Consider the following 72,089-nt stretch of genomic DNA (forward strand, 5'->3'; position numbering starts at 1 on the left):
ACAGCCTTTAAAAGAATGACGTAGCCTGAGGACACAACCTAAACTGACTAGAACTGAATAGGTCCAAGTCAACTTCCACTAGACCTTGATCCTCGGTACAAGCCCACTGTAACACATCAGCCAGCTGCCATCTACGGGGTCACACAGAGTCGGACACGACCGAAGTGACTTAGCAGCAGCAGCAGCACATCAGCAGGCTACATGACACACCCACAGGTGCCAAGACCAAACCTGGGCCCGATTCCTGGAAGTCTCCACCTCTTTCCCAAATGGTTGGAATGATCCTCCCACTCATTAGCCTAGGAAATTACCCAGCCCATAAAAGCTAACCATAGCAGGTTTCGAGGTGGCCCACACTGTCTGTCAGAGAAGGTGATGGCACCCCACTCCAGTACTCTTGCCTGGAAAATCCCATGGACAGAGGAGCCTGGTGGGCTGCAGTCCATGGGGTCGCAAAGAGTCGGACACGACTGAGCGACTTCTCTTTCATTTTTCACTTTCATGCATTGGAGAAGGAAATGGCAACCCACTCCAGTGTTCTTGCCTGGAGAATCCCAGGGACGGGGGAGCCTGGTGGGCTGCCGTCTATGGGGTCACACAGAGTCGGACACAACTGAAGTGACTTAGCAGCAGCAGCACACTGTCTGTGGGGTATGTCTCTCTCTAAATAGACCCACTCCTTACCTATCACTTTGTCTCTCAATGAATTCTTCCTGCAATGAGACAAGAACCTGAGTTTCATTAAGTCCCAAAACCAGGTGTGTGATCTCAGTTGGAAGACCGTGGATTTTGGCTGGGTTCAAGTCCCAGACATGTGGGTTGAGTCCCAAACTGGGTTTTGGCTGGGTTGGAGTCCTGACACGTGGGTTCAAGTCCCAGTCTGAGGTGAACGGCATGTGTGTATGTTCAGTCACGTCTGAGTCTTTGCAACTCTATGGGCTATAGCCTTCCAGGTTCCCCTGTCACGGGATTCTGCAGGCAATAATACTGGAGTGGGTTGCCACTTCTTCCTCCAAGAGATCTTCCTGACTCAGGGATTGAACCCGCGTCTCCCGCCTTGGCAGGCAGATTCTTCTACCACTGAGCCACCTGGGAAGCTCTGAGGTGAATGGTTTCAGATCAGAATCCAGGTTTAGTAACACGAGCTTAAGACCCTCAGATGATTCATAAAATAGTGATGGTGGTGAGGGGAGGAGTTTGTAAAGTCATATTTAATAGTGTGATTTAGTGTTACATTTGGGGAAAATCCCTTTTGCTTTTACTATAAGAACTATAGAGAAGGAAGCTGTTCATGGCATGAAAAGCAGGCCTGAGCATTCAAAGGTTGAGCAAGACCTGGGAGTATCTTGTTTCATCCAAGATCAAAGCTGTCAGCCTAAGGGATATAGTTCTTCTTATGCAACAGTAAGCAACTCTTAACTGGTGGGAAGGTATCTAGCTTTTTTTTTTTCAATATTTATTTTATTATTTATTTGGCTGCACCAGGTCTTACTTGCAGCATGCAGGATCTTTTAGTTGTGGCATGCAAACTTGTACTGTGACATGTGGGATCTAGTTCCCTGACCAGGGACTGAACCCAGGTCCCCTGCCTTGGGAGCATGGAGTCGTAGCCACTGGACCACCAGGGAAATCCCAAGGTGTTAGTTTTATAGGTGAAGGATCTTCCTCTTTTATTTGTTTGCTTGTTTTTCACTGCTTGTCTTGTGGGATCATTAGTTCCCTAATCAGGTATTGAACTCAGGCCCTCAGCAGTGAAAGCTCAGAGTTCTAACTATTGGACTACCGTGGAATTCCCCCAAGGACCTTCCTATCATCCCTAAAATACTAAGCAGAGAGCCATCATTTCAACAGAGTCTTAAAATGATATTATAATGACAATTTATTAGTGTCATATATTAAAAGGCACTGATTGAGAGTCAGTGGTATAGACTAGTTAAGAAAGCAGGCTCTGCTTGGGTTTAAATCCCAGCTCCGCCACCCATCACTCATTTAACCTCATTTATATGAAGGGGATAGGGCCTCCCAGGTGGCGCTGGTGGTAAAGAACCCACCTGCCAGAGACACAGAAGATGCCGGTTCAATCCCTGGGTTGGGCAGATCTGCTGGAGTAGGAAATGGTAAACCATTCCAGTATTCTTGCCTGTAAAATCCCCTGGCCAGAGGAGCCTGGAGGGCTACAGTCCATGGGGTCGCAGAGTCAGGCTCAGCGGAAGCAACTTAGTACATATATGAGGGGGTAATAATGTCACTTGCTCCTTCAGCTTCTGAGAAGTATATGCAGAGAGGTTCCCTAGAGTGCTTGCAAACTCAGAAATGTTGGGTAGATATTCTAATAATCTTTCTAAACTTTGTTGGCAAATAAATAAGAAAATAAGGCTTGGAAGGCCCTGGCCATTAGTATTTCTGTGTATGGAAAAACAGCCAGAGAGTAAGACTGTGGCAAGGTTCCAACCTCAGAGTACGGCTCAGGGCGAGTGAATCTGGGAGTAAGGGGCCCTGGATTTCCGTTCCTCCTCAGCCTGACACCAAGGCCAAGTATGACCAAGGGCAAGACACGGTGGCTCTGAATCTCAGCTTACCCACCTGTAAAGTGGGGATGATCATCCCGCCAGGCCCACATAAGGTTGTTTTGAGGACCAGGTGAGGGGATGTTCCATGAGGTGAGTGGTAACTCAGTTCACCTGTGTTGAGTGCCCCACCTACTGTGTGCTGGGCACAGAGGTTTGGAATTCAGCCTATTCACTCCCCAAAAAAGTACCCAGAAGACAGGACATGTACCCAGATAGCCAGAGTCTATGGGAGAAAGTGCTAGGAAAGCCTAATTATGGAAGCCTCTTTATGGTTGAGTTGATGGGCAGATCCAGGGGAGGACGTATTGAATGGTGCCCAGTGCACTCAGCGTCTCCCCTTCTAGAGCCTCATTTAGCAGATGTACGTGCTCGTGCCGGACGACCTGAGGTCAAGGCTGTTCACTGTTGGCTTCATTGCTGCACAAGTTCAGAAGCCCCCTGAAACACCTACCAAAGACAGCATACATGGGCTCTATAGCAGAATAAGGAAAAGCTCCTTGTGAACCAACATGTTTCCTTCCCCTTCCTCTGGATGCTCTCAGACCCTCAACTTGCATCTACCACAGTCATGATCATGGCTTCCCTGAATGAGCTTCCCTAGGTAACAAAGAAAGCTATGACCTGCAGGTAAGTGAACAGAGACCCCACCCCACCCCAAGCCCCAGGGAAGAGTACTGTCCTCCTTTTGTAAAGAGCCTTAGGCCCAGGCTTACCGGGGCAGCATAGCCAATAGGTGCTGGGCTGGGATTTGTCCTAAGACTTCCTTGTTGATTTATGTATCTGCCACCCCCTCCCCTTTGAGGCTATCCATTGTGTAAGGGTGGTGGTCAGTTTTCTTTTTCTTCCCTTGGTGAAAGTGTTAGCTCCTCAGTCATACCTGACTCTTAGAGACCCCATGGACGGCAGCCCACCAGGATCCTCTGTCCACGGGATTCTCCAGGCAAGTATACTGGGGATATTTCCCACTGAGGGATTGAACCTGGGTCTCCTGCGTTGGAGGCGGACTCTTTACCATCTGAGCCACCAGGGAATTCTTGAGGCAGGGATGGTCACAGGAAGGAGATGCCAGGGTAGGCATCCCTAAGAAACCATGTGGGGTGGGGCAGAGAGGGGGTGGAGCAGAGCGGCAGACAAGTTGGTCTGGGTTGGTTCAGAGAGGACGGGGTGGGGGAGATACACACCATCACGTGAGAGAAACAACGCCGGACAGAAACAGCTCCCATCTTCAGAACTCGGGAAATTAAGGGAATTACCAGGAACAGATGGACAAGAGGGCCAGAGGGGAGAAAAACTATCTTCCATTTTCATCTAAATGGCTCAGAAGTTTCCTGTGTCAGAAACCTACACACAGACTCCCTCACAGATGGACACACTGCCCCATCTCTATACAAAGCTATTCATTGCAGAACGGATTGTAAAACAGTGGAGACAACCCAGCATCTATCAATAAGGAACTGGTCAGTCAGATTTTCATATGATGGGACACTCTTCAGTCCAAGAAGGAAGGAGGAAGTCTTTGCCGCTATCATAAGGAACAATTGTCAAAATATATTTTAAGCAAAAAAAAAAAAAAAAAATCAATGGTGCATAATCAGGGAAATAAAAAGTTAAATGAGAATGAGTTCTGTATCAGTCTGTAAAATTTTAAGAACTGATAATTCCAAGCATCAGCAAGGGAGTGAAGCAAAGGGAACTCTCAATCAGCTGGCAAGCATGTGAACCGACACAACCACTCTGGGAAACAGTGTGCCTTTATCTATTTGAAGCTGACAATGTGTTTTCCCTCAGCTCAGCTCAGTCACTTCGATCATGTCCAACTCTGTGTGACCCTGTGGACTGTAGCTCGCCAGGCTTCTCTGTCCATGGGATTTCCCAGGAAAGAATACTGGAGTGTGTTGCCATGCCCTCCTCCAGGGGATCTTCCTAATCCAGGGGTCAAACCCATGTCTCATGCATTGCAGGCATATTCCTTACCAATGAGCCCCCTGGGGAGCCCCATGTGTGTTCCCTAGGCCCCTACAAATGCCCCTCAGAAATCCTTACCCCAACCACCCCGCTAAACATACACATACACCAGGAGAAACAATTAAGAACATTCATACCAGTGCTGATTCTAGTAGCAAAAAATTGGAAGGAACCCAAAGGTCCCTAAATAAGTGCAATGAAAAATTAATTGTGGTGTTTTCATATGATGGAATTCCATACCAGAATGAAAATGACTGATATCACATAACTGAACCTCAGGACCCTTAATCTAATCATGGTTGGGATACAAGCAAGTTGTAGAAGATTGCAAGCAATAACCTTCCTTCTCTTTAAAATCCCAAATGGTAAGACCCTACACAATACTTTTCGCACGATGACATAGACATTTGGCAGGACTATAAAGGAAAAAAGGGCATGATAAGCCAAACATTCAGGATAGTGTTTAGGAGAAGAAAAGGTGAAGGTGAGAAGGGCCACAAAGAGGGTTTTAAAGAGCCTCCTTCCTTGTCTAGAAGAGGTAGGTAAGTACCAGATGGTTTATTGTATCATGGGTTTTTAAAAATTATATATATTGTATCCTGGAGAAGGACATGGCAACCCACTCCAGTTTTCTTGCCTGGAGAATCCCATGGACAGAGGAGCCTGGCGGGCTACAGTCCATGGGGTCACAGAGTCGGACACGACTGAGCACGCACATATATATTGTATAACTATTATTTTATATATAATCAACATTTAATAAAAACAATTCTAAAGCATGAGACTTGGGACCTCCCTGGTGGTCCCAAGTGGTTAAGAATCTGCCTGCCAATGCAGGGGGCACGGGTTTGATTCCTGGTCTGGGAAGATCCCACATGTTGCACAGCAACTGAGCCCGTGTGCCGCAACTACTGGAGTCTGCGTGTGCTATGCATACCACAACGAACAGTAGCCCCCGCTTGCCACAACCAGAGAAAGCCTGTGCACAGCGGTGAAGACCCAGAGCAGCCATAAGTAAATAATTTTTTTTAAAGATAACAAAGTTTTAAATAACGAGGCCTAGACCAGTGTGAACCATTTGTATAAAAGAGGAGACATACACACACACGTGCACATGTGCGCATACACCAATATTAAACTACCTCTGGAAGGTTCCCTATAATCAGAAAAATCAGTTGCTTCTGGAGGGGAACTAGGAGGCTGGGGACAAGAAGCAAGACTTTCCTGAAGATTTAAAATTTTGAATCACATATGTCGATTGGAGTTAAAAATAAGAAGTAATAATAAAATGTGAAGAAAGACAGAGAGGAGACAGAGAGGGGAAGGAGGAAGGGAAGGGAGGAGGGACAGGGGCAGGAAGAGGAATGAATGGCAGGGCTCTGGCGGCCAGAACCTTCTGAAACCTTGCGGGTGTGTCCAAATCTCAAGCGGAGCCAGAAGCCCTGCCAAACAGCCCAGGGAGGCCTGAGTCCTCATCCCCCAGCTTGGCCTACACCCCAACATGCTCTTGCTCCTAAAAACAGGGCTGGCCTCCGTGAATGCCCACATCAATTCAGCTCCGCAATCTTTTGTTTCCAGAGCTGTTTCCAAACAAGACTCCCTCCCCGAGTCTCTTCCCCTGCCCCTGCAGTCTTATCTCAGACCTTCGGTCACCTGTGATCTGAGCAATTCCTCTGAAGTCAATTCCCTGAGCCTTCATCCTGGTTGGCTCTGAAGCGTGCATCTGTGTCACCAAGGTCAGCCAAAAGCAAACGGGCCCTTTTCATCCCCTCTTTCATCCCCCTCAAGGACTCAGTGTCCTTGGCCTACCGCCTCATTGAGACGTGCTCGCAATTCTTTACCATGCTGGAATACCAATAACTCAGAGGAAACAAGGGTCACAGGCGTCCCCAAGGATCACGGCCTTGAGAGGTAAAGGGATGAAGTGCTAATGCAACTTCAAGCGTCAGCCATTGCGGGGGAGGAAGGATTTGAATGCAGTGTGCCCAGGGTGCCTTCTGCCCTGCTGGTACACAGGATGCCTGATGGGGTGAAGTACTGGTGGTGCGGGTCTGTATGAGAGAGGCTCAGTCCCCCAGAGCCCAGTGGCGAGGGATGAGGACAAGGGGGCGAGGGAGGATTGTGTGACTCTGAACCAAGAAGGTCCTTACTCCCCAAAGAGCCAGTACAGGGATCTGCGTGGCTCCATAGTAAAGGTGGGTGCTAAGAGAAGGCTGTGGCACACAGGACAGGATTAGCTCTCCCACCTTACCCATCCCTTCAGTGAGGGGTTCTGCGGTTGCAAACACCTTAGCTGTTCATACCTCTGTCTTGGAAGCAAGATGGTATCACAGAGGAAGAAAGAAGCCAGGCTGCATGATGGCACTCGGCGGAGGCTGTTCAGCAAGCAGGGCTAGCGCCAACGTCGTGGGCTGACAACACGAGTGTTGGTGACGATGTGGAGCACCTAGGTTTGCCTGCCTGGCTGCGGGAGTGTAATCATCCAACCAAGGGAAAACCGTTTGGTAGAACCTTCCAAAGCTAGCAGTTCTACTCCTGGGGATTTTCTGCAGAGAAACAAGCACTGTGTCTACCAAAAGACCTAGATGAGAATGTTCATAGCAGTGTTACTATGACAGCTCAACGTGGAAACAACCCAATGCCCACCGGTGGGAGAATGGATAAACAGTGTAGTGTTTTTGTGCAACAGAATACTACCCCAAACAAGCACAGCTACGTGCATAACACGGACAGAGCCCAGAGACACGGTGCTGAATGACACAAGAGCACACATTGCATGATCCCATTTTACAAAGTTCTTCAACAGGCAACACTGATCTCTGCTGTGGAGTCCTGGAGAGTAGTTACCCTTGGCTGGGGGATTGGGCAGATATTGACTGGGATGGAACATGAGGAACTTTCTGGGAGGAAATGTGCTATACTTGGGTCCTCTGGACTGTGAAGCTGGGATGGGTGGGAAGACTCTCCTCAGGGCCCCTATTTAACCTGCATTCTCACCCACCAGGAGCCATCAATGTTACATTATATCCCCAAACTATCTCTGCTGCTGCTGCTGCTGCTGCTAAGTTGCTTCAGTCATGTCTGACTCTGTGTGACCCCATAGATGGCAGCCCACCAGGCTCCCCCGTCCCTGGGATTATGCCCCCTCAAAGGGGCCAATATAAAGAAGGAAGAGGAAGGAACTCGGCCATTGCTTCACAAGCGAGGGGGGTTAGACTGAAACCACTTCCAACCAGCCTTATAGGTGCCAAGGAACATGAGGAAATGTTCTGTATTTTAATCTGGTTAAATCCATGGCTTCATGGATGGAAACAAATATAAAAACTCAGAGATTAAAGTTTGTGTATCTTAATTACTATATGTAAAGTAATATCGAAAACAACAAAAATATTCTTGGTCTGAAGCCCCATTGCTCTGGCCCCCTGGCCTGCCTGCTCGGCGGCAGGGCGTGTCCACCTTGGAATGACCGTTCGTGTCAGGTGCTGGCGCTGCCCCAGAGAGCAGACAGAGGGAACTTCTCAGGCTGCAGAATAAAGCATATGGCCATTTGGGGGACACCTCACTCACAGTGTTTCAACATGGGGTGGTATTTGGTCTAGGACTGATTTCCATAGAAATGTACCCCAGTAAGAAAGTTCTTGGGATGGAGAACTACAGCTCCCATTCAATCTCAGTTGTTAGCGTCTACAGACATCTTAGCAAAATAAAGGGAACAAACAAACATTAATGGGCAATGGTTGGCATAAGCCAGCCCATGATACTCAGCAAGAGAGAGTAAGTTAAATTTGGGCAGAAAAGTTGTTGGGCCTTGTGTTCCCATCATGCTGAGCACTTCTGCAGTGACTGCAGAAAGCTACCAGCTGACGTCTCAGCTATCCAATACAAGAAACTAAAATACATGCTCTATCTAGGGGGGAAAAAATGAGACTATAAGGGAATTACATTAAAATGGTGGAAATGGTTATTTCTGGGTGGTTAAAATAGTCTTTCTCTGTTGTACTTGGAAAAAAAATTTTCCCCAAATTATATAGCAATGAACAATCTTATATTCTTTTGTGACCAGCTCAGATAAAAATCCTTCATGGGTCCTCTGGACTGTCAAGCTGGGACAGGTGGGGAGACTCTCCTCAGGGCCCCTATTTAACCCGCACTCTCACCCACCAGGAGCCATCAATGTTACATCCCCAAACTATCTCTATGTCCCCTCAAAGGGGCCAATATAAAGAAGAAAGGGAGAGGAAGGCTCAGCCATTGCTTCAGAAGTGAGAGGAGTTAGACTGAAACCACTTCCAATCAGCCTTATAGGTGCCAAGCGAAGGATATACCATGTTCTTTGAAATATTAATAACCTTTCTGAAATTTTGGGGACATCTGCGTTTTTCTATGTCATGTAGCCTGTGAGTCCTGGCCCTCTTAAGAATATTAAAATTGTAGACAATACTAAAATATATATAGTATATAATATATATATATATATTTTTTTTTTCTTCACTCTTTAAGGGAAAGAACAGAAGGGAACCCCCAATACCAAGGTCAAGTCAGAGCCCCCCTCCAGCTGTGACCCAAACATGTACCTCTTTGGCCCCTCTTTCCCACCATACAGTGAGGCGGAAACTTCTTCATCTTTTGGAGAAACCATTTTTCTCCTCCAAAGACCTCCTCCCCTTGTTCCTGGTAAAGGCCAGAGTGGCTGCAGTTGGCAGGACCAAATGTTCACACTCCTTGCCCTACAGACACCATGGATAGCCTGCACAGCCAGGGGCAGACAAGGGCCCCGTATATTCCTGTCCCAAAGCCCAGCAGTCCTACCGCCTACCCCCTCTTCTCTCAAAGTCAAAGCTCACAGCCTGGCCAGGTCAGGAGAGCCTGACAGGCAAATTCACACTCAAGTGTTAATGGCAACTGTGGCATTAATGAAAACGACCAAGCTGACCAGGGTCTTGGCAAATGCTTTTAATATTTTTTAACTTGTTAGGAAAGATTTTCTCTTCCTAGCCAGGGTGCCCTCACAAGCTCCAGTACTATATTTCAGATTTGAGGCTATGAATTTAGCTTTGATAAAAATATATCAAGGAAACTTCTACTCACCTCAAGGGCTCTGAAAACATGGGCGTGAAGAGAGTAGAAAGTGCTCGGCTCTGGTCTAGCGCTGCCTTTTCCTGCTCTGTGATGCTGAGCACACCTGGCCTGCCTCTCTCTGTGAAACGAGTTGTTGGCGGGGGTGTGTGGCTAGGTGACTCTTAGGGCTCAACACTGTCCGCATGAGGCCCTCCTTGGGGACTGGACCCCTCTGAAGGCACTGTCTCCAACCTGTCCCCCAGCGCCAGTCTCTAGATACAAGGGGCTTTTCTGCACTCTGTCCTCTCCCCTCTCTCTCTCCTTGACCATTCTCCTAACTACCCTGATGGGCTTCAGTGACCACACATTTCTGTCATCTGCTTCTATGTTCCTAGGGAACTCCAAGTCCAGTTACTCTTGTTTGCTCGGGGCTTTTCTCAGATGTCCCACAGGCAACATAAACTCATCAAAACCTACTTTTCCTTCCTCCTCACCTGCAAACCCACTGCTGGTCACTCCAGGCACACGATGACCCTGCATAACACTCCTTTTTGACTCTGATTATCAGTCTAATTAGTTGCCAAGTTTTAATCAAGTTTCCTCCCTATTCAAATCTTTCAATGGCTGCTGCCACCTACCATGCACTACTGCTCACCCTGGCTTCGGGGTCCTCTTTTACCTGTCTCAGAGAGGTCCAGCACCATGCATGAGATCACACAGCAAGTCAGTGACAAAGCCGTTAATCCCAACTCACAGTCTCACTCCCTAAGGGGATGGCGGTTATTGGAGTTGGAATACACACCAAACGTCCCAGAGGCCACCATTTGTTTAAGTTGCTTCATCTGTTTACAATGACTTCTTTTTTATCCCTCTCTGTTTAAATCCTACTCATCTGGTCATTTTTATTTGCATATGTTTTATAGGGTGAGCTTGTAATTTCTCTTTAAATTGCTTTTATAATTCAAAATAAAAATTTATGTATAGGTATTTTTAACCCCAATTTTCAAGGCTTGAATTAATTGTTTCATTCTTCTGGAACCATTTTGAGAGTTGTCTGCAATGTTTATAAATCAGGTTGTTAGGATCCTGCACCCTAACATGTAATACAAGAGCTATCAGTACATTAGAGATATTTTGTTAATGTTATACCAGAGTGAGAACCTTTATACTTTAGTGACTTCAATGATAAGAATTTCCAAAGCCCTGTGGAGGAGGGGACTCCTGTATTCTCCAGCCACACACTGAGACACATAACTCGCAGCCAAGCAGAGCAGCCAGGCAGAACCAGAGGGAAAAACTATCCTAGGCCCAACAACAGAGCAGTTGGCCCCAGGGAATACTCCTGTTTCTGCTCAAGATACTGCTTTCCAGAAATGGTGGAGCCAGAGATACAGAGAGGGGAAGGAGGTACAGAACAGGCCAGCACAGCCAGATCCTTGTCCCAGGATTCTGCCATCGTTTCTTGGCTGGCTGATCTTGGATAAGTCTTTTAATTTTGCTGGTCTGTTTCCTTGTCTGCAAAATGAAGACTGGGTAAGCTCAAGGTTCCTTTCTAGTAGTAAAAGTAACCAGGATCATGTTCTGCCTCTCCGAGTCCTGGCTCACCCTCTATAGAAGGGGGACAGCAACAATGACAGGGGAGGTGGGAACAGCCTAGAGTCTCCAATTCTGCAAGCCTGGTGAACAGGTGCCCAGTTTGTCCAAAGGGCCATTTCTCCTGCTGAATGTGGAGCACATGCTCCTGAAGGAATGTGGCCACAGGGCAGCTGAGGTGTGGGAGATAGGCTGGACCTTCCACAACTTGCAAAAGGCAGCGCTGCTAGGGAGGAAAACATCAGAAACCGTCCTCGCCCCTCTTCCAGGGGTCCGAGAGACAGACAGACAAGCAGACAGACAGAGCACTCTCCAGCTGGGAGTCTGCAATGGCTAGTCAGCCCCATTCTTTTTTTTTTTTTTGCATTTTTCAGACAGATATTTTAGTCAACCCCATTCTTCATGCAACCATTGATGGCCCTGGCCTCCTGAGAAGGGAGAGGGCTGCAGAGATTAGGTGAAGGGCAGGCCCCACTGACAACCATAAACACACACAGCGGCTGCTGCCCATTAGAACATTTATTTCTCAGAGAGAAAATAAGTTTAAGACAGTCATATTATAGTAGGTAAAATTAACTTTTGTATTCTTTACAAGCATAGATTTTTCTCTGTTTATTACCTCTCTTATACCATCTGTTATAAACAATTCTAGAAAGCAAATAAAGTTACTTTCTACAATAAATAGAGCATCGTGTGCTTCACAGCAGACGCGACTGAGACACATAGGCCCCATGCCACAGCAGGATCTGAGCCGTTTCCCGTTCTAAAAGAGCAGTTTTAAAAATGAGACTCAGAGACGGAAAGATTCAAAGAGACTAAGAAAAAGAAAAAAGGAGAGAGAGACTAAGAAAGAGAAAGTGTTGGGAGGCAGAGACACACAGAAAGAGAAAGCCCCAAGATCTTACAACACAGGTTGAGACAAAGGTCACAGAGTCCACAGCCGACCAACTACCTGGGGAGGGGGGACGTACTGGCTCCTTTAAATAAAACACACTGTGTGCATTTAAAATACTCAGCCACACAATGGAGGACTCCAGTAATGGAAACTATAGGCCTGAATAATTTAGAACAGTATTTTACAATTATATACACTATGTCCTTTCCTAGCCATAGGCATTGTAGTTTTATTATTGTACAAAATCCAAAACCCCGTCCTTTATTATGTTATAGAGAGTTTTGTTGGTTCCCTTTTAAACTCTGGCTCGTGTCCCAAACGTATAAGAAGTCGTGGCGGTTGGTAGGTTGTATTTTTAAAAAGTCAAGTGCGTAAAAATGGCAGTGATCTCCCCAGTGACTTCGTTTTGTCCAAAACTCCCCTATGAAAAATTTAAAACAATTAAAAAGAACATCAGGTTAAAAATCAACATGGCGATCAGTGGCCGGCAACCTGGCCCTGCAACTTTGGTGCTTAAGAGGTGAAAAGAAACATCAGAGAACAGACATCGAAGCCTCTGAAAGTTGTGTTGGTTTGTCAGTCAGCATTCCCCCGTTTCACAGTTTTTGTTTTTTTTTTTTTCCCTTCTGTTTTTGAGAAGGTAAAGGTGGAGAGGGGGTTGAAGGAAAAGAGGGAAGGGGACAGAGGGTTTGAAAGAAAAGTGCTGCGTTCCTTGCAGTTTAGAGCAGCAGAGGCTGGGCAGGGCAAGCACAGCACAGGAACATGCTGGGCTGTGGGCCCCTCGCCATCCCTGGTGGTAATGAGAGCCTAGAGGCTGCAGGACAGAAAATGAAAACCCATGAGGAGGCTAGGAGGAGGGAAAGGGCAGACCCGGCCAAAGGGCACAGCTTCACCCCAACAGCCCACAGAATCCACATGGACAGATGGCCACGGGCACCAGAAGCCTGGTCTGCTGATGGGAGCCCGCCCAGCCTAAGCCCACCTCTCTGCAAGGCAGAGGCCCGAGGCCCCACCCCAATCCAAGGGGGCAGCTCTCACAGTCTGGCCTCTGCTGTTTGCCTGCAGCACATACAAGGGGAGGGGAGGTATGCTGGTGAAGGGGTCACCCAAGTGGTAGCTAGCAGCTGGCCTCAAAGGGAATGAGACATAAAAAGAAAAAAGATCAGTTTGGTGATGGTTTCTGTCAGTTTGGCACAAGAGAAAGCTGGGAAAGGAACACAGGAGAAACAGAGGCTGGGCAGAAGATGGTTCAGGCAAGAGGTAGGAGGAGGGGTGATGGAGGGAGAGGGTGAGCTCCGTGAGATTCCCACAGGACCCGAGTGTATCCACAGCACCTCTGGGGTCAGCGTTAGAGCCTCGCTCACCCTGAGGTGTAGTTAGCTGGGAGTGGGTTGGAGGGCACCAGGCACACCCTTGAGCAAGCCCAAGACCTCTTGCTTTCCAGGGCCAGGTTCATCTCCGTGGCTGGGCCCAAGCTTCACAGCTGTTTCTACTTCTAACTGGTTCTTCAGTGGACCAGCCCCGGGGGAGCTCAGGTGGGAGTTTTTGGCACAGCAGGCCCACCAGGGGAATTACGCAGTTAGTCAAAACTGGGGCCTTGCCCTTGGGGAGGACACAGCCCAGTCCCTGGCCTGCCATAGGAGGGGGAAGCTGCCAGCCGTATGCCTGGCTGGGGCCGGAAGAGGCTTCTCTGTGCCCTGCAGGACGGAGGCAGGGTGGGCCCCCCCTTACAGGTAGCTGGAGGTGACGAAGGAGTGGGGCCCCCGCACTCGGCTCAGGTGGATCATCGCACGGTCGTAGGCCACCTGAACTGACTTGCGGATGCTGGTCTTGCGGCCTTCCAGCATCTTGAGCTTGTCCACAGTGTCTTCCACACCGAGGGGCAGGACTTTGTCCCTTGGAAGCCACTGCCTAAAATATAAGCATAGTAAGAGGCCTGGACCATAGTGGGTCCCACAGGAGGCTCCTCTGGATTCACTTGCCCATGACCAGCAAAGCCGGGGGGAGAGGACAGGGAGAGGGAGGCAGACTGGGACGCTGCGGGCAGGAGGCCACAAAGGGACTCATTTTGTAGCCAGGCCCTTACCTGGGCCCCAGGACACTCGGCTTAGAAGGTTGCTGGAGGGAAGCCCATGTGCCCCTTGGGAGACTAGCTAAGCCATCTGGAGGGCTCTGAGCCTCGCCCTGCCTTGGGGAGTCAGGCAGCTATGTCGAAGAAGTGGAGCTGATGCCAGGAATCAATGAAATGATTTCTGGTGGGGCCTACACCTGTAGTGTTTAAAAGATCCCTAGGTGAGTTGAACATATGGCTGAGAGCCCAGCCTCTGGAGCCAGATCCTGGTTTATATCCCAGTTCTAGCTATAGGTTCTTGGCTTTCTGAGCCTCAGCTTCCTCATCTGCAAAATGGATTGGGAGGGGATTAATGAAGATTTAAATGAGGATCAAATGAAATCACTCATATAAAGCAATCTGCCTAAGGACATGGGGTAAATGCTCGACAGATGATAGTTATCAGCTAGTCCTGCCTCCCCACTCTACAGAAGCAGGGGTGAAGGAATCCTCCTGCTGGCCTTTTTAAACCATGAGCAGACAAGCCCCTTGGAGTGCGTTCTGCACTTTCCACAACTCCCCCCCACACCCCCCAGGACCGAGACACGCATTCCCGCAGCCACTGGGAGCAGTGGCAGATTATAGGCTCTCAAGTGAGTCTCTCTCCAGGAATCACCCCCACCAGGCACAGCCAGCATTCAAGGCCTGGTTGATGTTGGGGTACAGGGGCACAGCCCCCATTTCTAACATCTCTAATGAGCTCAAACAGATCAGCTGTGGCCTCTGCAGCAAGTACACTGCAGTTCAACTGCTTTCTCTGCCTAGGGCTGCACTCCTCACCCTTCATGCCCACAGCTCTTCCCAAGAAGCCTCTAACACAAATCTCCATCTCAGAGTGCTTCTCAGAGACTGATATACCAAACTCCTCAGTTACCATTAACACTGTTCATCACTGTTATTCCTAACACTAAATTACTACTATCATGGCAAATGCAGAGACTAGCTGCTGGCAGGTAACCTTTTGCTTTCAACTGAGCACAGAGGCGGAGTGGCTGAGTCCACAGCCCTGTGTACCCCCAGCATGTCAGCATTAGAACAGCATCCCAGTCAGGCTCCCCAGCCTGCATCCTGGCGCACCCTTCCAGCGGCAGCACGCACTCACCAGGTGCGTTTGTTGTCAAAGAAGAGGACAAGGAAGAGCTTCTCTCTAGCCTCGGCCTGTTTCTGCTCGCCCAGCTTCAGCACATCCAGGGGGGGAACAGGGATGGGGACACCATTGTGCAGAAGGCCCTCCCGGGGCATCTTGGGGTCGATGATCTGAAAGCAGAGGGGAGAGGATTCAGCAAGGGACAGATGGGGTAAACTGTGCAGCCTGCTGCGGGACTAAGCACTGAGCCACTCTACACCAGAGCTATGCAGCGGACTGGCCCTGCCTGACTCGGTGAGGGAGGGGCTGACCTCTTCCAATGACCCTCAGTACCCCAAACGTAAATCTCGACTCCATTTCCCCAGACACCGTCCTAATCCTTTGGCTCTTTCCAAAAAGAAAGCTTGCTCCATCAACCGTCAGGCCCCAAAGCTGAAAGAGAAGTTCTGGGAAGCCAAGGTCAGGGATTATCAGAAGTGAGTGGACTATCTCTGATGTCCAGGTCAGATAGATAAACACGTTCCTCCCAATGTCCCTTAGGGGAGAGAGGTTGTTTACTTCCCTGCCAATTTCCCTTTAGAACCTGTATAATTCATTTCAAACCCTCAGGGGCATTCCTAGACACCATGGCTGTGAAAAAGGTTTTGCCTCAACTAGAGGGTCCATCCCCTTGTTTCACCTAAACATATCTTCTGGTTACCCACCACCTTCCTGTCTATTATCCTTCTGGTGTGTAGACCAGATACAACTTTAACATCCCATGGTAAGATCATAGAGAAGCCAAGAGACTGAGCTTGGAGGGCTGCTGGAGAGGGGAGAATGATGTGGCTGGAAACAAGGGCCACTGGAAGAATCAGTCCTTGAGGCTGCATGCTCCACAGGGGCAGGGGCTCAGCAAAATGCCTGGTGGCATCAACACAACAATAACTCACCAGTCTATGGAGTACTGACACTGTTACTGAAGCTCCTAATTAGTCACATATCATCTTATTTCATTCTCTTGCTAATGCTGAGAAGTCTGCTGCCTACAGAGGAAAATGCCAAGCACAGAAGGATACAGCTGGCTGGGACAAAAACCAGGCACCTGGACTTGGGGCTCGTCTGCCCACCGCCTCTTGCACAGCCCCTGCTATGGCTGATAGTGTCTGTGCACCAAGGCCGGGGAGACTTGGAAACTTACTGAGGAAGCAGCTTTCCCCAGAGATGGAAAAATCGTAATTCCTATACCCTGTCCCAGGGGGCCTCTTCTCATAATAAATTGCTCTATTTACTTTTGGGTGTCTGCCAGCTTCCTTACATCTGTCTCAAGATAAGCAGCTAAAAGCAGGTACTCTGGTTAAGAGTTTACTCTAGGAAGAACCACCCCTACCCTGCCCCCAGCTGTGTGATTTGATAAAAACTCTTAACTCTCAGCCTGTCTGTCCCTCCTAGGACTGATGCTAAAGGTCCTAATGGGAACCACCAGACAAGCTCTCCTGAGCTTCCTCAATCACCAACAGTGGGGCTAGTGCCTGGCTGGGAAACTGGAGGCAGACTGTGAAAAATGTCCCCTCCAAGGGCAGAAACAAGATGGGCAAGTCTCCCTCTTAAGGAGAGGTCACCTCTCTTTTTAAAGAAGACAGAGGCAAATGTACCCCAAAATAATAAATAATGGGCCACACTCACTCAAATGTTACGCAGATGTAAAATAACATGGAAATAAAGTTTATGATAACATTTAACATATTACATAATAAATGTGTACACCCACTATTTTTACAGCTATAATAAACAATAAATAGAAGGAACAATACAAAATGCTTATAGATGATATGTCAGGATGCTGGAGGTTTGTGTTGATTGTCTATACAAGCTTCTATAATGTAGATATGTAATTTTTAAAGAAAAACTTTTTTTAAAGAACAAGAGCCCCAGAAAATTAAAAACCATGGTCACTATATGTGCAAGTACATATTTAAGTACATAGAGGAAAATGACTGGGAGAGTATAAACCAAAATAAAAACAGAGGTTGTGTTCAGGTGGTGGCTAAATTTAATTGCAAAAGAAAATTATAATTAAGAAGATAATTAAAAAGGAAAAAAACAGACTAGTTTTAGACTGACTTCTTTGTTTTGGGAGATTTAAAAAGATAAAACCAAACCTGCATAGCCTTAACCTCTTCTTCAACAACTAACCCAGGGGTCTCACCGAGAGCAGAGGGCAGAGCCTGTGAAGGCAGCCCCAGGCCCAACCTCCCCAGCGCTGGGTCACAGTGTGGATTTCCCTCCTGCCGCTGCTAAGGAGTTGGGGAGGCTGGCAGCATGGGTTCCGATATGACTCCAGCAAGTGGTATAACCTCTGGGAGCTACAGTTTCATCACAAGGAGAAAAAAGATCAGAGTTCTTGCACTCTTTACCTGAAGAAGCTGCTGTGAGACCAGAAAGAGCCATAGACACAAATGAGCAAGGAGAGGCTTAGAGCTTTGTGTGCACACATAGGCTGGCAGGGTGGTTCTCAGCTCCCACTACAGATCACTGGGGAAGTATTTTTAAAAAAATATTCATGCTTGGGTCTGGTTTCAGAGTCTAATATGGTACTTTTGAGATGGGACCTCAGTATCTGCACTGTTTAAAAAATTCCCCGAGATGATTCTGCTATGTCTCAAAGGTTAGAGTCAGTATTTACCAGGGCCAGATGGACATGACCTTCCCAATCAAGATGGTAAAAATAGAATTTTTAGCTACTATTGGTGGCAGTATAAACTGGAAAGTCAAAGTGTTAGTCGGTCAGTTGTACCCAACTCTTTGCGACCCCATGGACTGTAGCCCACCAGACTGCTCTGCTCATGAGATTCTCCAGGCAAGAATACTGGAGGTGGGTAGCCATTTCCTTCTCCAGGGTATTGAACCTGGGTCCCCCGCATTGCACGCAGATTCTCTGCTGAGCCACCAGGGAAGCCCCATATAAACTGCGGTTGCCCCTAACTTTCTAAGGGGCAACTTGGCAATTTGCATCAGAATTTTGCATATGCCCCAAAGAAGACATTCCTAAGACTTCTTCACTGTAAAGAAATAATCATAGACGTGCACAAATGTTAAACTACAATGATGCTTACTGCTGGCTGTTTGTCATAGTGAAACATTCAAAATGATCTAAATGACCGACAAGAGAATGGTTAAAATAAGGTACATGCATACAGCTGAAGACAACACAGCCGTGACAGTGATGCCAATGAAGAACGTTTGATGCCATGAGACACGCACGCGCATGGTGTGCTGTTAAATGAAGGGAAGGTTTGAACAGCACATGGTCTAACATTTATGCATTAAACAACAAAAAAAATCAGGGCTGAGGGTATACATCAAGAGGTAATCTCTGAACAGATGGGACTATGGGTGACTTTGAACTCAGTGGCTCAAAACACAGGCTTTGACATTACACAATGTCAAATTCCAACCCTGCCACTTAAAAGCTAGATGACCATGGGTAACAGATCTTCAGTGTTTTCCCCTACAAAATGAGAATAATCATACCTTTCTCCATATTTCAAGGACTTAGCATAACAGACATTTAGCCAAACAGCTAAGCATTATTAGCAGATTTTATAATTCTCTACAATGAGCACATATAACTTTTATGCATAATAATAATTTTTCCATTTAGCAAATAAATATACTCTATTAAAACCCTAAGAGCCCTAGCCTCTGTCTGCATATTGTAACCTATTTTAAGTACCCTAAGCCTAGCTGGTGTGACCCACCCAGGCTGGGATAAAACCTCCCTCCCTTCTGCAGCTAAAGGCACCCTGACTCCCAACCACACTCTGCTGGCTTGATCCAATCAGATAAGCCCTCAAGGCAAGGTAGGGGCCAGAATCCCCCAGGGGAGGGAGAATGGAAGGGCAGACTCACCAAGGCAGGGTAGGAGGGGTAACCTCGGCACTTGGCCCACACCAGCTCCAGGGGCTCCAGGTCTCCGCGGTCTTCAAAGGGCATCAGGAGGCTTCTGCCTGGGGGTGGTGGAGGGGAGGAGACAGGGGGGCTTGGAATAGCTCCCAGGAGGCCTGCCTGGGGCCTCCATTTGACTGGAGCAGTCCAGGAATGAGTCAACAACATCCCCTCCACCCTTCCTCTTCCCTACCCTCTCCTGAGTTCTTAAGACTAGATTAGGGGTCAGCAAACTTGTTCTTTAAAAGGTCAAATAGCACATATTTTAGGTTTTGTGTGCTACATGTCTCCACTGCAGCTACTTATCTCTGCTGTTGTATCATGAAAGCGCTCACGGGTAATTCCTAAATGAATGAGCACTGTTGTGTCCCCATAAAACAATTTCTGGACACTGAAATTTGAATTTTGTATAAATTTCTGTATTACAAAATATTAATATCATTCTCCTTTTGATTTTCAATCATTCGAAAAAAATGTAAAAACCACTCTTAGCTCATGAAAGTGAAAGCGTTAGTCACTCAGTCGTGTCCAACTCTTTGCGACTCCATGAACTGTAGCCCACCAGGCTCCTCTGTCCATAGAATTCTCCAGGCAAGAATGCTGGAGTGGGTTGCCATTTCCTCCTCCAGGGAATCTTCCCGATCCAGAGATTGAAACTGGGTCTCCTGTATTGCAGGCAGATTTTTACCAAGTGAGCCAACAGGCAACAGGTTACAGTTTGCTGACCTCTAAACTAGAACCCTAGGTTGATGTTCCTTGAAAAAATATAACTACTTCATTACCAGGAATACAGACTATACGGCAGCTTGGCAAAGCCACAGACTGCTCTCTGGGCCTCCCTGACTGGTGGGCCTCCAGATGACAGCTTCATGGAAAAGATGCCTAGGACAAACAACCCAGAAAAACTACCTGCTAAATGAGTTCTTTTCTGGCACGGCCACACCTGGCTACAGGTCACCTTGCTGCACAGCACTCAGCAGAGGTTCTCTCTGTGACTGTTTTGTCAGAATCTTGCACAGGTGCTGGGGCAGGCACATGTCTTCAGCTTTCCTTGTTCTGCACCTAACGCACTCGCACACAATGGGTCCTTCACAAACATCTCTGAACACAAAGAGGAACCTCCCTTCCCCTTCCCAGCCTATAAACTAGCAACAGTGAGGGGACCACACTCGACTAAGGAAAAACGCCCAAATTCCACAGAGTAGAAATAATGTTCCTAAGGAAACATTACCTCCCATGTTTATAATTTTTTTAAAAATGTATCACTGGTAATGAGGTCTTGTTTTCTACCTACTGAATCAATAGCAATAACCACAAAAAGATAAAATCCAGCATGACTGCAGAGGCAGGCTGCGGGGACACTGGTGCAATCATGTACTGCTGAGGAAACTGCGGACCAGTCTAATCCTTTCACAACACAATCCGGTGGCAAGTCTCAAGAGCCATAAAAAAGCATGAACCATCTGTTCCAGTAAATGCTTTCCCTGGGAATTTGTTCTTAGAAAAATAACTTTTAAAATGACTGAGAGGCATTTGCACAAAAATATGGGTTCACTGCTTTATGTATAGTGTTAAAAGTTGGAAATAACCAAATGTCTAACAATGAAACAAGTACGTAAATTATAATACATTGATTGGAAAGTTAACATTGAAAAAAGCAAAATATGAAAGAGCATGAGTTCTGCTTTAGCATTCTGTTAAAAATGTGCCTGAAATACATGGAAGGCAACGTAGAGAAACGAAGACAATGGTGTTAAGGTGATGGAATAGTGAATGGTTGGTTTCCTTTTTAAATCTCCTTTGGCATTATTTTAATAATTACATGGTTCTTAAAATAAGAATAAAATGTCACTACCTGAAGCACAAAATATGTGCCAAATCCATTCCCAGTTATGCATTAGATGCTGTACAAGTTAATTCAGACATGAGCCCTGCCTTCTAGGCACTGACAGACAGCAAGGAAATATGCAGGCATGCATTCATCAACACACATATGAAAAAAGAAATGGATGCTAAGGGAAAATAAAGCAGTTGGGAATAGGAAATAGGGGAAGAGAAGCCCTGAAGCCTGTATGTTAGATGGAAGCTTCAAAGACAGGGCATCCAGAGTGCACGCCCTCCACAGGACGGCTGGACACAGCTGTGCTCAGAGGACAGCTGCCCTGCACCTGCCCCACCTGAGCACCACCTAGTCCTCTCCTTTGGCTCCACCCTGCCCTTCATTCCCTCAGGCCCAGGAGATGACATCCAAGCACTTTACTGTTTGGACCTGCTGGAATAGACTTTCTCATGGGGAGAGGGGTGGAGTACTGGACCACATGAAATTACAAGGTCATGTGTGAAATTCAGTAACATGGAGCAGACTGGAAATATCTGTCAAGAATACAAATGCATACTTCCTTCAACATAGCAAGAGTATATCTGTAGATATACTCCCCAGGGATACAAAATGAGCTTTGTACCTGGTTGCTCACTGCAACACTGACTATGACAACTTCATGAAAACAATCTAAATGTCCATCTGCAGAGGGCCGGCTGAGTACGCGACAGCACTCCTATGTAGTGGGGCATCAGGCAGCCAATAAAAAGCACAGACGAATCTCCAAGATATATTATTAACCGAAAAAAGGCATGGTTTAGAGGAACGTGCATGTCAGGCTTCCCTGCTCACTCTTGAACATATGTACAAGTTTTTGGCTTGTGTACATATGGATTACATCTGGAAAGACACAAAAGAAACCACTAAACACTGGCTCGTTCTGACTTTTTTTCACCAAAGCATGTGTCACTTATTCAAAATACGATGAATTATTTAAGAGGAAGGAGACATCTCCCTGCCCAGTGTCCCTGGGTCTGGAGGAGTTCAGGGTCTGGCTGTGGCTCTTCGGAAGGCCTGGTTCCCCCAGGGGCACCTGTACAGACTCCTTACCTGAGCTGTTGTAGTCGGAGTCTCCATTCACACCTTCCAGGAAGGGTACTCGAGACAGGGCTGGCTTCCCTCGGCTGCGTTTGGGAGGTGTACGACCACTGCATATAGGGAGGGAGAAGGGAGTGAAATGAGCAATTTAAATGGCTAACACATCCACTTCTGCTGTCTCATCTCTGCCAGGGGCAGAGTTGCAACAACTCTTCAAGGAGAATGGTTTCTCACCTTCCCCTAAAAATTCACACAAACCCATGACATACTTCTGACCAAAATGTTCCCACGAGGCTTAAGGAAACATTTCACCCATGTGGAAGGACTGAACTTGGAAAGTGAAGCCTGCTCCCCTGCCCAGGGATATTGGATTCACCCAGAGGGTAGATCACCTCAGGCACTTGTCAATCCTTCCACAGTCTAAGCAGTCAGGCCACGAGGAGGGCCTGTTCTCATATCCGCCCAGAATCCTTTACTCTGTGGTTCACACAGCTTGTCTAAGAAACCAATTTCTTTTTGAGGCACAAAAATCTGCCTCATTCCCAAATTTTCTATAATGGACATGCCTTACTTCCTTAATTAGGAAAGACATTTTTAAATTGGAAAAACAATCTACTTCTCACTTCTACTTTATGTGTGTGAAGTTTTTCTTAGACAGAGATGGATTTTTTTTAACAAGCAAGCAGACGGGGTTTTTTTTTTAGTACGGTTATTGCAAGGAGAAAAAAAATCATATATTAGATAAAGACTAGATGGTAATAGGCAAAAATGAGACTAGTAATACAAGAATAATGATATAACTGGAACCCACATAGGCACTAGCATTTTTAAATTGCTTCCAATGCAATTTCTAATGTACCACCATAGTTAGAAGCCTTTGGGCAAGAATGATGTGGCTATGGTTTTTTTTTTCCAATCAAACTTTAAAAACTATTACTGCTATATGCTGCTGCTGCTAAGCCGCTTCAGTTGTGTCCGGCTCTGTGTGACCCCATAGATGGCAGCCAACCATCCCTGGGATTCTCCAGGCAAGAACACTAGAGTGGGTTGCCACTGTCTTCTCTGGTTACTGCTATATAATTATTCCAATAACAAAAGTGCTTAAAAGACAGGCCAACAACCTGTAGCAGAGCAGAAATGTGTAAGAAACCTCTACTAGCATAAGAGGTTGAGGTTAAGACTGGTTGGAGAGTAGAGTGCTCCTGTTTTACTGAATCATAACTGACTTTATCACAGTCTTACACAGAAAACCCAGCACAACCAGAACCTAATCAATCATAATCCTTCACTAGCAGGTTGGGAGCTTTATTCCTGCTGGTCAGGACCTGTTGGGGAAAAAACAAAAGAACACCCAGTTCATATTCAGGATTCAGTTCCCATGCACCCTACAAAAATCTGTCACTGGGCTTAGAGAATCTGAGTCCCTTAAAAATGTAAGAAATGGTAGTTCTATTAGGAAAGCCTCTCCAAGTTTACATCATGGATCTGGGGAGACATCTCCAAATACTACAGAGGAGGTTGCAACCCAGTGGCTATGAGAGAAACTCTGGAGCCAGACTACCTGGGTTCAAAATCTGACTCTTCTACTCATCCATTCTGTTACCCTGAGCAAGTTAGTTAGCCTCTCTGAGGCTTGTGTTCCCCATGTGATAGTATGAGGATTTAATGGGTTAATATACAGAAAGCACTCAGTGCAGCACACACTAAATACTCAATAAACAGCAAGTATATAGTAAATATTGTTATATGTGCAGGCTCAGCCACTAAGTCGTATCCAACTCTTTGTGACTCCATGCACCAGACTCCACAGGATTTTCCAGGCAAGAATGCTGGAGTGGGTTGCCATTTCCTCCCCCAGAGGATCTTCTCTACCCAGGGATGGAACCGAAGTTTCCTGCATCTCCTGCATTGGCAGGTCGATTCTTTATTACTGAGCCATCTGGGGAGGCCAAATATTGTTATATAAAAGGCACTAAATTTTAATGTCTCACTTTAATATTATAAATTACTAATGTTATACTATAGGAGGATGAGCTCTGAGAAGGATGAGCTCAATGGGATAGGATACAACGCCAAAACTAGATCCCTATTTTCTTGTTTCACAGAAAAAAAGCACAAGTGACTCAATCATGGCTGGCATTTCAACCCTCTCTCCAAGTTACCCAGGCCTAAGCAGACAGCCCAATCTATAAGTATTTTGTTTACTGGTTTAACATTTATCTCTCCTTTCTAGAAGATAAACTCCATGAGAACAGACATCTTATCAGGGCTTAGAACAGTGCCTTGCTCAATTAATAATTGAGCAAATGACCCACAGAAAAGAGGGCAGCTCCAACTTGCTCAGAAAATCATTAGAAAAGATAAACCCAGAGACAGGAGGGGAAGGGGATGGGATTAGTAACCAGAAATTCTTTCAAGGTTCTTTATCCTACAGTCATATGATCCCAGTCTAATTAATAAGGAAAATCTTCCTTTATGTACTTACCACCACAGTGTCAAGGAGGGAGAAGGGAGGGAGAGAGAGAGAGAAAGAAAGAAAAAATTCTGTGGTTTAAGTTCTAAATCTCCTGTTTCAAACCCTGAAATTCTACTGAGAACCACTGAGTTAAAGAGGAAATGCCTTCCAAGGGCATTGTTTCCACAGTAAGCAGGAACCCAGAGACACTGGTGGCTTTGGCATGCTCTGCAGAAAGGCAAGCAGTGTGAACAGGCAGGCTAGCCAGAGCCTGGCCTGGCTTGCTCCTCTGGCTCACAGCTGGGAAGAGTGCCCTTTGTGGAGAGAGGAGCCCAATACACCTTCTACTTTTAGTCATGGGCTAAGCGGGGACAGTGTGATAACCCCACTCCTGAGTTTCCAGGCACCCTGTCTTTGAAAGGAGTCAGGAATTTCAACCCAGGACCAGGCTAGCAGCATCCTGTAAGATTCTGAAACCTCTGCCTCTTCTCTATGCCTAGTAAGTGTGTTTACCCATCCACTCCCCTTTTTTCTCTAGGGCTGCAACAAAGAGAGAGAAAGCTAGGACATATCTGCGGCTTTGTGGGGAAAATCTCAAAGCCCCACTGAAAGCTGGGCCTTGCTGTGGTCGGGGGGCAGCCCAGGCCCAAGGGGCAGCACCAGGGTAAAGCGAGAACCCAATAGAACCTGCACCCAGCCTGCCTTGGAGGCAATTCAAACAAAGACACGGAGTTTTCTGGTGCTGTCCTGCAACTCCTTCCCCTGCTCTGCAACCAGGATCCATCCAGTCGCCATGTGGAGGAACCAGGAGGTCAGCCTTCAGGATAAGTCATTTTCCCTTTGTGGCACCGAGTCTCCCATTTCCAAGAGTCCCACACTCTGTGGTATCTTGCAGAGGACACAACACAGAGCAGAGATTCAGTAAACTCTTAGACTTGGAAGATACTTGAAGGTTCTGCTCTCAGATATCCTCCCTTTAGGGAAGAGAAACCCACCCCTTCCCAGATCAAGGATGGTAGAAGAGCTAGGGCCTCTGTCAGAATAAAGTCAACACCAACTTTCTTATCTGCTCATTTCTTACTCCCACACCACACTTCTAAAGAGGCCACTGCTATGACACCCCAAAAAGCAAAGGACAAAACCATCTATAACTGGGTTATCTATGGGCTGGGGAGTGGGTGGGAACTGGCTCAAATGCCAGCTTCCCTGGGCAACACAGTCCTGGCTGGCCCCACCCCCTGGAGCCTATTCAGCTCTACAAACCCTGTGAAGCATGAGCCCCACTCCTCCCCTGCAGTCAGATCAGGCCTAACAGTCAAGAGCTACCAGAATCACAGACAAGTGGCCTCAGGAAATAGCAGGGGTAGGGAAAGGAAAAAACTGAGATCAGCGGGAGGAGGTTCAATCTGCAGCTGGAAGGAAATTAAATGGAGAGGTAGCAGAGCTGCCGGCAAAGCTCTGGGACAAGGGCTCTTACCTGCAAGCTTCAAAGGCCAGTCCACTGCCGAGACCCAAACTACATTCTGAGTCAGATCCACTTTCGGTGTGTTTTCCAAAGCCGTTGGTCACGCCTGCCAAGGACACACAGAGTGAGCCTGAGTGCAGAAACCCCCAACCCCTGACACGCCACAGTGAGGCAGCTGCCTTGGGAAGGCTCGGGGAGGAGGGGTGGAGAGGCCAGCAGGCCCCTTCTCTAGGGAAATGGGTCTCAGGTGGTGGAGAGAACCTGATGAAGTTAGGGGGAGACGGTGGAGAGCGCAAGGAGCAGACACCGCATTTTCCTTCCCATCCTTCTGGGTATTCTTGAAGGAAAACGGCCCACAACTCATTCTAGTTACTGTCACTTGACTCCAGTGGGAAATACCAAGACCTCCTCACTCTGGCTGGCTCACGAGACCCTGAATCTGCTTCTAATTTCAAGCCTCAATTATCGGGGAGTCTGCTCTGCCTCTTGGGGAGCCCACCCACCTTGCCTCTTTAGATAAACAGTCACACACCCTATCCATCACATAGCTGGCAACAACTAGCTTCATTCTTTGGGGATGGTGTCAGGGGAGGCTGGGACCGGATAAGGGCTGTGTCAGCCACACCCTGAGATATCTAGCAGAGCTAGTCAAAGTTGAGGATGGGGGAAACTTTCCAGCAGATCCAGAGAGATGAGACCTTCCCAGGATGGGGAGTCAAGATTCCCTGGGTTCTACACTGGGCTCTGAAATATGGGTCCCTTTTCCTATTTAAGCCTTGGCTTCTCTATTCCTAAAGTGAAGGTAATACTTTTTTTACTTATAGAGGATGCTATTAAGTATAAATAAGAGAAGGTCTGGTTACAGCGGGAAGCCCTTCAGAGGCAAATGAAGACTGATCATCCCAGGGACATAACTTTCATCTGCTCTGAAATCTTCAACTCTCTATCTACCTATCCAATTCCCAACCACAATCCAGAATCCTACAAGTCTTGAGCCAAGTGCTCAAGAGCTCAAAGTCACATATACCTCAGCCAGAAAACAAGTCACACCTGTGAGAGCAGGTGTCTGAGCCAACATATCCGTGCCCTAACCTGGCTCTGCCTCTAACATTACCACCTCAATTTAAATCACGAAAGCCAGCTGTGCCTCATTTGTAAAGGATCAACACCTGCTTTTGTGAGACTCCACTAAGACTGTGCAAAAATATTCCTAGGTACCAGGTAGCTGAGACAGTGGAAGAGAAACAGACTTCAGCCCCAAGCAGTGGGCCCTCAGGCTGCATGAGCCTGGTATCCAGATCTCTTTCCCTATGGCAAGATCTTTCATTTTTAGTGCACAGTGCTGTTTGGCTGTGCCTGATATAGCTCAACAGATGACAACAATAACTGCTACCATCTACCGCTACATACCAAGTGCTTTATATAGGCTGCTTCCAATCCTTAAAGCCCCGCAAAGGAAGTATCACTAGCCTCATGTCAGAAATAAGGAATAGAATCAGAGGTTAACTGAGATGCCCAGGATACCCAGCTGGCAAGAAGATGGGATTTGAACTCAAGTCTGCCTAATTAAGTTCGGGGCTTCCCAGGTGGCATAGTGGTAAAGAAACTGCCTGCCAATGCAGGAGACATAAAAGACACCAGTTCGATCCCTGGGTTGGAAGATCTGGAAGAAGGCAAAGCAACCCACTCCAGTATTCCTGCCTGGAAAATCACATGGATAGAGGAGCCTGGTGGGACCCGACGACTGAAGCAACTTAGCGCACACACACAGCCTACTTCAGACTCAAGTTCCTGACACACACACATACCACACATACCACACACACAGCCTACTTCAGGCTCAAGTTCCTGACACACACACACACATACCACACACACAGCCTACTTCAGGCTCAAGTTCCTGACACACACACACACATACCACACACACAGCCTACTTCAGGCTCAAGTTCCTGACACACACACACACATACCACACACACAGCCTACTTCAGGCTCAAGTTCCTGACACACACACATACCACACACACACAGCCTACTTCAGGCTCAAGTTTCTGGCTCAAGTTCTCAACACACACACACACACACACACACACACACACACACGGCTTACTTCAAGCTCAAGTTCCACACAGACACACACAAAGCCTACTTCAGGCTCAAGTTCCTCACACACACACACACACACACACACAGAGCCTACTTCAGCCTCAAGTCACACACACACACACATGCTACTTCAGGCTCAAGTTTCTGGCTCAAGTTCCCAACACACACACACACACACACACACACACACACGGCCTACTTCAAGCTCAAGTTCCACACAGATACACACAAAGCCTACCTCAGGCTCCAGTTCATCACACACACACATACAGTCTACTTCAGACTCAAGTTCCACACACACACACACACACACACACACACACACACACAGCCTACTTCAGACTCAAGTTCCACACACACACACACACAGCCTACTTCAGCCTCAAGTCACACATACACACGTGCTACTTCAGGCTCAAGTTCCTGACTCTATATAGGCTCAAGTTCATACATACATACATACATACATACATACATACACATATACCCTATTTCATACATACATACATACACATATACCCTATTTCATACATAGATACATACACACACACCCTATTTCAGGCTCAAGTTCCTGACTCTATATACCATCCTCCTGCTCTAATACAGGCAAGCTTGGGCCAGATGGGAAGGGAAGGTATTGCTTGAAACAAAGTGTTAGGCAGGAAGCAAGCAAAACAGAGAAAAGCATGTGTTAACCACACAGTCCAAACCCACCACATAACAAGACATGAGAATCAAAACCCAGGGGAGGCCCCTCCCTGCCAAGTGAGCTGGGCTTCCATATCCCACCAGGACTAAACTGCTCTGTCTGGTAACGGAGACCCTGCACGTTCAGGCCCACCTCGCCCAGTGTGTTGGTTCCTGACGCTCTGGGAAGCCCCTCTCCAAACTGTTCCTCACAGGCACTCTGTCCTTGGTTCCACATACCACGGCCTGAGCCCTTTGCTGCTTTTTACTCTGTCCTCATCCTCAGGGCCAGCTCAGGCACTGTCCCCTCATGAAGCCTTCCCAACCCTCCCAGCTCTCATTCCCTGACACATAACCACACACTGTCCAGCACTGGGGCATCTCTGCACCTCAGGACACCATCTAGTCTCCCCAGTGGGCCATGGACTCTTTCCGTGCTGCTCCCGAGTCTGCCTTATTCCTCTCAGTGAGCAGCCTGTGCTGGACATGCACTAAGGACTCCTTGGTGACAAGCCCTGAATACCATCTCCTAGGACCCCTTGGCTCATTTTGCTGTGCCCACAGATTCTTGTTTCTCAGACACGCAAGCATGTTTCCACACGCAGGGCCAGTGCACTTGCTAGTCTATTTTTTTTGGAACATCCTTTTCCCAGAGACCCCAAAAGCTCACACCTCTGGCTCCTTCAGATCTTTACTCAAATGTCACCTCCTCAGAAAGCATTCCCTGGCCACCCTCTCTAATACTACCTCAGCATCCCCTGTCCCTCTTCCCTGCTGGACTTTTCTCCACCACTTCTAATATGAGATACAATTTACTTATTTGCTTTCAGTCTAACTCCTCTACAAGGGACTTATCTGTTTTATTTAATGATTTCCCCCACCACACACAGTAGTGCCTACAATAATGCCTGATACAAATATTTGATAAATGAATGAACTAAAATGAAGGTAGGAACCATTTTATCACATACAGCTTTGTATTCCCCTAAGGGCCAAAGAGACTCCTTAGGGCCAGACACAAGCTGGCCCTCTCAAAACACTTGCTCAAAGCCCGCTTCCCCAGGCCAGTGCTCGTGTGCCAGGCCCAAGTGTGCGCTGTGGAGCCAGCCTCAGCGCTACTACTGGCATCCACAGGGGCCACTACGGACACAGCTGACTGGGGAGGTGCTGGCTGCCAAGCAAAGCAAGAAAGCATAAGAGGAGCGAGAGAAGTCTCAGGTGAGGTCACCTGTCTCTTCCTCCTGCTGGGGGGACCTCTCCCCTTCACTTTGACTACAGCTCCTGCTCCTCGGCCGCTTCCGGGAGTGTCGTTCATCCTCGATGCTGGCGGGAGACATGGGAGAGTCCGCTGTGCCATGGTCCTCACCATTCTCCAGGGCCCTGTCTGGGCTCCTCTGGAGCTTAACCCCATTTCTGGCCTTCTTGAAGAGGACTGATGTGCGGCGGCCCACGCCACTGAGTGGGGCGCCAGTGGGGGATGTGTCGGGGGCCATGAGGGACACTCTGTTGATGCCATTGTCACTGAGCAAGCGTTGCAAGGGCTCACTCCCTAGCTGCAGAGGTGATTTTTCCAAAAGCTCATCTTCTTCCGCTTTTCTGGGCTTGAGGAATCGGCTTGGAGGCTTGCTATCATTGATGGGTTTCAGAGTGGGGGGATCTGGAGGTGATTCCTGCTCAGACAAGGAAGGTGCAGGTCCAGTGGGTTCCAGGGTTGGTGGGGGAGGCATTTTGGAGTCATCTGTTAGAGAAAAAGAGAACCTGCTTGAACATTTTAGAAAAAGTCTGCCCCTACAAGTCAGATAATGACACTGACAACTCAGAGCCCAAAGCACAGGCTGTCAGCACACTTGAGACGCATCCCAGCTCTCAGATTTGAGGTGAACAAAAGGCAGGACTAAACTGCGTCGATGTGCTTCCCAGGTGGCTCAGTGGTAAAGAATCTGCCAGCCAAGTGGGAGACATGGGTCCAATCCCTGGGTTGGGAAGATCGCCCAGAGAAGGAAATGGCAACCCACTCCAGTATTCTTGTCTGGAAAATTTCATGGACAGAGGAGCCTGGTGGGTTACAGTCCATGGGGTCGCAAAAGAGATTGACACGACTTATCGACTAAACAGAAGCAGCAGTAAGTTTTGTATACACTGCTGCTGCTGCTACTGCTGCTAAGTCGCTTTAGTCGTGTCCGACTCTGTGTGACTCCATAGACGGCAGCCCACCAGGCTCCGCCGTCCCTGGGATTCTCCAGGCAAGAACACAGGAGTGGGTTGCCATTTCCTTCTCCAATGCATGAAAATGAAAAGTGAAAGTGAAGTCACTGAGTTGTGTTCAACTCTCAGCGACCTCATGGACTGCAGCCTACCAGGCTCCTCTGTCCATGGGATTTTCCAGGCAAGAGTACTGGAGTGGGGTGCCATCGCCTTTTCCGTTGTCTACACTAGTAGCTCTAAACCCTGGCTATCTATTAGAGAACCTGAAACCAAATCACTAAAGATGGAATTCTTTTTTTAAAAAAAAAAAAGCTTTCACCAGGTGAGTCTGATAAAGATAGGGTTATAAACCCCTACACCCTGATTAATCAATAATTAGATAAGTCGCAACCTCACAAATTAAGGGTCTACAACTCTCTGCTGCTACTGCTAAGTCACTTCAGTTGTGTCCGACTCTGTGTGACCCCATAGACAGCAGCCCACCAGGCTCCCCCGTCCCTGGGATTCTCAGGCAAGAACACTGGAGTGGGTTGCCATTTCCTTCTCCAATGCATGAAAGTGAAAAGTGAAAGGGAAGTCGCTCAGTCATGTCCGACTCTTCACAACCCCATGGACTGCAGCCTACCAGGCTCCTCTGTCCATGGGATTTTCCAGGCAAGAGTACTGGAGTGGGGTGCCATCGCCTTCTCTGCTACAACTCTAGACCCAGGTATTTTCCCATCTGTCAATGTATTTTGTTTCATATCATGCAAGTGAAGCAAGCAGGACAAGCAGAAAGAATAAGCTTACAGATAGGAAAAATGAGAGCAAAGCATTTAAATCAGAGGCTCTCAAACATGTCTGTTCAACCTCCACCTTGAAACTTTTACAAATTGAGACTTTTAAGACAGCTCATATTTCCCTAATCTGAATTTCTGGAACATGAACCCTAGAAATTTTTGAAACCTCTAGAAGCTGTTGCAACTGGTCCACTGGGCGTGACTCTGCACTGCCTCAGCCCAGAAGTGGGGATGGATACAAATGGGATGCTGACTGCCACACAGAGAGCTGGGAAAAGTCACAATGGACACGAAGCACTCTAAGGGCTGAATCTGACCTCGGCCACGGCCCCACTCTCCTCCAACCTAACACAGAGTGGGCCATTCCCTGCAATTTGGCCCCTTTGCCTCTGAAGATAACTTCCAACTTTCTGGACTGTATGGATGACAGGCCCTCCTGAGTTGACAATTCTGACCCCAGTGAAGTGGAGAGGATGGACAGCAACTCAGGTAAGAGAATCACTTCCCCCAGCATCTTTTTAATATGAGGCCTTCCATCTTGGGATGGGCCTGTAGATTTGGCCAGCTGGAGTCAAAGCCATGAGCCCAGACCATCTTTAAGGTTCTTCTTTTCTATTCTACTACACCATAACCTAACTTGCTCCAAGAGCCTCTCTACATGATGGGTAAGTTGAGCTAATATTTAACTGGTATGTACAATACGGCCATACCAGGGTCAAAATACCAAAATACTTCTTACTGTTAGTAAACAGCCACTGGACCTCAGTATCTGAAAGTCCCTGAATCTGCTCACAATCCAGTAGCTGAAAATCCAAATCAGTGGCCCTCAGGAGCCCCCTCCAGGACAACAGCTAACATCTACTCTGACTGATAGATTTTGGTCTCAATGGATTACTAAGTATTTTGAATACCATCTCTAGGTATGCATCAAAGTGTGACCCTTCCCAGGGCTTTTGCTTGCCCACTAGGGTCAGAATTAGGGAAGGATGCTCCCACAGTGGGATTTCAGCTTAACCCTCCCTTTCCCGAGCCCCAGCCCCTTGCCTGCCCGTGACTGTCTCTCACCTCTGTCCCCACTGTCTTCTGGCTCCTCCTGCGGGGCCTGCTCCAGCACAGCCACATCTCCTCGGGGCCCTGCTGGGAGCTCCCCACTGGACACAGTCTTGTTCAGTGACGGTGGTTGTGGCGGTGGCGGCTGCGCCAGCTTCTGCCGAAGAGCATTGATCTCCCGGCGCAGCAGGCGGACTCGGCGAGTCCGGGCCCCACTAGACCGCATGGCGCTCACCAGGTCCAATTTCTCCAGCAGTTCCTTCAGCTGCACTTCTGGGGACAAGTGGGCCCGGTTCTCTGGGATGAGGATGTTGTCCACTGCCAGGGAGAAAGGAGGACAGAAGGGGGTGAAGGACCTGCCCAGGCCAGGGCAAGGGGAAGGGGATTCCTTCAGATGCAAAATATTCTCCTGGAATGCCTGGGTCAGTGGATTCCAGCAGCATCACTGTGGGGCCTTGGCCCTGCGGCACTGCTGCCAGGAGGGCGGCCATAGGGATAAGGTCAGAATCTGGGAAATGTGCAGGAAGCAGTTCAGTCATGGTTACAGGCTTGTGGAGCAGGAACAAGGCAGCCTGGCCATCCCCCAACCTGAGTGACTGTTTGGCTGCTGCCATCAAGAAGCAGAGAGCAGGGGCAGGCAGACTGGGGATTTCAGAGGCAATTCCATTTTTCTGATCCTCCACCTGCATTCTTCTGAAAAAGCCAGACACCACACTGTACTCCTGCTGCCCAGGCTCCAATGCCACACAGTGGGAGTCCAGGAGAGGAAGACCCCTTGTGAAGCTTTAGTTTTTAAACAGACAGCTAGTACCTGATTCCCGTCCTACCATTCAAGAAAGGCTTGGTGAATAAAACTTTAACTCCTGGAACGATTCTAGCCACAAGCACATGGACCTCAGCCTGTGCCTACCTCCAGTTTTGCTCCTATAGTCTACCCGGTAGCCCCCAGGGCCATCCTAATCTACAGTTCTCCAGGCTTTTATACCTGTGCCTCTCCTGGCCCCTCTCTCCTCCCCACCCGTCCCGGCTTCTCACCGTCTTCCCAGGAGAGGCGGTAAAAGTCCTCCGATTTGGGTGACTCGGGCAGATGGGTGCCCGTCTCAGGGTCATAGCCGATGTTCTCTGCCTGCCGCCGGGCGTGCCGCAGGATGGCCCCTCCCAGGTCCCGCAGGCGGACAGCTGCTCGGTGGAAAATTGTGTCTTTAGCATTATACTTCATGCAGTTGGTAACTATAAGGTTAAAGTCCTCCTCAAACTCCTCCAAGGTGTGGTACAGGTGGGACTCCAGCTTCCGCCTCATAGTAGAAAAATCCATTGGCTTGGATATGAATTCCAGGTAATCTGGAACCTAAACATATAAAACCTGTACAATTACAACAACCATTTACTAGCCAAACAGGCGCACCCTTCACCGGCACTCTTGACTCCCCGTTTTCTGGCTTGGCCATGCCAGACTCATTCATAGCCGCCGGGCCCTGGACCACCCTGCTCTGCTGAGCCATCACCATGAGCCAGTCTACTAGCCTTGCCAGACTCCCCCAGGTTTTGTACACCCTGTGCCCCAACCCTTTCCTGGCCTACTCAGACCCTATTTCCATTTCAGGCAGGGCTCATTGCTCAGAAAGTAGTGGGGAACTTGCCTCACTCAGGTTGACAGGCTCGGCAAAGATGTGTGCGGGATCCTTCTCCTGCAGCAAGTCCAGTGTTGTCCTCAGCAGAACGTTGAATGGCATCAGCTCCAGCTCCATGGCAGCTTGCTGGATCTTGATCTGTGGGAAAGGTGGGGAGAAATCAGGACATCCCCCCCTAAAGAGGCACGGAACTTTTTCTTGATAACTTGATTTTCATCAGTCATGTACAACAAAGTTTCACAAGACAGTAAGCTAATCAGTACTTGAGTTATCACTGTACATAGCTTAGAAACAATGATACCAACAGCTACCATTTTGTGAACCTTTCTTATGTATTCAGCTCCATAATAAAACTTATAGTACTAATAGTTAATACTTTATGGTCCAAATAACATTCAAGATAGGTACAAATGAGGTATTTTACAAAGAGGAAACTGAGGCATGGAAGGACTGACTGGCCTGAGGTCACACAGCTAATAAGGGGAAGAGTTGGGATTCACAGTGTGTGCTTTTGACTACTATGCACACTGCCTTTCTACTTATATCACCTCAGTTAATCATCACAACAACCTTGAAGGAGAAACTGTTATTATCTATGTTTTACAAATATGGAATCTAAGGTTTGAAAGGAATACAATGAGGAGTTACTAACCCAAGGTCACCTGGCTAGAAAGGAACAGGGATGGGATTTAAACTGAGGTCTGACTCAGCCCGAGAGGCACATGATATAAAATGTGCCTTGGGCCACAAGTCCCATCAAATTGACCCTTGGGGCATTTAGGTTGGCCTAGCATGACCGGGGCCTCAAAGCTCACCCCCTCAGGCAGCAAGCAGTGTGCTGTATAAATGTTTTTTTCCATGTGTCCCCTAATGTGAAAAAGGTGGGAAACCATAGACTAGACTATGAGACATTCCTGCCTCTTGACTACATTCAAACAGGCCTGCCTGCATCCCCTGCCTACTTCCTTTCCCCTTACATTTCTCTGAACCAGAAATGGGAAAAGATGCTCAACTGGGGGATTAGGCCTGGGATGGCAGAGACAGTTTGACTATAAGGACAAGGTCCTTATGTACAGCAAAAGCTGCCCAGTCTCAGAGGTGGAAATTCAGGCTATTCAGCCCACAAGAGAAGGGTTTGTGTTGGGGCTGAACGGTGAAGCGGAGTTTGGAGAAATAAAGAAAAAACATCTTTAACTTGAGCCTCTGAAGCACGGAAGTAACAGCTGCTATTCCTGGACCAGAAAGAACACTTTTGGCTCATCATCCATTCAATTAATAGTTTTTGCTCACTGTCATATGCAGGGTGCTGCAACAGACACTTTAGGGAAGCAAAGAGTATCAATAATGATGCTAGCAGCTGATACTTCTATAGCCCTACTGTATGCCAGGCACTGGTCTAAGCTCTTTATATACACTAAGTCATCTAATCCTCACAACCTTATGAGGTATGTTCTATTAATATCCTCCTTTTATAGTCGGAAACTTGAAGTATTAAAAAAAAAAAGACTATAAGTGTTTAAGGGTCAAATGAGAACCCTCAAGCTCTCAGTCAAAAGTGATACCCATCTGAATGGCCTGAGAAGCTCTCCAAAATATTCAAGGCCAGGCTCCTCCTGAGATTTCATAAGTGAGAAACTCCAGGGATGGGCTCAGACATATAATATTAAGCTTAAGCTTGAGGCCACCAGAAGCTAAAAGCTTGAAGCCATCAGTAGCACCACACCCAATGCCTAGTAGGCAGGACTTGGAGCTCACAGTGCTGGGCAGGAAGGTGACAAAGCTGACACAGATGGGGGGAGAAAAAGACTGAACAAGAGCTCTGGGGGCTCCTCCTCACCTGCTCCCGCTTGAGCTTTTCTCTTTTCCGAATCAGTTCGATTAGCAGCCGTGCCCGCTCCAAATCGTGCCGGAGCTTCTGCCAGTATTTCAGCTCTTCCTTTACGGCACTTGTCTTCTCATCCTGCTCCCGCTGCAGGAGGGGAGGGAAAAGAATGAGGAGTTGTGGGCTTCTCTCCGGCCCCAAGTCCTCTCCCTGCTCAGCCTCACAGGCACTCTGCAGCTAAGAGCCCCATGCCCTTCCTGGATCCTCGGCTCTGGAAAGCCCTTTCACCCTCTTCCATCACATGCCTTCCTCCTGTGCTTCCCCAGTCCTACGACAATGTCTCTTCACTACAGCACGACCACCACTGCTGGGGAGAGAGATGGGACTACCTCCTCCTACCCTCAGGGACATCAGAGAGCAGCTGTGAATCCTCCGGACTGGAAAGAATTTCAGAAGGAAACTAATAGACACCTCAGGGTGGAAAGAATTTCACCCTAGAGCTTCGACTTGGCTAGAAAATAAAGCGAAGTTTTTACCATAAGCTTGTACCTACTTATTTCAACATACTTTAAAATACCACCACTACCACTAACATCAAACATGTGATTCTTGCCTAGAAAAACTACAATGTAGTTGAGGCCCAGGGTTTGATACACAAGGGCACAGCAGCATAAAGACAACAAAAATTGATCTGATAAACTGAATATAAAATGCTGAGAAGATATAAAATAGAGAAGATCTCAATGGGTGGGGCTCAGGTCAGGGATTCCTGGGGTGAGCAAGCTTACTAGGATTTCACATGTAGTGATGGACGTGGATGAACAAAGCGGTAAGAAAGGCCTCTTTTGGAACCGAAGGGACCACAGAGCAGAAGTATGAAGGCACAATCAGTGATTCTTTGCTTGTTGAGAAAAATGGCCGGCCAGAGGAGAGAAACTAGAGAACCATACAAGCCAAGGAAGATCCAGGATCCAACTGGCAAGAAGTTTCAAATGCCAGGCAAAAATGCTTAGCTGAAGCCTGCCTGAAGTGGGGGAGGGGTGAATATACTCTGGAAAAAAAGAAATGACAGGATGGAAAATAGTTAAGTGAATAAGGCAGTACCAGTGGTGAAGCAAAGAAAGAATTAGAGGCTGGAGACCGTCTAGAAAGCTACTGCTGAAATTAAGGGGGCATGGGTGAGCAGAGTAGTTGTAGAATGGAGATAAAGGGCCATACACTGATTAACCCCCTGAGACAGACTGAGGGATGATTAAATGTAGCTCCTAATGGGGGGAAGAGCCAAAAGTAACTCCAAGGTGGACAACATCTGAGGTCAGGAGGAAGGAGCTTCCATATCAACAACAGAAATACATTTATGGAGACGAAGGAAGATACTGAATCAAGTTTCCAATATTTGACGTACAGGAAACAACATATACATGGACACCTACAGTTCCTCTGCCCCAGAGAGACTAAGGGCAAAAAAAAAAGAGGGGACAAGACAAGAAACCTGGAGCTACAGCCACACAATTATGGACAACTACAACAGTAGACAAGCTCTCCAAGCCAACGGGCAGACAGACAGCAGGGCCCCTGGGAATATTACCACTAAGGAGTAAGAATTAGGGTCAGCAGAGGGTGCGTTCAGTGGGGTACAGGAGGTGGGAAATGGTGTCACAAAGAAACTTTAAGACAAAGTGACTGTGCTGTCAAATATTGTCCAACAGTCTACAAGGTGAGAGAATATGAGGGAAGACTTGCTGGGCTGGAAGGGTGTCACTATTGTTCTCGAAGAAGCTACAGGGGAGTAAGCAGACCATTTCAAGGAGAGAGCAAATATACACTTCTCTTTCAGGACTTTAGTTACAAAAGGCAAAAGTGAAATCAGACAGAACAGAGGGCAGCAGAGTCATGGGAAGGTTTGCTCTGTCTCTGGAGTAAAGGTGTAGGAATATTTAAAGGCAGAAGTAATGGAACAAGTGAAGAGAGACAGACAACTAAATATGCTTTTAAAAAATCTCTCAGGGTGCCTCCACCATGTTGGAAAACACTGAACATGCAGCAACTACAGATGCTAATGTCTACAAGGCCACCCAACTGGGCAGGCTGTGTGCTACAACTTACACAGTTAATTTGTGTATTTCTTATGGAACATTTTTTGGCAGATGGCAGTATCGTGTCTTACGCAAAGTATGCTTTTTCCTAACTCATATATCATGGCCACCTAACTCACACTTAGCCCACTTCTTCTTTTCTGCAGTATCTAAAGGGGTTTCGCCATGTACAGGGAAAGTTGGGCCTGCTCTCCACTCTCCCCTAGAATTTGCTCCAAGCCAAGCCTCTCATCTAGGAGGAGTTGCTGTCTGGTCTAAAGAGCGTTACAATGCTGGAGGTCATTCCTGGGGTGGACCACCTAGAGGGGTGAAGGCTACAGGCAAAGGCTCCAGAGGACTCAGGGAACACTGCCCCACCATCTCTCCTTCATCACTCTCCACCTCCCTCCACTGCCCTCAAACCACTACTTCACTTACCTGCTCAGCGTTCCTTTGAGACTGCAAGTGGGAGTGCAGGCGCCGGATGAGTGGGACACCATTCCGTGCCTGCCGCTTCAACAGCCAGTAGTTGTGAAGCCGTTGCATGAACTGGGTTTTCCTCTGAAAGGAGAGACCACTACAGATCTTGTTCAACCTTGAGTAGAGGCACAGGGAAGTGAAAGACACGGTCAGTGGGCAGCCCGGATTACAGCCTCCTATCAAGACCCCGTGCGTGGTTCATTTCTGAACTTGGTAGAGGAAGACAGAATAAAGTAGCCAAATGCCTCACCTCAGAGAAAGGTTTGAAAAGGATGGCAAAGTTAAGCAGCTCAGATTCAGCATGAGATATTTCACTTGATTGTCCATCTCCTGCCTTGCAGGTTCCAAAAGAACCCTCCCCCAGGAACCCAGACCCTTTAGTCCTGGACTCCTAAGACATAGGTCTGTGCCCCAATACCCTCACTCTTTTCTTGATAAAGGAAGCAAAAGGCAACAGGAACTTGTATAAGCTGTGGGCAATGTAGTCACTATTTCCTGCTCCTCTGTGGCTAAGGGTCCCATCAGACCAGGGAGTAGTCCACAGCCAAGCTGGAAGGAAAATTAGTAGGAATATAGCAGGCTACTGCCCTCTGAACCCAAATGCAACCCTTTGGAGTTGTCTGACCTCAGGTTTTTCATTAAAAAACTCAGCAGCCTAAAAATGCCTAATTTTGAAACAAATTGAAAAAAAAAAAGAATCTAAAGACATAAGAGGATGGAGAATCTGAAAATTTAGCTGGCTCCACAAAGAAAAATAAATAGTATACAATATCACTTATATGTGGAATCTAAAAACTATGAGAATATGAGAATTCCCTGGGGGTCTAGTGGTTAGGACTCAGTGCTTTCACTTCGAGGGCCCAGGTTCAATCCCTGGTCAGGGAACTAAGATACTGCAAGCTGTGTGGCATGGCCAAAAAATATAAATAAATACAAAATATAACACACTAGTGAACATAAAAGAAGCAGACTCCGAGAGAACAAACTACTGGCTCCCAGTGTATGGGGAGGTGGGCAATACAGGGCCAGGGGAGTGGGAGGTATAAAATACCAGGTATAAGATAGCTCAAGGATATACTACTGTATAACATAGGGAATATAGTCAATATTTTATAATAATTGTAAGTAAAAATTAATCTTTAAAAATTGTATGAAAATAAAATTTTAAAATTTAGCTGGCTTAACTACCCCAAAAGAGAAGTCTGGAGGTTAGGATTTAAGCCAATAACACATGAGGGGGTGGGGGGAAGCAGTAGGAAAGGCATTAATGAGAGCTCAAAATCTCTATAACAATGTTCAAACTGCAAGGTGGGTCACATTATTCTGTTTCAAATGATGGAAAGGCAGAAGAACAGCCTCTTTTCTTGGCTGAATACACTGTTGAAGCCACTAACGCAGCTAATAAGATGGTGAAGTTGGGCAGGATTTGAACCCATGATCTCTCTGCTATACCATATTGTGTTCCCAAATTGATTAAGCAAGGACTCAGTGCTCCTCTGGCTTTTCCTCTGCTTCTCTTACTCTAACCTGCACACTTCCACTGAAAGGAAGATAACTGTGGCTAAACAAGGAAGGTGGAACCTAAAAAGTATGTTCATGTTGGGCTGGACATTGCTCACCTAGGCCTTGTGCCTTTCCATGGTCAGACATCCCTGCCCCAAAGCCAAGCTGACAAAATCAAGGCCTAGGCCTTTCCCCAAAGAACAGATTCCCCCACCAACACCCATGCCAAGCACACCTGCCCAGATGCAGGCATCCCCCTCCCTCTACAACCTCTTGGCCATGGAAGGTCCCAATAGCATTTGTGCAGGCAGGGAAAAGAATAATAATAAAATAGCAGTAGCAGCAGCAGCCACCATTTATTGAGCGCTTACTATTTGCCAGGCACTGTGCTGAGTGCTTCACTTATACTATCTTACTGATTTCTCCCAATAACCCTTTAAGGTAGGTTCATTTACAAATAAATACACTAAGGCTAAATAGAAGTTAAGCGACTTGCCAAAGATCACACTGGTAGTGACAGAAGTTCAAGGTTCAAATGCAGGTCTCTCTGGTTCTTAGTCAGCAGGACCCTGCTGGACCCTGCAAGAAACCACCTACAAGAGCAGACCTGACAACCAAAAAGTCTAGCCCCAGGGCATAACCACCAGGGGACTAAGCATGGACCCACTCATCCAACAGAAGCAGGGAGCCTAGAACAGCTCTGTGACTAGAGGGCCCATTTCCTATTGACTAAATCTAACTCCAATCATGGTTCACAAGAGGCTCTCCCTCTGGATCTTCTGTCTTCTTGTCTTCTTTCCAGATGGACAAGTCTGACTGCCTGCTTCCCGCAAACAACTCACTTTCCTCTGCCCACCAGTACTCCTTTCTCCCTGTCTCTTACACAAAGAGAGACAGACAGACAACAGGAACAGAACCTAAAAGCATCATGAGCCCCAGCTGGTGGTCCAGGGTCTGTCACTTTCCCTTGGTTCCTTCCAGCCCTTAGAACAGGACTTGGCATATAGTAAGTGCTCAATAAACATCTCGTTGAATGAATAAAGGAGTGAACAACTTTACCTCCCGTGGCCGCAGTTTCTTCATCTGGGGGTGTGGGAGAAGGTGCAAGGACTATGTTAGATGAATAATCTCCGAGACTCCTTCCTGCTCTAACACTGCAGTCTTTTTAATGAACATCAACAATGAGATGAGCCTCCAATGGAAAATCTTCCCTGTCTCTTGCTTCTCTGCCAAGCTCCCATCCCTCCAACAGCTCCAGATACCTCTCTGATGATTTAAAACAGGCTTGGTGGGAGCCAAAGTTTCTTAGTTATACTGCAGAACTGATCTTTCCTCTAAATCTAAAAGTTTCTTAGGAGGAGACACAACATATCTTTCCCACACAATAACCCTCTTATGCAAAGTCCCCATCATTCCCAGGATGGAGCTTTCTGGACAGCAGATACCCATACTGACCCTTTGAAACAGAGGTTCTCAATTGGAAGTAGTTCAATCCCCATAAGGTTACTACAAACGTATGCAGGGAGCATCTGAGGTTGTCACAAAGATGAGGCAATTAGAGAGATGTGAATGGCACTCACACAGACCAGGGATGCTAAACATCAAGACATGTATGGGATGGTCCTAATAATGAATTACCTCCTATCGAAAATGCCACTGGTGCCCTGTTGAAATATTACCTTAGACATCCCGTCGCCTGGGTTTCTAAGCAACTTAAGTGTGTGTCTCACCTTGAACCAAAGGAAATACATTGCTTTGAAGGGCACAATCAAAACCACAAACCAGACTGGGCGAGCCCAGGGTCCAAAGGAGAAGTCTAAATCTGAGAGCACAGAAGAGAACAGGAATTCACCAACATTAGGGAAGGAGGTCTGGCTTAGGGCCAACACCAGCCCAAGAAGAAACCATGTGTCCCCAGGGAGACATCCTGGGCAGGCTCACCTGTAAGAGGGTATCCGTGGGACAGTGACCATGGGGACAGTGGAGGTCGTGTCTCGACCCACTTCCTCTGGCTCCTTCTTGATCCTTTGCTTCAAAGTCATCTTGTTCTTCTTGGACACTCCCTTGAGGGGGCCACCTACCCCACCCTGCCCTTCACCTTCCTCCTCTTCTTCTACCTCTTCCTTTTCTTCCTCCTCCTCACAGGCCTCCTTCAGCCCTTCCTCATCCCCTGCCTCACTCAGGCTTCCAGGAGAGTCGCCCTTCCTCCTAGCAGTGGCAGCACCTGGCGGTGAGTGGGCCTCACAGTAGGCAGTCTTGCGCACTGTGAAGATGGTGCCATTGAGGCTGGTCTCACGCATAGGCTCAATCTTCATGAAGAGCCCGGCCCTCTGTGCACACGTCACGTGGAAGGCCGTGTAGCAGTTCACCTTATGGCACTGGATGGCTGCACCTAGCCCCTTCTGCTTGCAGATATAGCAGGTTAGTTTCCAGCGGGCAGGTGGGATGTTGTCGATGCCCTCAATGGGCTCCAGGAACACGGTGTTAGCAAAGCAGACTTCAGGGATCCAGATGGCACACACCACATGGGCCCAGTGCCCATCACTGGTCTGTTTGAAGGCGCCACCCTTGTTGGGGCAGAGGACGCAATCCACAGGCCGGGAGGGAGACTGTAGGCAGCAGCGGCATAGCCACTGGCCCTCAGGGATGTAGGGGACGCCATAGCACTCCTGGTGTACAGCCAGGTTGCAGATGTCACAGAAGAGAATGACGTTGCTGTTGTGGCATTCATCATCCAGGCACACACAGCAGAAAGCGTCTTCATCAATGAGTGACTGTTGGGCCCCACTACTGCGACTTTCCAGGTACGATTCCTTCTCAAGCCGGTCCACCAGCAGCTCAAAGGTGTCTGCCGACACCAAACTGTACCCATCTGCTCGCCGCTTCTCGTTTACCAAGTCCAGCCAGGCGAGGTCCTCCTCATCCATGTCATACTCGACTTCTGCATCCAGATCTTCAGGTGACTTTTCAATGTAGCGGTAGTAAGCAGCTGGCAGCGGGGGTGCTTCTGGCTGACTGCCTGAGTCCACCATGCGGAAGCTGGGTTGCGGGAGGTGGAAGGAAGAGCCAGATGCATGCTTGGAGCAGGACTCCTTCTTTTTGCCCTTGGATGAGGGTTTTTTGGACTTGCCAGGGAACTGAGGCTGCTCACTGTTTTCCTTGTTACTATTGCATTCGGTGATATCCTGGGCAGTCAACTCATCCTCTGTGATGATCTTGAGTGGATCATAGATGCTAATACGATGCAGGCGTCCATCGATGTCCACCTCCACAATCCGCTGGGCCTGGGCATACGTCAGGGTCTCCCGAGTGGGTGAGCACTTCAGACTATAGGGGGATGGGGAGCGCCGGCCCTCGGCATTCGGCCGCGACTTCCGGCGAGGCTTCCTCATGGCACCTGGGAACCAATGAGACAGACCTAAGGAGAGAAGGCCAGGAGACTGAGCTGGATGGTTAGGCACGCATGCACTCATTCACCTTTCCTTCTGATCAGGTGGCCACTGGTAAACTGGCTATTTCCTCAGCCTGAGCACCCTACCCTTCAGGCATCATTTATAATGGCTTGCTCCTTCACCTCTTCCAAGCCTTTCCATAAACAGTGCTTCTCAGTCAGTCCCTCTCTGACCATTCTACCCAAAACTGCAAATCTCTTTCCCTCATCAGTCATCTTTCATCCTGCTTTGTTTTTCACTGTTACTTACACTCACCAATTTTTGCTGTGCTATGTAATTTACTTATTTGCCATGTATATTTTCTTCCTTCCACTAGAATGTGGGCTTTCCAGGTGGAACTGTTGGTAAAGAACCTGCCTGTCAATGCAGGAGATGTAAGATAGAAGAGATGCAGGTTCAATCCTTGGGCTGGGATCCCCTAAAGGACATGGCAACCCACTCCAGTACTCTTGCCTGGAGAATCCTGTGGACAGAGGAGCCTGACAGGGTACAGCCCATTGGGTCGCAAAGAGCCAGACACAACTGAAGTGACTTAGCACAGCACAGCACTAGAATGTAAGGTCCATGAGGAGAAGGATTTTTGCTTGTCTTGTTCCCAGTTGTATCTCCAACAAGTGTTAGCTGAATGAAATGAGAAACCAAACACACGTGATCCCTGCCCTTGAGGAGCTCTTCTGATTGAAGGGACAAAGAAGTACAGATCACTACAGGGAAACACGGGGAGAGAGCTAACGTTCTAATAATGTACATAAGGCTGTGGGACAGCTAACTACGAAAAACGGGGGTGGTGGTTAAGGCTTAGGAAAGGAGTAAACAAGAATAGCATCCATTTATAAGCTCTACACATGAACAGTGTAGAGCCATGAACAGTGGCCCCCATGGGGGATCAAAAATCATAGGTCTAGAGCCCTCTCCCAATCGATCTTACCATGTTCAGAAACCCTATCCCCTGATCACACTCAGGGGTGAAAGGGGTGAAGGTACCTGAAATGTCTACTACATGTGGTCTAAGCACTTCAAACTACAATGTGCAGGGTATTCTCTGCAAAAGGCAGCATTCATGATGCACTGGCTAGAACATCTCTAAGCAGAAACCCCGGAAGCTCTGGGAGTGGCCTCAAGTGGCCTATATGGGACGCTCACTGGACCCAAGGCCAAGATAATGAAGGTAATATCTGCCATAAACTCTCAATGTATCTGTTACTTCAAAGTCCCTCTCTCCCAAAATACATCGTCTACCCCTGTGCAACAAGGAGAAAGCTCTAAATTTTTCTCACATTGTTTTCTGGGATGGAGAGAATTATGACAAGCTCAGAAGGAGCTGTGGTTGCAATTACTGAGGCCATCAGTGCTGGAAAAGACCTTTGAGGATATGATGCCCTGAGGTATAAGCAGAGACTTGGAAGGCTATGAACAAGGAGATGATTTTCAGGAGACAAAACAGAATCTGTCACTTTGGTTGCAAGATCTACCATCTTTATAAAGTGTAGATGGTGATGATAATGTAACACACTTTTCTATAAAGCCCTTTTGCTTTTAATACTGTTCACAACTATTTTGGAAGGTAGAATAGATATCCTCATCCCCATTTTACAGATGAAGAAACAGAAGCTCAGAAAGGTATTATTCCACACAATGCTAGTTAACGATAAAGCTAAAATTCAAACCCAGATCTTTTGATCTGCTCAATTCATCTCACTAGGATGTAAATACACCACAGAGATGTCATGGTCTGATACAAAGAGAGGCTCTGAGGCAGTGCAGATTGTAATCTTGGCCCAGTGGGACCCCCAAGAAAGTCACTGAATCGTTCTGTGCCCCCCTACTTCATCAGCAAAATGAAATTAATCTCTCAAGGGTTGCTACTTGTTAATAAAGTACCGTTACCATTCTTGCTCAAAATGCCTTTCAATCCCAAAGTGTGACTGAAACAAAAACAAACAACTTTACTGAGGCACAGTGCCAGGCAAGCACAAAACGTATTTGGAACCAAAGGAAAGAGAATCATCACAGCAATTCTGTGCAGGTTCCAGAGACCCTTGGCCACTCCATGCCTTACAAACGCCAACTCCCTGGGGGGCAGCCCAGGCTAACAGACCTGCTTTATTACCCTCCCCCCTCCTTCAAGGGCGTGGAGACCCCTCCAGAGTAAAAATCTACCTCAGTACTAACTCAAAATGGCCCAGAGAGCAGATGAAGCCCCTCCTTTGTCAAAGCCATGGTATACTGCCCCTCCCTACCCGCTATCCGCTACCTCCTGGGCAGCTCGTAGCTCGGGTCTCTCTCAGCCGGGCGGCAATATCTACAGAGACTTCTGCTGTCCTACCCAAGACGCTGGAGGGCAAACTCCAGAGGGGGAAGGGCTGCTGCTGAGGAAAAGGAGTTTCCCCCGCAAGGAGCTTACAGTCTAGTTTTTTGGCGGGAGTTTCTCATCCCACACAGCCCTTCCCACATATAGAGCTTCAAATACCTCCCAACACCCTCAGGGGTCTACCTGGCACCCCCTGAGCCCCGCCTCGCCCACTCCACACAGGTCCTCTAAGAACGAGCTTCGGCAACTAGACTGTTGCCCCTGCACCCCACACGAAATACTCATGAGACGAGAGAACCCCAGCCAAGGCTCCCTGCCCCTTTAAAGGGGCACCTCTTCCAGAAGAATCTTAATCCTTCAGCGGAGAAAGGAGGGAAATAACATCTCCTCACCAAAGGGGAGGGGGCGAGCGCGCCAGAGACTGACTGACGCGGAGTCCGACCCTCAGACAGAGAAAGCTAGCGCCTGCGAATGAGCGGGGCACACAGGCGAGAGCCCATTGGCCACCTCACCTACCCGTCAAGAGGAACTGGGGGGGCCAAGGGACGTTCAGGGGGTGGAAATCTCCTCCGGTCTGACCAATTGGAGAGTGTGGAGGGGGCGGGGCTCGGTGGCTTGGCTTCCAGGACCGGGGGGAAAACAAGATGGCGGCTGCGGGAGGGGGTCCTCGCTTTTCAGCTCCCCCCCCTCACTCGCCTTCTTCTTCCCCGCCGCCACCCTGGCTCCGGGAGAGCTTTCGCGCGGCCTTCGTCCCTGTCGGGAAGCCCCTCGCTTCCCTCCCCGACCCCGCTCAGTCCCTGATCTCCATAGGCCCTGCTGCCCTCGCCCCCGCTCCGTCTGGCCCCGCTGCCGCCCCCATTACCTCAGCCGCCGGCCCGGCCCTACCGTTCGGGACCCCTGGGCGCGGGCGGGCCAGCCGTCTAGCAGGTTGGCGCGGCCCGGGGAGGGGAGCGCGGCCTCCTCCCGCGCTGGCTTCCGCGGCCACCGCCGTGCCCCCTCCCGGCCCGCGCTGGGGCCCCGGCCCGGCCGCCGCCGCCGCCGCCGCTCCCGGGGGAGGAGGGGGAATGGAGCCGCCGCCGCCGCCGCTGCCGCCACGGAGCCCGGCCGAGGGGAGGGAGGGATCAGCCCCCAGGCAGGATCCGCCCCTCCGGCCTGCCCCCCTCCCCCCGCCACCTCCACCCCTTCCCTCGCTCCCTCTATGGCTCCGCGGGCTCTCCCGCTGAACGGGATCGAGAGCGCGAGAGGGAAAACAGGGGAGGGAAAAAAAAAAAAAATCCCCCCGCCCGTACCCGGCGCGGCGGCGGCGGCGGCCGGGGCGGTGCGGAGCGCAGCGCGGAGCCGCTGCCGCCACAGGGCACGGTCCCCTGCTCGGCCTCACGGTGGCGGTGCGGACGCGGCAGGGGCGCGGAGCAAAGGCGGGATCTGCGCTCGCCGCAGCCCCGGTTCACCCCGGCCCGGCTCGCCTCCTTCGGGGCGAGCCCGACCAGAGAGCTGGAGGACGTTCGGATCCAACTGGGAAAGACACAAGTCCCTAACTCCTCTTAGAGTGGTTGGTCATCCCTCTCCCCAGCCCTGCGGGGGAGGAGGCTAAGGTTTGGAGCGACAGCCCCTCTCCCCGAGCTAGAGGGTCTCTAAGCCAAGAGCAGTCATTGAAGACAAAATCGGTCTGCAGTTTTTCTGTGGTGCAGGTGCCTGCACTACTTGTAGAAGTCGTCCCCACCCCACCCCCGTGTTCCAGTTCAGAGGACAAAGATCTATCGATGTCCATACCTTCCCCCAGTGAGGACAACCGGGGAAGACCTGCCTGCCTCTCTTGTGTACAGGTGAGCGTCTTATTCCCCACCAGACATCCTTTATAAGAATCAGACCTGACTTTTCTTCCTCTCCCTTCTGGGTTTTTAAAAGCGTAAACATAGAAGTTTGACAGTCTTACTTAAGGACGTCTGGTAACTCATTTGTCACCATAGACACGGGAAACACTCTCCTTATACCTGTTGGCTAGGAGTCGGTTAATTTAATGCAAAAGCGGTTTCCTAATAGGTGTTCAGACTCAGGTTTCAAAAATCAGCCCGGCTTTTGCTTTCGTATATAAATTTAAGAAAAGGGCGCGTTTGCCACCCCTCTTTTCCTATAAATTGGAAAGCTTACCGCATATGACTGAAGTCTTAAGCACCAATATTTAACGATGTTTATAAAGGGTGTATGGATAGACTGCCTTTAAATGTGAAGATGAATGACATGTTTTGAAAGCGATACCTCTGCCCGCGCTAGTGGTGTAGCTTGGTAAGACTCACAGTTTCTTGCTTGGTTCTGATGATCAACAACACAGATTGTAGAGTCAGAGGATGAAGAATAAAGGCTTTAGGACCCAAGTCTTCCAAATGTTTGAACTGAACCAACTGCTACTTTTGAAGTATAGATGTTTATCATTCTAAGGAATTTAAACATTGTATTTTGAATTTGAAAGTTTGATTAAAGACTCTCATTTGTATAACAAAGATGTTTTCCTGATTACATGATAGTACCTTCTGACAAAGTAATAGCAAAAATACTTTCTTAACCTTTAAGCCAAGAAAGGGCAGGGCATTGTTTTGAAAGCTGTGATGGTAAAATAGTCTGAATTAGCGTCAGGTGTTTTAAGGCTAGGGGGAATAATCATTTGGAGGGGAAATGTGGAAAAAAGATGATTAATTGTAGAAAGGAAAGCCCCAGAGACAAGAGAATATTACAATTACTTTTAGTTAAAGAAGCAAGAACACTGAATTTCATTCCTTGTTCTTTTAAAATATGAAATATAACCATTTCTACATATAACTAGTAACTTTTATTTCTTGATGGATGTTCTCACATTTTATTTAGTACAATTCTCATTGGTGTGATTGGGAGCTTTTTCCACTAAAGTTAATGAAAAATACTTTGAGGAAAATGTATTTAAATGATTTGAAATGCTGTTGAAAATGTACTGTTAAGCTGTTACATATAATTTCCAGGTTTTTCTATTCGAAGACTTCATAGAAGACCTTATTCAGCCTAAATGTTTCTTTTCTATTTTCAATGTCCACTTTCTTAATGGTAACATTACAGTTGTCCTCACTTATATTTTTGACATTTGGAATTGGTTTCTGTTAGTATAACTGCATATATAACTAGTTCACTATAATGTAATTTTAAATGTAATGTGGGACAATTATGTCATTGAAAACAATTTTGGAACATGTATCAAAAATTCCAGAGGCACTAAATTTAATTCAGTTTAATCTTTAGCTATTTTGAAGTGTTTAAATTGACCAGCCCTTGGCCTTTCCATTAAACCATACAGCAGTTAAGTTCAACAGAGGCACAGACCTTTGATTCCCAATAGCAGTTTTTAATATCCTCCATTTTTTAAGTAGAGACTAACTTAATTTTGAGTAGGAGATTGTTTTACCACTTACACCCAAAAAGGGAACCGTGAATACAAAAAGTTTCCCCTTAATTTTTTCTTCCAGCATCTCAGGATATCTTTGTCAACAATTTACTATTATCATTAGTTTACTGAGGCAAGAAACCTCTGATGGGTCAGATACAATACCTACTGGATTAATGAAATATATGTGAATAAAAGAGAATAGACTTTGATTGTTAAATTATTTTTAATAGAATATTCTTTCTTTAGACCTTGGCCAAAAAATTCTAAAGCATAAGTAGGAAGAATATGGGAGGTTGGAATCATTGTGATAGTTTTATGCTGTGATGAAAATGCTTTCTAAGAATATGTTCTTAGAAAAAGGAAAAAAAAATAGCTGTGCTAACAACAAGCTTTAAACTGAATACCACACTCTCTAAATTTAATTCCATTCACTTATTCCTATAACAGACATTTATTGGACACCTCCTCTGGGTCCAACACTGTAAAAGTTGCTTTGGAAACTAATGACAAAATTTCAACCTATAAAGGGCATAGTGATCATATGTAAACATAGAGTCTGTGTGGGGTTTTTTTTTTCCCTTAAGTAGTATGCAATCAAGGTGGTAGCTAGAAATAATTAGAAAATATATGCAGGAGAAATTAAATAAAGCAGTGAACAGTGTAGGGTTACTACTATTCAAATGAAGGATAGGAGACTTCTTTTAGCCTGGTTCTAAATAGTGATGGATGTGAGTTGGAGAAAAGAATATAGAATGACGTTATTAGACTGGTGCCAGGGCAGCCCAGGCAAAGGGACAATATGCAGGAAATAATAAGGAAATTATCCTCGCTGGTCTGTATGGGGAAGATGTTAAGAGAGAAAAAGTTGAATTAGATATGAGATATGGCAAGGGTATAGGGATAATAAAAATAATAGCTAACACTTACTTGCAAGATACTGTGCTTAGTGCTTTACACACATATTATTTAATATCTTGGTTGAACTTAGAAAACAAACTAGTTTCATTAATAAAGGAAATCTATTGATTCTCATAACCAGAAAATCCAGGGGGGCATCTGGTTTTAGGTAAGGTCAAGTCAAGAAATTCAGATTATGTCACTGGGACACAGTCTCTTGCAGTCTCTCAGCTAGCCTGAACTAATAGCTGTGGGCAAAAGGACATGATATTCTGATGAGACTGTGGTCGTTGTTCACTACCAGAACCAGAGGACGTAGGCACAAGATAATTCTCCAAAGAGATAGTGGCCACTTTTAGAAAGTAGGTCCAATATGCTTGCTGTATCTCATTTGTCTGTAACTCTATGAAATTATTATCATGGTCCCCATTCCACACAAAATAAACTAGAGCCGGCAAAGTATTAGGTAAACTAGGAGGAATTTACTCTAGATAATTGGGTGGTATGAAAATAAAAGGATACTAACCAGAGTGGTGGAAGAGATGGTAGAAAAAGAGGAGGGAAAGGAAGGGTCAAATCAACCGTTTTTTGGATGATTGGACATAGGAACAAAGGAGAAGATCAAAGACAAATCTAAGAGAAAAAAGGAGGAATCTAAACTCAAATTTAGGAGGTTTTGACAATGCTGGTAGGGTCATTGCAAAGTAAGAGGTGGCAAAGTGTTACTCAGGAGTTCCTTTTGGGTCTGAGGGTCTGAGGATTGAGGAAATGATGTCAGCTCAAGTTCTCTGGAGCCTCTTTTAGTGACACTAAAATAACATATTCATTCAGTAATTATCTGTGAGCTGCAGGTAAGGTTCTGTTTTATGCCTGTGACGAGTACAAAGGTGAAAAGGCTGCACTCTCACATTTGAAGTCACGTAAAATCTAATCACAGGAATAAAACAAGTATATTAATAACCAGAACATGCAATAAATAGCATGTAAGCACCTCAGGTGAGATGCAAGCAAAGTGGCATGAGAGTTAGACAGGCGAGAGAAGAGGGGAAGGCTCTATGAAAAAGGTGCCAGTTGAGCTCCACCTTAAAGCTTGGGTTCAGTGTTAACTGGGAGGATGGTAGAGGGAGTGTGATCTAGGCTAAACACCAACATGAGCAGAGAAAGGTGAGATACCACAATATTGATTCAAGGAACAGTGGGTTACCCTGTTTGACCAAAAATGGGAGGTATCACAGTAAAGACTGGAAGGATAAAACAAAATCAGAACATAGAGTCTGTTATGTAGGGAACTGGATGTGAGGGGCAGTGGTTCCTCATGATTTTTAGAACAGGGAAATGGTTTGACTAATTCATGCTTTAAGATCCAGTAAGGCAAGAGAGTAAGATACAATATGGTTTAAATTATCCAGCTAGTATGGCTCACATTATCCTCTTGACTTGAATTCTGGCTGGAACATTTTACTGTATACTTAGTGAAATACTAACCCACAAACCTGAAAGTAAAAAGTATGTGGCAAGTGTAAATTGTTCAGCCTGATTTAATGTCCTTTCGTTTTAACCTTTGATTAGCATTTCTGTTAAGTCCTAAACATTTTCTAAACTTTAACGGACTTGCTTTTGGCCGTGCTGGGTCTTCGTTGCTGTGTGTGGGCTTTCTGTAGTTGCGGTGAGAGTAGAGGGGCTCCTTTCTGGTTGCACTCTGTGGGCTTCTCATTGCAGGGGCTTCTCTGTGGGGCCCGGGCTCTAGGCGTGCAGGCCCAGTAGTTGTGGCTCGTGGGCTTAGTTGCCCTGCAGCATGTGGAATCTTCCTGGAGCAGGGATCAAACCCCTGCGTTGGCGGGCAAACTCCCAACCACTGGACCACCAGGGAAGCCCAGGTCCTAAACTTTTAATCATGTGTGAAGTCAGGACACCATAAAATATGTTATTTCCATATTTTAATAAAAGAAAAGGGTCAGTACCCTGCAAGTAGCCACCTACTTGGTATAATTTTACTAAAGAGAGAAAATACACAAAAATAATAGCTCTTAAATAATAATAATAATAATAATAATAGCATCTACCAAACCATAATCTATATTTTAACAAAATCCCTCTAGGTGATTCATATGTGTAATTAATTTTGTGTGTCCACTTAATTGGGCTAAGGGATAACTGGTAAAACATTATTACTGGTTGTCTGTGAAGGTGTTTCTGGAAGAGATTAGCATTTTAATTGCTAGACTGAGTAAAGAAGATCACCCCTACTAAAGGGGATAGGCATCATCCAATCTGTTGGGGGCCTGACTAGGACCAAAAGGTAAAGGAAGTTTGCATTTGCCCTCTGGTTGAGCTGGGACATTATCTTCTGCCCTTGGACATTGGTGGTCCTAGCTCCCACGCCTTTGGACTTGGCTGAATCATACCAGCAACTATCCTGGTTCTCCAGCTTACAGATGACAGATCATGGAACTTCTTGCCTACGTAATTACTTGAACCAATTCCTATAATATCTATTGGTTCTGTTTCTCTGCAGAACCCTAACTAATACAATGTGCATATTAAAGTTAAGTAGCAGTGGATTAGAGGATATTCGATAATCCCAGGATTAAAATGTGCTAAGGTCCTTGCATTGTCTGGGGAAAGGGAAAAGCTCAAGGGTTAATATTTGCCTTTGATGAGTCAAGATTGTTTGTTGTAATGTATGATTCCATATATTTGAAATTCTTGAAAATGCAGACTAATCTGTAGTGGCAGAAAGTAGATTGGTGGCTACCTGGAGGTAAAGGAGAGGACTGACTATAAAGGGTCTTGTGAGAATGTTTGGGAGTGTTGGAAACATTCTATAAATTGATGGTGGTGGTAGAGAAACATTGGTCAGAAGTTATCAAACTACTGGATAGCCGTAATGTATTTCATGTAAATTGTACTACAATTAAGTTGATTAAAAAAAGACTACCTGTTGTAATGTTTTTGTTGTTGTTGTTTAGTCACTAAGTTGTGTCCAACTCTTTTGCAACCCCATGGACTATAGTCCACCAGGCTCCATTTCCATGAGATTTCCCAGGCAAGAATACTGGAGTGGGTTGCCATTTCCTCCTTCATGGGAATCTTCCTGACTCAGGGGTCTAACCTGCATCTCCTGCTTGTCGGATGGAAACCCTGTAATGTTTAGGTTAACCATTAAAAGAATGAAAAAAAGAAGATATAACTCACAAACTAGTAGAGAGGAAAAAAGGAATAATATATATTCAACCAATCTAAAAGAAGAAAAAGGAACATAAATAAGCAGTAAGAACAAAAATAAGTAATAAGATGTTGGCAGATATTGTATAAACTCAAGTCTGCTCTGTAGAAGGAACCAGGCTACAATGAGAGGGACATTTGAGGGAAAGTTTAATGATAGATGGTTAAAATGTATGGATTGAGCACATGCATTTACCTCATAACTTCACTTAATGTGTTAGTGGGCTGCTGTCTATGGGGTCGCACAGAGTCGGACATGACTGAAGTGACTCAGCAGCAGCAGCAGCAGCAAAGCCTTAAAAAATCCGCAAGATAATAAAGTCCATGAGAACAAAAAGAGGGGAAAGAAACAACAGCAGATGAGAACTATCAATAAAATTTTGGAGAATGGAAGAAGATGGATGAACAAATAAGAAAGCTAAAGCATAAGTCTACAAAAAGAACTGGTAAAAATCAGCTGATTTACGTTAGACCCGCTAGAAAGGCTTAGAAGTAGGAAACTGCAGTAATTCTGAAGAACTGTGTGTGCTGGGAGAGGGAGGTGGTAGTGAGGTGTTGGTAATGGCTTGGAGAGCAGGCCTAAAAGTAGGATTGCCTGAAAAATCTGTTGGAAGGGTGGTTAGATGCCACCAGATCTCCCCAGTACTCCTTGGAGATTTCCCATCTCAGAACATTGAACTAAGGAGATCTGGACTTAGGGGTTCCAGGCACCGATGAGGGCAGAGACCAAGTGCCATTCTGAAAATGGCAGTTAGAATGGTACTCTTAAAAAAAAAAAAATAAAGAATGGTACTCTACGTACTGAATGATGAGACACCCCTCCCCACCTCCTTTCCTTTCTCAGGGCTGATAAAGAGGAAGGGGAAAGCTGATACAAATTGATGGGAGCTGGTGGTCCAGAAGGGGGCTGAGAAAAAAATCCCATGAAAATATTTTTAGTTTATCCTTTCAAGTAAGGAATTGAAAAAAATGTTTTCATAAGATGAAAATCCTCAGGGGCCCAGCCTCTTCCCACACCTCACATTTTAGAACTCTGGGAGCCAAGTGTATATTCAGTTCAGTTCAGTTCAGTCGCTCAGTCGTGTCCGACTCTTTGCGACCCCATGAACCGCAGCATGCCAGGCTTCCCTGTCCATCACCAACTCCCGGAGTTCACTCAGACTCATGTCCATCGAGTCAGTGATGCCATCCAGCCATCTCATCCTGGGTCGTCCCCTTCTCCTCCTGCCCCCAATCCCTCCCAGCATCAGAGTCTTTTCCAATGAGTCAACTCTTCCCATGAGGTGGCCAAAGTACTGGAGTTTCAGCTTTAGCATCATTCCTTCCAAAGAAATCCCAGGGCTGATCTCCTTCAGAATGGACTGGTTGGATCTCCTTGCAGTCCAAAGGACTCTCAAGAGTCTTCTCCAACACCACAGTTCAAAAGCATCAATTCTTCAGCACTCAGCCTTCTTCACAGTCCAAGTCTCACATCCATACATGACCACAGGAAAAACCATAGCCTTGACTAGACAGACCTTAGTTGGCAAAGTAATGTCTCTGCTTTTGAATATACTGTCTAGGTTGGTCATCACTTTTCTTCCAAGGAGTAAGCGTCTTTTAATTTCATGGCTGCAGTCACCATCTGCAGTGATTTGGGACCCCAAAAAAATAGTCTGACACTGTTTCTACTGTTTCCCCATCTGTTTCCCATGAAGTGATGGGACTGGATGCCATTATCTTCGTTTTCTGAATGTTGAGCTTTAAGCCAACTTTTTCGCTCTCCTCTTTTACTTTCATCAAGAGGCTTTTTAGCTCCTCTTCACTTTCTGCCATAAGGGTGGTGTCATCTGCATATCTGAGGTTATTGCTATTTCTCCCGGCAGTCTTGATTCCAGCTTGTGTTTCTTCCAGCCCAGCGTTTCTCATGATGTACTCTGCATAGAAGTTAAATAACCAGGGTGACAACATACAGCCTTGACGTACTCTTTTTCCTATTTGGAACCAGTCTGTTGTTCCATGTCCAGTTCTAACTGTTGCTTCCTGACCTGCATACAGGTTTCTCAGGAGGCAGGTCAGGTGGTCTGGAATTCCCATCTCTTTCTGAATTTTCCACAGTTTATTGTGATCCACACAGTCAAAGGCTTTGGCATAGTCAATAAAGCAGAAATGGATGTTTTTCTGGAACTCTCTTGCTTTTTTGATGATCCAGCAGATGTTGGCAATTTGATCTCTGGTTCCTCTGCCTTTTCTAAAACCAGCTGGAACATCAGGGAGTTCACGGTTCATGTATTGCTGAAGCCTGGCTTGGAGAATTTTGAGCATTACTTTACTAGCGTGTGAAATGAGTGCAACTCTGCGGTAGTTTGAGCATTCGGCATTGCCTTTCTTTGGGATTGGAATGAAAACTGACATTTTCCAGTCCTGTGGCCACTGCTGAGTTTCCCAAATTTGCTGACATATTGAGTGCAACACTTTCATAGCATCATCTTTCAGGATTTGAAATAGCTCAACTGGAATTCCATCACCTCCACTAGCTTTGTTTGTAGTGATGCTTTCTAAGGCCCACTTGACTTCACATTCCAAGATGTCTGGCTCTAGATTAGTGATCACATCATCATGATTATTTTGGTCGTGAAGATCTTTTTTGTACAGTTCTTCTGTGTATTCTTGCCACCTCTTCTTATCTTCTGCTTCTGTTAGGTCCAGACCATTTCTGTCCTTTATCGAACCCATCTTTGCATGAAATGTTCCCTTGGTATCTCTAATTTTCTTGAAGAGATCCCTAGTCTTTCCCATTCTGTTCTTTTTCTCTGTTTCTTTGCATTGATCACTGAAGAAGGCTTTCTTATCTCTTCTTGCTATTCTTTGGAACTCTGCATTCAGATGCTTATATCTTTCCTTTTCTCCTTTGCTTTTCGCCTCTCTTCTTTTCACAGCTATTTGTAAGGCCTCCCCAGACAGCCATTTTCCTTTTTTGCATTTCTTTTCCTTGGGGAAGGTGTTGATCCCTGTCTCCTGTATGGTGTCACGAACCTCAGTCCCTAGTTCATCAGACACTCTATCTATCAGATCTAGGCCCTTAAATCTATTTCTCACTTCCACTGTATAATCATAAGGGATTTGATTTAGGTCCTACCTGAATGGTCTAGTGGTTTTCCCTACTTTCTTCTATTTGAGTCTGAATTTGGTAATAAGGAGTTCATAATCTGAGCCACAGTCAGCTCCTGGTCTTGTTTTTGTTGACTGTATAGAGCTTCTCCATCTTTGGCTGCAAAGAATATAATCAGTCTGATTTCGGTGTTGACCATCTGGTGATGTCCATGTGCAGAGTCTTCTCTTGTGCTGTTGGAAGAGGGTGTTTGCTATGACCAGTGCATTTTCTTGGCAAAACTCTATTAGTCTTTGCCCTGCTTCATTCCGCATTCCAAGGCCAAATTTGCCTGTTACTCCAGGGGTTTCTTGACTTCCTACTTTTGCATTCCAGTCCCCTATAGTGAAAAGGACATCTTTTTCGGGTGTTAGTTCTACAAGGTCTTGTAGGTCTTCATAGAACTGTTCAACTTCAGTTTCTTCAGCGTTACTGGTTGCAGCATAGATTTGGATTACTGTGATATTGAATGGTTTGCCTTGGAGACGAACAGCGATCATTGTGTTGTTTTTGAGATTGCATCCAAGTACTGCATTTCGGACTCTTTTGTTGACCATGATGGCTACTCCATTTCTTCTGAGGGATTCTTGCCCACAGTAGTAGATATCATGGTCATCTGAGTTAAATTCACCCATTCCAGTCCATTTTAGTTCGTTGATTCCTAGAATGTCGACGTTCACCCTTGCCATCTCTTGTTTGACCACTTCCAATTTGCCTTGATTCATGGACCTGACATTCCAGGTTCCTATGCAATATTGCTCTTTACAGCATCGGATCTTGCTTGTATCACCAGTCACATCCACAACTGGGTATTGTTTTTGCTTTGGGCTCCATCCCTTCATTCTTTCTGGAGTTATTTCTCCACTGATCTCCAGTAGCATATTGGGCACCTAATGACCTAGGGAGTTCCTCTTTTGGTATCCTATCGTTTTGCATTTTCGTACTGTTCATGGGGTTCTCAAGGCAAGAATACTGAAGTGGCTTGACATTCCCTTCTCCAGTGGAATCTTGCTATTCAGATTGTTGTCCAAGAACCAGTAGTACTGGCATCATCCCCTGGGAGATAGTTAAAAATGCCGACTCTTCAGGTCCCACCCCAGACCTTCTGAACCAAAACCTGCATTTTAACAAGATTCCCCCAGGTGATTTATATGCATGTTAGAGTTTGAGAAGCAGTAGGTCAAAGGATATTAGAGAATTCCAGTATTCCTCTCTGAAAGTAAAGTCCTATTTACTAATGTTTGTGGAGGAACAGTTCAGTTCAGTAACTCAGCTGTGTCCGACTCTTTGCGACCCCATGAATCGCAGCATGCCAGGCTTCCCTGTCCATCACCAACTCCCGGAGTTCTCAGACTCACATCCATCGAGTTGGTGATGCCATCCAGCCATCTCATCCTCTGTCGTCCCCTTCTCCTCTTGCCCCCAATCCCTCCCAGCATCAGAGTCTTTTCCAAAGAGTCAACTCTTCGCATGAGGTGGCCAAAGTACTGGAGTTTCAGCTTTAGCATCATTCCTTCCAATGAACACCCAGGACTGATCTCCTTTAGGATGGACTGGTTGGATCTCCTTGCAGTCCAAGGGATGCTCAAGAGTCTTCTCCAACACCACAGTTCAAAACCATCAATTCTTCAGCACTCAGCCTTCTTCATAGTCCAAGTCTCACATCCATACATGACCACAGGAAAAACCATAGCCTTGACTAGACAGACCTTTGTTGACAAAGTAATGTCTCTGCTTTTCAATATGCTGTCTAGGTTGGTCATAACTTTCCTTCCAAGGAGTAAACGTCTTTTGATTTCATGGCTGCAATCACCATCTGCAGTGATTTTGGAGCCCCCAAAAATAAAGTCTGACACTGTTTCCACTGTTTGCCCATCTATCTCCCATGAAGTGATGGGACCGGATGCCATGATCTTTGTTTTCTGAATGTTGAGCTTTAAGCCAACTTTTTCGCTCTCCTCTTTCACTTTGATCAAGAGGCTTTTTAGTTCCTCTTCACTTTCTGCCATAAGGGTGGTGTCATCTGCATATCTGAGGTTATTGATATTTCTCCCGGCAATCTTGATTCAAGCTTTTGCTTCTTCCAGCCCAGCGTTTCTCTTGATGTACTCTGCATAGAAGTTAAATAAGCAGGGTGACAATATACAGCCTTGACGTACTCTTTTTCCTGTTTGGAACCAGTCTGTTGTTCCATGTCCAGTTCTAACTGTTGCTTCCTGACCTGCATACAGATTTCTCAAGAGGCAGGTGAGGTGATCTGGAATTCCCATCTCTTTCTGAATTTTCCACAGTTTATTGTGATCCACACAGTCAAAGGCTTTGGCATAGTCAATAAAGCAGAAATGGATGTTTTTCTGGAACTCTCTTGCTTTTTTGATGATCCAGCGGATGTTGGCAATTTGATCTCTGGTTCCTCTGCCTTTTCTAAAACCAGCTTGAACATCAGGGAGTTCATGGTTCACGTATTGCTGAAGCCTGGCTTGGAGAATTTTGAGCATTACTTTACTAGCGTGTGAAATGAGTGCAACTCTGCGGTAGTTTGAGCATTCTTTGGCATTGCCTTTCTTTGGGATTGGAATGAAAACTGACATTTTCCAGTCCTGTGGCCACTGCTGAGTTTCCCAAATTTGCTGGCATATTGAGTGCAACACTTTCACAGCATCATCTTTCAGGATTTGAAATAGCTCAACTGGGATTCCATCACCTCCACTAGCTTTGTTCGTAGTGATGCTTTCTAAGGCCCACTTGACTTCACATTCCAGGATGTCTGGCTCTAGATTAGTGATCACATCATCATGATTATTTTGGTCGTGAAGATCTTTTTTGTACAGTTCTTCTGTGTATTCTTGCCACCTCTTCTTAATATCTTGTGCTTCTGTTAGGTCCATACCATTTCTGTCCTTTATGGAGTAACAGTCCCAATTTAAAAAAATAAAACTTACCACCTTTTGCCTTGTACTGAAGCCTACCAGATACCAAAATACTCCCTCCCTTCCCCCAATACACAGTTTTAAACAACTTTTTATTACCTCACTCAAAGTTGAGTAGACAGTCAATAAGCAACAGTTATATGAGGAAAATCTCATTAGCATCATAGCCCAAAACCAAGGAACAGAGGGGAAACAGAAAATCAAATCTTAACAAACAAAAATCTCAACCTCAAGGAGTAACAGCCATGAAATGGGAACATGATCACATTTAGAAAGGAAGTGGGGGAGGGAAAAAGGGAGACTGAAAAGATGCTGTCCAAAAAAAACCTAGAAAATTTAAAATAAACTATGAAAGATTTTCAAAGATAATGTGGAAGATTGGGAAGGTGAAGTGAAGTCTCAAAGAATAGAGGGAAAATAGGAAAGTAAAGAGAAGAGAAAGGAGAATTTGAGGATGAATTCAGGACACACAACATCCCATTTATAGTAATTCTAGAAAGGAAATGATTGATTTTCCCAGAAACGAAGGTCTTGAGTTTGCAGAATGAACAACTTCCCCCAGTACCCTGGTACAATGAATGCCGAAAGATCTTAACAACACTAGTGATAGAAAAATAAAGGATCCTAAAAGCTTTCAGAGAGAAAAAGCAGGTCACCTAGAAAAGATTATGAGTCCAAGGATACCAGGTTAGAAGGCAACAGAATAATCCCTTCAAATGCTGAAAGAACATTGTTTTCCTGTATAGAAGTCTATACCTTGCCAAAATGTCTATCAAGTGTGGGAATAGTATAAAGACATTTTCAGACTTGCAAGGTCTCATTTATCTATTCTTTCTCAGGAAGCAACTGGATGATGTTTTCCATAAAAATGATGGAGGGGGAAAAAATCAAGAAAAATAAAAATCATGGTATCCATGAAATGTGTATGCTGTGTGCTAAGTCGCATCAGTCGTGTCCAATTCTGTGTGACCCTGTGGACTGTAGCCCGCCAGGCTGCTCAGTCCATGGGATTCTCCAGGCAAGAAAACTGGAGTGGTTTGCCATTTCCTCCTCCAGGGGATCTTCCCGACTGAGGGATTGAACCCATCTCTCTTATGTCTCCCGCACCGGTAGGCAGGTTCTTTACCACCTGGGAAGCCACCCGTGCTATAGGATCCCCAATTATGATGAAAGTTGTTTGACAGGCTTAGAGTGCAACCATTGCAGTTGGAGAACTCCAGAAATGATTGGAATGGATAATTTACCAGGTATATTTGACCATATAAGAGGAGGCTTTCAGTACTGAGAAAGAGTTCAGAGAAATGGCAACCCACTCCAGTATTCTTACATGGGAAATCCCATGGACAGGAGCCTGGTGGGCTACAGTCCATGGGATTGCAAAAGAGTTGGAGACAAGACGTAGCAACTGAACAACAACAATAATAAAATTAAAATTTTAAAATAGGCAATTATTAATTCTAGGAAAGACAACCCATGTGAGAAAGATATAATTTCAGTTGAGCCTATATGGCTCATTTACAAGCATTTATACAATCATCATAATGAAAAACCATAGAGATTTAACTGAAAATTATGATTAAAACTTTTTTGAGACTATGAGGTGAGTGGTAGGAGATATAAGTTAAATCCTCATTATCTGTAGTTGAAGTATAACTATAAAGTTGAAAACTCAAGAACTGATAGTAAAAGTGTGTTATTCAGAAGTGGAAGTTAAGTACTGGAAGAAACTACTAAAGAGCTTGCAATTGTCGGTTGTGGATTGGGAGAGAAGGAGTTGGGCTGAAGCAGTGATCTCTGGCTTTATTTTATTTTTAACTAACTTGTATAATTTTGATTGCCTCGAGTCTTTATTGCTGCACATGGACTTGCTCTAGTTGTGGCGAGGGGAGGCTTCCCTCCTCGTGGTGCACAGGCCCTGGGCACACGGCCTTCAGTAGCCGTGGCACGCGGGCTCAGTGGTTGTGGCTCGAGGGCTCCAGAGCGTGGGCCCTAGAGTAGTTGTGATGCATGGCCTCTAGTTGCTCCACGCATGGAGAGGCTTCCTGGACTTGGGATCAAACCGGTGTCCCCTGCATTGGCAGGTGGATTCTTATCCACGGTACCACCAGGGAAGCCCTGGTTTTATTTTTAAGCCTTGGTATTTGACTTTTAAAAAACCTGTAAGCTCATAAAAGTTAATATGAAATATACTTAAATAATATTACTGCAAAAGCAAGTGGATGGATTGAAGAGTGGCTATAATAAATTAGCTTTCCAATTCAATATGTCAGAAAGAGTATGTGTCATGCAGAAAAGTTATTCGGTTGGCCAGGAAGTTTGTTTGGGTTCCTCTATAAGCTGTTACCCGAAAACCCAAACGACCTTTTTGGCCAACCCAGGATTAACATAGCAGACCTGACTGCTCTCCTTTGAAATGCCTGCTTACATGGGTGGCATCTGGGAGCTTCCTGGATTTCAGGAAGGTTCTCACCACCCTCACTGATAAGAGTGGTTCACTGTGCCTAAACTGTTTGTGCAGACAGTATGGTTTACCGTAGCTGTCTGCTTTCCTTCTGGAGTACATGTCACCAGGCAGAGGGTAATCTTTGTAACCAACTCTCATTAAATCTCCTGTTCAGTCTCTGATGAGCTTTCCTGGTAAACAACTTTTGGCATGTGTTGTTACAACTCATTGTTGAGGGAATTAAGTGCATCCTGTGTGAGAGAGAACTCTTGGAAGCTTGGTCTTGGTTTCCTCTAGACTACGCCCCATGTGCCTTTTTTCTTTGCTGATTTTACTGATTTTGTTCTGTATCTTTTCTCTGTAATACATCATAACCACACATACAGCTGCATGTTGAATCCTGATTCCTCCTAGCGAATCATGGAATTTGGAGGTGGTCTTGAAGACCCCCAACACACATTTTTTTTTTTTACTCCAAATACCCATTAAAATATTAGTGTAATTGCAAGATGTGTGTTTGCAAGCAATAAAACCCAATTCTTGCTGTCTCAGGGGAAAAAATAGCATTTATTGGAAGGGTTGAAGCAAGGGCTCTCAGAATTGAAAGGAGACTGGAGGAGCAAGCTAGAATGTCATTGCCACCACTGCTTATATATAAATAATGTCTTAATTTTTTTTCCGTTAAGTTACTGGTATTGGAAGTACAGTTTATTGTTGCCTGTCCATCTTGTATTTAGCCACCTTGCTAAACTTTCTTAGTATTTCTAATAATGTGGCTGGTTCTTCAGGGTTTTCTCTGTAGATAATTGTAGGTGATAGTTTTGATCTTCCCTTTTCAAACATTAGGTCTGACCTACCTTCCTCCCCCTTTCTTTCTTTCATCCCTTCTTCCCTTCCTTTCCGCCTTCCATCCCTTTCTCCCCCCACCCCCACACCCCTCTCTGTCTTACTGACCTTCAGCACGATGTTAGAGGCAGTAGACGCCCCTACCTTGTTACTCCAGTTCTAAGGAAATGCTTCTGACATTTCCCTACTAAGAATGATGTTTGGTTTTAGTGTTATGTGAGATACTCTTTAACAGACTCAGAAAGATCATTTCTATTCTCACTTTGCTAAAAGCTGTTTCATCATGATGAGTGTTGAGTTTTATCAATACTTCTTCTGCATATATTAACATGATAATTGGTTTCCTCCTTTACTCTTAATGTGAAGAATTGGTTCTCTAATATTAAACCATTCTTGTATCTCCGGAATTTACCTGGCTGTGTCATGATTTATTATCTCTTTTATACATCACTGATTTGATTTGCTAATGTTTTAATTAATGTATTTGCATCTACGGTCACAAGTGAGATTGACTATAATTTGATAGTTTTGGAAATTAAGTTTTATTAATCTCATAGAATGAGTTGGAAATATTTCCTCTTTTTCAATTTTCTGGAAGTTTGTATATGAAATGAACTGTTTCTTGGAAAGTTGGAATGTTTTTCTAAAATTTTGTTCATCTAAGTTTTGCAAAATGTTTTCTTTTAAATCTCTGCTGCACCTGTAGTTACGTTCCCCTTTGCATTACGAGTATTTTTTCTTCTTTCTTATCCCTTTTACCGCAAGTCTCCATCAATTTCGCTAGTTTTCTCCCCCTAGATCACTAGCTCCTGGCCTTGTTGATCATCTGTAGTTTATTTTTTCTGATTGTTGGTCTAATCATTTTAATATGCTTCCTTTCATTTTATTCTGTTATTTTTCTAACAAGTTAGGTGCCTAGTTTTTTTTTTTAATTTTCAGACTTTTTTCATTTCTAATAAAAGCATCAAGATGATAAGTTTAGCTTGAATTACCACTGTTGTTTGTTTCTCAAGTCTTGATATGCAGTATTTTTTATTATTGCTCAATTCTAAATATCTTTATGCTTCTATTGTGATTTTATTTTGGATCCAAGTGTTTGAAGTGTGTGTGTTAAATTTTTAATTTTGCAATAATTGTAGATTCACAAGCACTTATAAGAAATAATAGAGAGATTCCATTACATTTTATCCAGTTTCCTCCAATAGTAGCATCTTGCAAAACTATAGGAAATATCACAACCAGAATATTGATGTTGATGGATGAGAATTCAGCTGTTAATCTTAGTGAGGATTCCTTATATGTGAGTAATGATATCTGTCTTGCTGCTTTCAAGTTTCTCTTTGTCCTCGGTTTATGACAGTTTGATGTGATGTATCTAGATATGGATCTGTTTGAGTTTATCTTACTTCGGATGTGTTGAGCTTCTTGAGTTTCATGCATTTGGGGACATTTGGGGCCATTATTTACCCCCAGTTATTTTTGTTGTTGTTGTTCTTTTCTTTCCTTTTGGACCTCCATTATGCACACGTTGGTACACTTCATGGTGTTTCACAGGAGTCTGAAGCTCTGTTCATTTTTCTTTATTCCTTTTTTTTTCTCTCTCTCTCTCTTTCTTTTCCTTAGACTGGAGAATCTCAATTGACATATCTTCAAGTTTTCTGATTCTTCATTCTGCCAACTTGAACCTACAGTCATGCTCCTTTAGTAAAAATTTTCATTTCAGTTGTTGAACTAAGTTCTTTTTCCTTTTTGGCCACGCCACATGACTTGTGGAATCCCAGTTCCTGACTAGGGATTGAGCCCGGACCACAGCAATGAAAGTGCTGAGTCCTAACCAAAGGACCACCAGAGAATTCCTCTGAAGTTCTCTTTTTATATTGGGATTTATGTTTATGTTGGTTCTTTTTTTAGTCTTTATTTGGTGAGACATTCTTACACTTTCCTTTAGTTCTTTAGACATGATTTCCTTTAGTTCTTTAAACAAATTTATAAAAGCTGATTTAAATTCTTTGTCTAGTGAAGTCTATCCATCTAGGCTTTCTGCCAGACAGTTTCTATTAATTGCTTCCTCCCGCCCCCCCCATCCCCACCCCACCTCGTTTATGTCATATTTTCCCATTTCTTTGCATGTCTCGTGTTTTTTGAAAACTAGGCATTTCAGTAATATAATGTGGCACTCTGGATATCACATTCCCCGCTCTTCCCAGGGTTTATTGGTGTTGCTGCTTGTTGCTGCTGCTGCTATTTGTTTTAGTGACTTTCCTGAACTAATTCTGTAAGTATTCTGTATTCTTTGTCATGCCTGGCCACTTACAGTCTCTGCTTGGTTAGTTTAGTGATCGGATAATGAATGGACAGCTCTTCCCTTACATGCCTTGAATTGATAAGTCTCCTGGCCTTTGCTGGGGTGTGTGTGTGTGTGTGTGTGTGTGTGTGTGTGTGTGTGTGTGTGAGATGTTAGGGTATAGGGTGTGTGTGTGTGTGATATTAGGGTATAGGGGTGTGTGTGTGATATTAGGGTATAGGGTGTGTGTGTGTGTGTGATATTAGGGTATGGGGTGTGTGTGTGTGTGTGATATTAGGGTATGGGGTGTGTGTGTGTATGTGATGTTAGGATATAGGGGTGTGTGTGTATGAGATGTTAGGGTATGGGGGGTGTGTGTGTGTGTGATGTTAGGGTATAGGGGTGTTGTGTGTGTGTTTGGGTGTGATGTTAGGGTATAGGGGTGTGTGTGTGTGTGTGTGTGTGTGTGGTGTTAGGGTATAGCTTCAAGAATCCAGCACACTGTTGACAGCTGTGCCTTAGTCTTTACTTCCTGCTTTTGCAGAGCCTCGAGGTCTCTCAGCAGTGAGTGAGATTAGGGTCATCTCAGGCCTTTCCTAGGCGTGCACACAGCCCTGCGCATACAAGTGGCCTTCTAGATATCCAAGAATATGTTGAAACTTTTCAAGTATTCCTATAGATATCTTACTCCAAAGTTTTTCCTTTTAAGATTTTGGTCAGCTTCTTCTTTTCGCTTCCCAGTTGTTATCACCTAAAGCACCTATGACGTTACACAGTTGCCACTGGTTATTGTCAATAAATGCTCCAGGGAAAAGGGTACTCACAATGAATGAGCTCTGAGTCAGTTGAAATAAACACAAGCCCTACCAGTGGTGGTTTACAGGGAACTGAGGAGGCAATGGCACCCCACTCCAGTACTCTTGCCTGGAAAATCCCATGGGTGGAAGAGCCTGGTAGGCTGCAGTCCATGGGGTCGCTAAGAGTCAGACACGACTGAGCGACTTGACTTTCACTTTTCACTTTCATGCATTGGAGAAGGAAATGGCAACCCACTCCAGTGTTCTTGCCTGGAAGATTCCAGGGATGGGGGAGCCTGGTGGGCTGCCGTCTATAGGGTCACACAGAGTCAGACACGACTGAAGCGACTTAGAAGCAGCAGCAGCAGCAGCCAGGCAGGTCAAATAATGACAGTTATTTGGGGACGGAGCCTTTGAGACGCTCCAAGCCTGTATTGGCCCTTTCAGTGACTGCTAGGCTGCTAGTCTTCATATTGTTGTTCAGTTGCTAAGTCATGTTAGACTCTTTGCGACCCCATGGACTGCAGCATGCCAGGCTTCCCTGTCCTCCAAACTCCCAGAGCTTACCCAAATTCGTCTACACTGAACTGGTGATACTATCCAACCGTCTCATCCTCTGCCTCCCCCTTCTTTTGCCTTCAGCCTTTCCCAGCATCAGGGTCTTTTCCAAAGTGTTGGCTCTCCCCATCAGGTGGCCAAAGTATTGAAGCTTCAGCATCAGTCCTTCCAATGAATATTCAGGGTTGATTTCCTTTAGGATTGACTAGTTTGCTCTCCCTGCAGTCCAAGGGACTCTCAAGAGTCTTCTCCAGCACCACAATTCAAAAGCATCAATTCTTAACTACCAATATTTCATTATATGAATGTACCACAGTTTGTTTAACCATTTATCCATTGAAGGACATCTGAGTTGCTTCTGATTTGGGGAAAACTGGACATCCACCTGCAAGAGAATGAAGCTAGGCCACTATCTTACACCATACACAAAAATTAACTCAGAATGGATTAAAGACTTGAGACTCCTAGAAGAAAACATAGGCAGTAAGTTCTTTGACATCAGTCTTGGCAATGATTTTTGGATTTGACACCAAAAGTAAAAGTAAGTTTGACATATATGTCAAACTAAAAAAACTCCTGCCCAACAAAGGAAACCATCAACAAAATGAAAAGGCGGACTATCTAATGGGAGAAGATATTTGCAAAGCATAGATCTGACAAGGGGTTAATATCCAAAATATGTAAAGAACTCAAACAACTCAATAGCAAAAGACAACCCAGTTTTTAAATGGGCAGAGGATCTGAATGAACATGTTCCCAAAGAAGACATACAAATAGCCAACAGGTACATGAGAAGCTACTCAACATCACTGTCAGGGGACTGCAAATCAAAAGCACAATGAGATGTCACTTCACACACTTTAGAATGGTTATTATTAAAAAAAAATCAAGAAGTAACAGGTATTGGTGAGGATATGGAGAAAAGGGAATCTTCCTGGCAGTGGGAATGTAACCTGATACAGCCACTCTGGAAAACAGCATGAAGGTTTGTCAAAAAAATCAAAACTAGAACTACCAAATGATTCAGCAGTTCCACCTCTGAGTATTTATCCAAAGGAAATGAAAACACTTGAAAAGATATTTGCATCCCTGTGTTCGTTGCAGAATTATTTGCAGTAGCCAAGAGATGGAAACATCTAAGTGTCCGCTGATGGATGAATGGATAAAGAAGATGTGTTGTATAAGTCAACTGTATATATATGAATATTATTCAGGTATTAAAAAAGAAGGAAATCCTGCCATTTGTGATTACATAGATGAACTTTGAAGGCATTATACTAAGTGAAGTAAGCCAGACAGAAAGACAAGTATTATATGATATCAGTTATATTTGGAATCTCAAACAAACTCATAGAGACAGAGAGTAGATTGATGGTTGCCAGAGATGGGGTTAAGGGTAGGCAAATGAATTAAGGGAGTCAAAGGTACAAACTTCCAGTTACAAATAAGTCCTGGGACTATAATACCTAATATGTGGACTATAATTAATAATACTGTATTGTATGCTAAGAAAGAACTTAAAAGTTCTCACCACAGGACTTCCTCGGTGGTCCTGTGCCTAAGACTCCACTTTCCCAATGCAGGGGGCCCAGGTTCAGTTTCTGCTCAGGGAACTGGATCCCTCCTGTAGGCCATGACCAAGAGTCCTAAGAGTCGAATGCTTCAACTAGAGATCCTGCATGCTTTAACTAAGACGCAGTACAACCAAATTAATACTGTTTTTAAAGTTCTCACCACAAGAAAAAAAATTGTAGCTATGTATGGTAATGAATGTTAACTGGACTTATTTGGTGATCATTTTGCAGTATATACAGATAATGAACCAATTGTGCATCTGAAACTAATTTATATGTCAATTATATCTCAATTTTTTTTTTTAAGAAAAGCATTTTCTTTTCTTTTTTTTTTTTTTTAAGAAAAGCATTTTCTTTGTGTTACAGGACTAAGCCAATGGCACAGAGTTATCCATGAAATCAGGTAGAAGGTACGGGTAAGCAATGAGTGGTACATAGGTAAGTCTTCCTGAATAGTATAAAAAACTTATAACTCTGTTACTCCAGCTTCCTGGCCTTTTGATTACATACTACAGTTTTCTAGTATTTTAGACCTGTTCTTTTGAATTTAATTGTTGTGGCTAAGTAACAAATTCATGGTGAACTTCCTGGTGGTTCAGCAGTAAAGAATCCAACTGCCAGTGCAGGAGACGTGGGTTTGATTCCTGGGTTGGGAAGATCCCCTGGAGAAGGAAATGGCAACCCACTCTGGTGTTCTTCCCTGGGAAATCCCGTGGACAAAGGAGTTTGGTGCGCTACAGTCCATGGGGTTGCAAAGGGTCGAATATGACTTAGCAACTAAACAGCAAACTGCCCATACAGGTGAAATTTGGGTTGTTTCAGGCTTATTGTAAGCAGTTCTGCTAAGAATAGCTTTATGCACATACTGTTTTGTACACATGGAAGTATATCTGTGGGATAAACCACCCAAAGTAGAATTCCTGTGTCAAAGGCTATATACATTTGGAAATGGGATAGCTCTCCATAAGGACTGTGCCAGTTGACACTCATATAAACCACGTGTGAGAGGGCCTGTTTTCCCACAGCTTCATTTTAGCAAGCTTTTAGATTTTTGCTGCTCTGATAGGTGAAAAAATAATATTTTGATACAGTTTTAACTTGAATTTCTATTATTATGAGAGAGCTTGAGCATTCTTTCATATGTTTAAGGCCATCAACCTGGGAATTGACAAGAGTATGAATGTATTAGTTTGTACATACATTTGTTAAAAATGGCGGAACTGTGCACTTTAAATCTGGGCATTCACTGTGTATAAATTATACTTCTGGTGCCATTTGAAAATTGTATTTATTTATTTGGCTGCATCGGGTCTTAGTTGCAGCACATGGGATCTTCACTGCAGTGTGTGGGCTTAGTTGCCCCTTGCCATGTGGGATCTTAGTTCCCTGACCAGGAATCTAACCTGTGTACCCTGCATTGCAAGGTGGTTTCTTAACCACTGGACCACCAGAGAAGTCCCTCTAGAACCACTTTGAAAAAAAGATTTTTCTTTCTCTATTTAACGAGTTTGTCGAAAATAATTTGACCATGTAATGTGTGGCTCTATTCCTTGACTCTGTTACATTGATCTGTTTGTGCTTTTGCCTGTGTTACACTGTCTTGATTTTCTTTGCTTTATTATAAGCTTTGAAGGCATGTAGAATAATATCTCCAAATTTCCTTTCCTTTTCTAAGGTTGAGTATTTATATCCTTTGCAGTTCCACATAAATTTTAGAATCAGCTTGTCAATTTCCGTAATAAAGTTATAGAGATTTTGATTGGGATTTCATTGAGTCTCTATATCAATTTAGGGGGAATAGCTTAAACAATATGAGTCTTACAATCCACTCAGACTATTTTTTCCCTGAATGTGTGTCTTTAACTCAGAAATGTTTTATAGATTTCAGTGCAAAGGTTTTGTGCATTTTTATTAAATTACCCTTAAGTATTTTCTGTGTTTTAGATGATCATATAGATGACCTTTTTCTGGCTGTTCTTATTTGTTTTTCCATAACTTTGGGGATGAAATTGGTAGTAAAAAGAAGAGAAGGTGTGGAGAAAAGGGAACCCTCTTGCATTGTTGGTGGGAATGTAAATTGATACAGCCTCTATGGAAGACAGTATTGAAATTCCTTTAAAAACTAGGAGTAAAACTACCATATGACCCAGAAATCCCACTATTAGGCATATCTCCTGAAGAAATCAGAATTGAAAAAGATATATGTACCCCACGGTTCATTGCAGCACTATTTACAGTAGCTACGACATGGAAGTAACCTAGATGTCCATTGACAGATGGATAAAGAAGCTGTAGTACATATATAAAATGGAATATTACCCAGCCATAAAGAGGAATACGTTTGAGTCAGTTCTAATGAGGTAGATGAACGTAGAGCCTATTATACAGAGTGAAGTAAAGTCAGAAAGAGAAAGCAAATACTGTATACTAATACATATATATGAGCTCTAGAAAGACAGTACTGATGAAGCTGTTTGCAGGCCAGCAGTGGAGACACAGACGTAAAGAACAGACTTACAGGCATGGGGGCTGGGGAGGAAGGAGAGGGTGGGACAAATGGAGAAAGTAATGTGGAAACATATACACCGCCATACGTAAAATACATAGTCAATGGGAATTTGCTGTATGACTCAGGGAACTCAAACAGGGGCTCTGTAACAACCTAGAGGGATGGGATGAGGTGGAAGGTAGGAGGGAGGTTCAAGAGGGAGGGGACATACATATACCTGTGGCTGACTCGTGTTGACGTATGGCAGAAACCAACAGAATATTGTAAAGCAATTATCCTTCAATGAAAAATAAAAAAAATTTTTTTTCAATGAAAAATAAAAATTTTTAAATAAATCATTTGATATTTTTAAAGGGAAAATCAAAACCTTTTTGATATTGTCTTTTAAACTCAATATTCAGAAAACTAAGATCATGGCATCCAGTCCCATCACTTCATAGCAAATAGCTGGGGAAACAATGGAAACAGTGACAGACTCTGTTTTCTTGGGCTCCTAAAATCACTGTAGATGGTGACTGCAGCCATGAAATTAAAAGACACTTGCTCCTTGGAAGAAAAGCTATGACAAACCTAGACACCATATTAAAAAGTAGAGACATTACTTTACCAGCAAGGTGCATATAGTCAAAGCTGAGGCTTTTCTAGTAGTCATGTATGTACGGATGTGAAAGTTGGAACATAAAGAAAGCTGAGCGCCGAAGAATTGATGCTTTTGAACTGTGGTGTTGGAAAAGACCCTTGAGTCCCTTGTACTGCAAGGACGTCAAACCAGTCCATCCTAAAGGAAATCAGTTCTGAATATTCATTGGAAGGACTGAGGCTGAAACTGAAGCTCCAGTACTCTGGTCACCTGATGTGAAGAACTGACTCATTGGAAAAGACCCTGATGCTGAGAAAGACTGAGGGCAGGAGGAGAAGGGGACGGCAGAGGATGAAGTGGTTGAATGGCATCACTGACTCAATGGACATGAGTTTGAGCAAGCTCTGGGAGTTGGTGATGGAGAGGGAAGCCTCGTGTGCTGTAGTCCATGGGGTTTCAAAGAGTCGGACACAACTCAGTGACTGAACTGAACTTATTCTGTAATAAGGTCTATTTTCTGAAGCCTTTCGTGTGCTTATGTGCGTCAGTGTTTTCACTCTACTCCCCACCCCACCCTGCCCCACTCCACCCCCGTGCTTGCTAGGTCTTACCCATTTCTGTTAGTGTTATTCCTGAGTATTTTATATTTTTGTTGCTGTAGTGAATGAGGCCTTTCCTTTCAGTGTATTTTCTGATTATTATTTGCATATGTGAAAATTACTTATGTTCTACTTTACTGGATTTTATTATTTGTAGTAGTT

At 45.5% G+C, this 72,089-nt stretch overlaps 1 protein-coding gene across 2 annotated transcripts; it reads right to left on the reverse strand.

Moving 5' to 3' along the window:
* Nucleotides 1–11,701: 11,701 nt before the first annotated feature.
* On the reverse strand, nt 11,702–47,119 carry BRPF3 (bromodomain and PHD finger containing 3). Of its 2 annotated transcripts, none has more exons than XM_052647527.1 (13): nt 47,009–47,119; nt 42,325–43,801; nt 38,839–38,995; nt 36,341–36,472; nt 34,513–34,641; nt 33,908–34,220; nt 32,888–33,190; nt 30,067–30,576; nt 26,055–26,148; nt 22,135–22,232; nt 19,170–19,267; nt 15,294–15,448; nt 11,702–13,992 (listed from the first exon to the last, which is right to left on the reverse strand). In XM_052647527.1, exons 2-13 carry the CDS (start codon nt 43,773–43,775, stop codon nt 13,809–13,811), a joined length of 3,624 nt encoding a protein of 1,207 aa, XP_052503487.1. In that variant the 5' UTR covers nt 43,776–43,801; nt 47,009–47,119; the 3' UTR covers nt 11,702–13,808. The 2 variants fall into 2 exon arrangements, with proteins under 2 accessions (XP_052503487.1, XP_052503488.1); XM_052647528.1 differs by having other exon boundaries at nt 42,325–43,780; nt 47,009–47,107.
* Between the last annotated feature and the right edge of the window lie 24,970 nt (nt 47,120–72,089).

The sequence above is a fragment of the Budorcas taxicolor genome, chromosome 11, assembly GCF_023091745.1.
Source record: "Budorcas taxicolor isolate Tak-1 chromosome 11, Takin1.1, whole genome shotgun sequence".
NCBI classification, from domain to species: domain Eukaryota; kingdom Metazoa; phylum Chordata; class Mammalia; order Artiodactyla; family Bovidae; genus Budorcas; species Budorcas taxicolor.

Excerpts from the sequence above, each read along its gene's own strand:
- BRPF3 (XM_052647527.1), bottom strand. The coding sequence starts at position 43,775 with ATGAGGAAGCCTCGCCGGAAGTCGCGGCCGAATGCCGAGGGCCGGCGC. Across the intron at positions 30,577-32,887 it reads AGAAGACAGTGGGGACAGAG|ATGACTCCAAAATGCCTCCC; the intron begins GTGAGAGACAGT and ends TTTCTCTAACAG. Across the intron at positions 22,233-26,054 it reads CTGGCCTTTGAAGCTTGCAG|TGGTCGTACACCTCCCAAAC; the intron begins GTAAGAGCCCTT and ends CCCTATATGCAG.